At 38.7% G+C, this 72,089-nt stretch overlaps 4 protein-coding genes across 4 annotated transcripts in view; 1 reads left to right on the forward strand and 3 right to left on the reverse strand.

Moving 5' to 3' along the window:
- The first annotated feature begins 21,978 nt into the window (after positions 1-21,978).
- On the forward strand, positions 21,979-29,998 carry LOC127440653 (G1/S-specific cyclin-D1-like). The gene is made up of 5 exons (XM_051697381.1): positions 21,979-22,415; positions 23,759-23,974; positions 24,376-24,541; positions 26,050-26,198; positions 26,780-29,998. The coding sequence occupies exons 1-5, from the start codon at positions 22,218-22,220 to the stop codon at positions 26,933-26,935; spliced, it is 885 nt and encodes a 294-aa protein (XP_051553341.1). The 5' UTR covers positions 21,979-22,217; the 3' UTR covers positions 26,936-29,998.
- Positions 29,999-39,151: 9,153 nt separating this feature from the next.
- On the reverse strand, positions 39,152-42,408 carry lto1 (LTO1 maturation factor of ABCE1). Its single transcript, XM_051697495.1, has 5 exons — positions 42,298-42,408; positions 42,048-42,153; positions 39,961-40,031; positions 39,748-39,865; positions 39,152-39,605 (listed from the first exon to the last, which is right to left on the reverse strand). The coding sequence occupies exons 1-5, from the start codon at positions 42,354-42,356 to the stop codon at positions 39,534-39,536; spliced, it is 426 nt and encodes a 141-aa protein (XP_051553455.1). The 5' UTR covers positions 42,357-42,408; the 3' UTR covers positions 39,152-39,533.
- Positions 42,409-46,263: 3,855 nt separating this feature from the next.
- LOC127440718 (fibroblast growth factor 19-like) lies at positions 46,264-48,692 on the reverse strand. Its single transcript, XM_051697478.1, has 3 exons — positions 48,491-48,692; positions 48,086-48,189; positions 46,264-46,590 (listed from the first exon to the last, which is right to left on the reverse strand). The coding sequence occupies exons 1-3, from the start codon at positions 48,690-48,692 to the stop codon at positions 46,264-46,266; spliced, it is 633 nt and encodes a 210-aa protein (XP_051553438.1).
- Positions 48,693-71,338: 22,646 nt separating this feature from the next.
- fgf4 (fibroblast growth factor 4) overlaps positions 71,339-72,089 on the reverse strand; it is a 5,108-nt gene continuing 4,357 nt past the window's right edge. The window contains exon 3 of the mRNA XM_051701117.1: positions 71,339-72,089. This exon is cut by the window's right edge and continues 1,685 nt beyond it. The gene's annotated coding sequence lies outside the window, so the exon portion shown is untranslated.

Genomic DNA, 72,089 nt, shown 5'->3' on the forward strand with positions numbered 1-72,089 from the left:
TGGCGGTGCGTGTCGGGCAGACGGGCAGACGGCTGTGTGTCTTGTAGCCAGTGTACCAGGCCGACACTTAACCTCCCCAAACGCTCTTATGAGCATCGAACGGTCCTTCAGGAACAAGTCGACTGCCCAACAATAGGGACAGGCTAGCCCAGCCGAGGCCTCTTTTCCTCTTTTTTCTCCCCAAAAAGAGTGGAATTTGTTAACCGACTGGGAGCCATAAGTGTCTACATTGGGGGGTGTCCCTCCCAGGGGAAAGACACCGCGGAGACCATACCTCGCCCAAAATGAGGGGGGTATTTTGAGTGGAATACGTCACATGGTCTTACCGAGTCTTGTTGGAAGTATGTCATGTGGAGAGGAGTTTCTATAAAGCATGGCGACTGGGGGCAGAGGGGCCTCTGCCCAAGGAAGATGCAGTTTACCGACAGGGAAACGATTTTGCGGAAGATATCACATGGGGTCACCTTTGGGGAACCAGTACATGTGGAGCACCTACCCTTGCACAGGGTAGGTGCAAGTAGGCTCACTGAGGGAAACGCATATTTGCGTAGTCCAGGGGGCCAGTTGTGTGCCAGCGAGTCTATACCAAGGGGTGCCTCGGTCAGGGCGTATCAAAGCAGGCAGTGGGAGGATTCCCGGGAAGCAAACAGGTCTACCTGTGCTCGACCGAATCGACTCTAAATCAGCTGGACCACCTGGGGTTGGAGTCTCCACTCTCCCCTGAGGGTAACCTATCGTGACAGCGTGTCCGCTGCAGTGTTGAGGTCGCCCGGGATGTGAGTGGCTCGTAGTGACTCCAGAGGAGGAGACAGCAGGCGAGTTGTGACATGCAACAGGAGCGTAGACCGCCTTGACGGTTGATATACGCTACCGTCGCTGTGTTGTCCGTCCGGACCAACACGTGCTTGCCCTGGATCAACGGCCGGAACCTCCGCAGGGCAAGTAGTACTGCCAACAACTCTAGGCAGTTGATGTTCCAATGCAGCCGCGGGCCAGTCCAGGAGCCGGCAGCTGTGTGCCCGTTGTATACGGCGCCCCAGCCCGTCTTGGAGGTGTCTGTTGTAACCATGACGCACCTGGAGACCTGCTCTAGGGGAACCCCTGCCCGTAGAAATGCAAGGTCTGTCCAAGGACTGAAGAGGCGGCGACAGATCGGCGTGATGGCCACGCGATGTGTCCCGCAGTGCCATGCCCATCTCAGGACTCGAGTCTGAAGCCAGTGCTGAAGCGGTCTCATATGCATCAACCCGAGCGGTGTGGCCACCGCTGAGGATGCCATATGCCCCAGGAGCCTCTGAAAATGTTTCAGTGGAATCGCTGTCCTCCATCTGAACGTCTTCAGACAGTTCAGCACCGACTGTGCGTGCTCGTTCGTGAGGCGTGCCGTCATCGAGACTGAGTCCAACTCCAAACCGAGAAAAGGGATGCTCTGAACCGGGGAGAGCTTGCTCTTTTCCCAGTTGACCTGAAGCCCCAGTCGGCTGAGGTGCGGGAGCACGGGGTCCCTGTGTGCACACAGCAACTCTCGAGAGTGAGCTAGGATTAGCCAGTTGTCAAGATAGTTGAGGATGTGAACGCCCACTTCCCTTAGCGGGTCAAGGGCTGCCTCTGTGACCTTCGTGAAGATGCGAGGGGACAAGGACAGGCCGAAGGGGAGGACCTTGTACTGGTATGCCTGGCCTTCAAAGGCAAACCGCAGGAAGGGTCTGTGTCGAGGTAAGACCGAGACGTGGAAGTATGCGTACTACAGGTCTACCGCCGCAAACCAATCTTGATGCCAGATGCTCACTAGGATGCGTTTTTGCGTCAGCATCTTAAACGGGAGTCTGTGTAAAGCCCGGTTCTGTACTCGCAGGTCCAGGATTGGTCGCAATCCACCGCCTTTCTTCGGTATGACGAAGTAAGGGCTGTAGAATCCTTTCCTCATCTCGGCTGGAGGGACAGGCACTATCGCACCCTTGCGCAGAAGGGTCGCAATCTCCGCACGCAAGGTAGCAGCATTCTTGCCCTTCACCCAGGTGAAGTGGACACCGCTGAACCTGGCGAACTGAATCGTGTAGCCGAGTCGGACAGTCCAGGCCAGCCATTGCGACAGGTTGGAAAGTGCGAGCCACACGCCCAAACTCCGGGCGAGGGGGACCAAGGGAATGATCACGTCGGACGTACCGGCGGGTGGGGTCTTGCGGCGGAGCTCGAGGTGTCATGTCGAGGGGACTCGAGCCCCGTGGCCATGCTGAGTCCAGGGACATCGAAGCCTCCATCTGCTTCTTCACCGCCGAGAACTGCTGGGCAAAGTCCTCAACGGTGTCACCGAACAGGCCAACCTGTGAGATGGGGGCGTCAAGGAACTGTGCCTTGTCAGCCTCTCGCATCTCAACCAAGTTGAGCCAAAGTTGGCGCTCCTGGACCACAAGGGTGGACATCGCCTGCCCGAGAGACCGTGCCGTGACCTTCGTTGCCTGGAGAGCGAGGTCGGTCATGCAGTTCCTGCATCAATTTCAGGTCAGAACTACCCTCGTGCAGCTCTTTTAGCACCTTGGCTTGGTGTACTTGCAGGAGAGCCATGCCATGCAGGGTGGAGGCGGATTGTCCAGCGGCACCGTAGGCCCTAGTTGTCAGGGATGACGTAAACCTACATCGTCATGGCAACGAAATTGTAAAATTGGCTATAACTTTACACAGAAAAGGTTAGTAAGCAATTTGATCACACTAAAATCATGTTTACATGCATATGGTTTGTGTCTTGTGGCTATACTTATAAAAAAGTAAGTATTTTAACGTTCAAAAATTGGCCCCATTGACTTCCATTGTAAATGCCTCACTAGAACACCCATTTTTGCTTCTTTTTTTTTTTTTTTTTTTTAAGGAAAAGGAGGGACAAGTTGAAATTAATTTTTGTAGTAATCAATATTATGACACAAATGCTGTCGATTAAGCTTAACTTGTACTGAACCCTGAATATTCCTTTAAGGCTTAAAAAAGGACCTGAAGGTATTATAAAAATAGTTCATATGACTCTTGCATCATATTCCAAGTTATTTTTTTTAACTGAAAATCTTGACGTCTATTGCGCATTCAAGAGCGCAATTTGTGCTATTTATCGCTTAAAAATATACAAGTTCTTGTGTGAAGGCACAAAATAACCTATTAAAATAACTGTTCCAAAATATGAAAATGTGTTTTATTGGTCATTATGTAATTATCGCCTCTTAAAGGAATATTCCGGGTTCAATACAAGTTAAGCTCAATCAACAGCATTTGTGGCATAAAGTTGATAACCACAACAAATATTTAGATTTGTTACGCCTTTAAAAAAAAAATAAAAAAAATAAAAAATGAAATCGAGGTTACGGTGAGGCACTTACAATGGAATTGAATGGGGCCAATTTTTTAGAGGATTTAAAGGCTAAACTTTGAAGCTTATAGTTTTATAAAAGCACTTACATTAATTCTTCTGTTAAAACTTGTGGATTATTTGAGCTGTAAAGTTGTTTAAATGATCATTTTTACAGTCGTTTTAGGGTTTATGGCGTTAAGTTGTCATGGCAAGAAAGTTGTAAAATACAACTTTCATTCATGTGAACATGAATATTGTTTACATCTTTGTAATAGCTTTGACATTTACTGACTGGCCACATTCACTTCCATTATAAGTGCCTTACTGAAACCCAGATTTTAGCTCTTTTTTTTTCTTTTCTTTTTTTTTTTTTTACGAAAAAGAGGAACAAGTTGATTTATTTTATTTTATTTTGTTTTGTTTTTCTAATCAACATGATGCCATAAATGCTGTCGATTGAGCTTAACTTGTATTGAACCTGGAATATTCCTTTAACTAAGTGAAACTTACTATTATTTATATAGTACATTCACAGTATATGTAGTACATAAAGATGCACATACTGTACAGGTTATAATCAGTTCAATATAGTTTTTGTGCTGAGTCAATTTTTTAAGAGTACTCCAAACATTTGTGGACATGTTAACTGTATTAGATATGGGCAAAAGTAATTGTACAAATATGTATTTCTATTTGAAACCACATAATAATTTGGTCACTAAAATTCATTAATTTACAGAACTTCTATTAAGCCAACTAAAATTTTTTAGGTGCAACCATTCACTAAACATTTGTAATTGGAAAGACCTCGTGTTTTAACAGTGTACAATATCAACAGAGCATGGATAGTTTGCAACCAAAGTAATAATGCATAATTGGTGTTTGCTTTTACATAACAAGAGACCTTCAGCAATGAAAGACTTCCGTTGGAACCCACATGCTTAACACAACTGTCATAAAGGTAAATAATCCAACAAGCTGCTGAACATCGAATCTTGATAACTACATCAATAGTTTGTACCTACAGCCCCGGTGTAGATTAAATAAATGGTTACACCAAATTGGAGCATCCTGAATGGATCTTCCCTCATCCAACTCACAAGCATTACAGTTAAAAGGCAAGCTTGTGAGTCGTAATGTACATTATCTATTCTTCATTCTTATCAAGTGCACCTGTACTTGACTTATGACTCATGTAGAACTGTAAGTAGTAAAGTAAACAACCTCTTTTCACGGTGTGTTATACTTTGTGTATAAAAAAAAACAAAAACATGGTTAATGTTCTCTCTGCTGAGCAAACTTCCTTTTTTACACAAAGAAGGATCATTCCCTTTAACTATTCGGTAGTATTTATTTAAATTCATATTGGCACTGCTTCACCTTTGTCCTATTTTTTCTCCTTTTTTTGGCATTTTTATTTTAGAATATTGCATCAATTTTTTTTTCACTGTTACAAGAACCTTTCTAAAAAGATATCCTAAATGCAATGCACACTAAAACAAATAATGTGTGGTTTGTTACATATACAGTATCTATCTAACAGACTAAACGTCCAAGAGATTTTGACCATTGTTATTTATAACGGGATTCTCTGTGCTTTTTCAGGTTATTCAAACAGTTCATTCTAAACTATCCAGGAACAGTGTGACTTCTTTTGGGAGCCAAGGCAAAACTCATGCAAAATTATGCAAATGACCTGCTTGGAACGTGCCACAAGCGCATCAACATTTTTTATGAAGGGTCATACAAAAGCTGGCGCTGAAAGCACCGCCTTCATTTTCCTCTCTGCTTTCGTTATGCCTCAGGCATGCTGGTGGTATTGCATTTCCTCAGCCACACACTGAAATCCATGCAATAAATGAATTCTACTGAAAGAGGTCTGTATTTCATTTGAAGCAGCTTGTGTTCAGCTGAAGATAATCTCTCACATCACCATGGTGGGCGGCACTCTCATGACCTGGAATCTTCGTAAAAACTGTGAGAATCACTCGTACAAGACATATTGTTCCATTTGTGTACCTCTTTAATAGCACTCCACACTGAAGACGTGACTCGCAATTGATTTCAATAGAGTTTGATGTAAACGTGTTGCCAAGCTAATGGCACAATACCAAAGACAGTATAGGATGAGACAGATCACTGGTAAACTTACGTACGTGTAAACGTAATGCAGAATATGGCCCCCTAATGCAGAATACAGTTAAAAGAGGCAATCACCTTTTTGATAGAGACATCGCCTGCCAGTTTACTCCAGAATGCACATTGGCATTTGCTAGAGCAGTCTGAAAAATAGCATTTTTGCATGATCTGACCTAAAGAAGCACAGCTTACGATACTATTGTTGTCAGATCTAGTTGCCGAGTTTAAATGTGTTCAACTATTGTTGATCATAATTTTGGCCAACCGTTTTCCGCTCTTTCCCTATTCAAGTAGATAGGAGCTGTACTTGGATCGGCAACCACCTCACAATACGATACATAATCACATGATACATATGTCAAAAATTTAATAAATCTCGATACATTACAATATCATAATTGGATTGTTATTGAAACTGTGCCAAACGTGTAAAAGAGACCCACCGTGTCTGCGAAAGAAGAATGAATCATGCTGCTTCAGTTTCAATCTCTATCGTGCTTCATAAAAGAGACTCCAAACTGCACTGGTAAACGCTGTTCACAGAGTTTGCGTTTAGACAATCTGCTTCTTCATTATTGAACTGTTGGTCATGAAATTAATACACAAATATATTAATGAAAATATCGATACATGGATCTAAAGTACCAGTACAATATTGTGAGAAAATGTATTGTGATACATCGATTTATGTTTGTGTTTACACCCTAGAAAATAGCTGCCCAGAGGCATTATGAGCATGGCCATCAAGTGACCTGACTTACCTTAAAGGGACTTGGGCGATACTCTAACAAGCATAAAAATACATAGCACACACAAATATTGGGTAAAATTATCTATTTTTAATTACATAGAACTACTATTCAGTACATTTTAGTATTAAGTGAAATTTAAGTATTTATAGTCAATATTTCTCTTGCTTCGTCTGCTATATTTTATATTGTTCACGGTGCTTTGCCCAGTGCATTATAGCAGAGCCTTCTCCGTGAAATTTGGTCAAAAATCTTACAAGGTAACATAATTAACATGCTTAATATTTTTGGAACAGCCTTCATGTCGGGAGTGCACATAGGATGCTTTAACCTCCTGAGACACAGGCGTGAGTGCTATGTGCATTTTCCATTTCCCTTTTTGATTTGTAACTAGTAGCACCTAATAAACATGCAAAAAAAAGAAAAAAAAAACATTCTAGAGCAAATAGTTTTCCAAAAAATTGGTGTCCACATATGTGGACAGCGGGACTAAGCTGTGACATTTTAAACAATACCAAGCTATAGAAAGTCAGGGTTTTTTGTTTTTTTATCAAATTGTTTATTATTTTTTTTCCTGTAAAGCTGCTTTGGAACAATGTGTATAGGGAAAAGCATGAATAAAAATACTATTCAAATAAAAATGATTTGATGTGATTTGACTTGTATGTTGCAGTATTTTTTTTTTTTTTTCTACTTTGGCAATAAAATCTCAATGTTCTTTCTTTGCACTGTCAAACAAACAAGTGATAGCCAGTGCTGAAGCATTTTACCAATCAGAAATTAGCATAAATTATTCTGATTCAAAGTAATGGCCAGCATCATCAAATCACTGCCAACCATGTTAAAATACAATTTTTCATTTCTTAGCTAATTATCGCATTGTATTGCATGTGCTATGCAGCCTCACAAACTGAGGTTATAATCAAAGAGGTATTGAGAAGCCAGATTCATTTTTGTGAATTGTTTTTTTTTTTTTTTTTTTGGACAGTTCATTTAAATTAACCACCTCAAAAAACAATTTGTTGATTAAAAATGTCCTCTCACTAATATGAAGCATTGGCAAGTCAGATGAATTTTGTGGATTGGTTCATTCAGAAAAAAAAAAAAAGATTCACAGGTTAATTTGAGCCCCTGCCTACATAGATCATCTGGTGATATATATTTAAATATGATATCCCTCCGTCGGGGCCTGGGTAGCTCAGCGAGTAAAGAAGGTTGCTAGGGTGGGTAGAGTCACATGCGCTATGTCTCCACGTTAACGCGCTCAACAAGCCACGTGATAAGATGCGCGGATTGATGGTCTCAGACGTGAAGGCAACTGAGATTCGTCCTCCGTCACCTGGATTGAGGCGAGTCACTATGCCACCACAAGGACTTAAGAGTGCATTGGGAATTGGGCATTCCAAATTGGGGAGAAAAGGGGAGTAAAAAAAAAAAGATATCCCTCCCTCGCCCGCCCAACAAAATAGCTTGAGTGTAGTTAACTACTTAATGTTAGCATTTTTTAGCATAGTTAACTACTTTCTCAGAAGGCTTGCTTGACTGTAGAACTACTTTAAATGATGTGTAGCTTGTTGCATGAAAAACTAGAGTTTCAAAGTAGCTTCCCCAACAGTGTTATGCAGTCACATACTCTATTTGTGTGTATCTCTGTTCCTACTCTTGAAATTCAGTATTGTGTCACTGCTAATATTGGTGGATGCTGTTTGATACATAGCTTGTGTTTTTCTATCATTTGTAAGTTGATTTAAATAAAAAAGCCATTTGCTGAATGATTAAACGGAATTGTTCACGATTATGAAATATTAGTTTTTTCACCTGCCTTCCGAAGTCAAAGCAGCAAGTGGAGTGACATATGTAAATACAGTCTGAAAGACGGCGAGGCTCTTGTAATATTGGGGGCGCTATGAAGATTTATCAGGTCACCTGGGGCACCCTGACAGCCTTTGAGTAGGACATTCAAATGGCTGTTGGGAGAAGGAGCAGGTGATAACGCTCTCCAGCCCCCCTTTCCCAGCATGCTCATATTGTGTGTGTGGATTTGTGTGTGTGACAGAATGCAAGTGCTCTTTGTATGTGCACCTCAAGACAGGAAAAAAGAGGCATTCAGAAGCAAATGAGCAGAGGACTGGCTAGCGTCAAGAGATTGTCAGAGAGAGAGAGAGAGTGTGGTGCGAGAATCTGCAAGTAAGAGCAAGGCAGGCCGGGGTCGCTTCTGTCAACTTACCTCTTGAACTTGATATGCATATAAGGTTCTGTTAAATTAGCTGGACCCATAGTGAAGGAAAACCACAAATGAGATCTCTTTAATATCTCAATTGTTTCTCCTAGACTGAAATTAGAGTAAATGGAGACTTTTGCTTAAGTTACTTAAGTTATATGTCTCCTCAGAAGAAATCTCAGCAATGTCTCAAAACTGTGCTCTGCCAAGATACCAGAGTCTACCATTCAAAGTAGGAGATTTCAAAGTGAATTCAAACATTTCTCATCAAATTATCATCAAAAACCAAATTATATGATCTTTGCTTTCCATATTAATTGTTTAGCACACTACGGTTAACAAATGTTTGGAAGAAATGTGAAAAGCAGACAGTTTAAAATGAAATGAAACATTGAGAACTCTCCTGAACTATGAGAGCAACCTCTGACAAATAAAATGTTCCTCTGGGATAGAGTATCAAATTTGAGCTGGATGAGTATTGTGTTTTTGGACTAGTAAATTCTGGACAGAGGGATGAACTCAAGAGTCAGACTAAGAATTTATTTACAAGACTGATGCATAGTAGAAAACAGTAATCATAGAGATTAATTCAAATGTAGTTTGGCAACTATTTGGCTCTAATTAAGGGTCTAAATATCAACATCTAGTGTTTAAAAATACAAATTAATAACAATACTTGCCCCCTAAAAATGATTTGCCAAATTTATTTTCTTTCATTATTAGGGCACATTTGTTTTCTAGTCATATAAAAACACACAGTGTGTCAGTGTGTCAATTTTTGGCTTGCCCCTTCTTTTCTTCAAAAAAAGCAAAAATCTGGGTTACAGTGGAAGTGAATGGGGCCAATTTTTGAATGTTAAAATACTCACTTTTTCAAGTACAGCCACAAGACATAAACAATATGCATGTAAACATGATTTTAGTCTGATAAAATCACTTACTAACCTTTTCTGTGTAAAGGTATGACCAATTTTACAACTTCGTTACCACGACAATGTAGTCAACAAACCCTAAAACCCTAAAATGACTGTAAAAATGACAATTTAACCAACTTTACAGCTCATATAATACATGAGTTTTAAAATAATTAATGTAAGTACTTTTGTACGATTATAAGCTTCACATTTCTGCCTTCAAACCCCCCAAAATTGGCCCCATTCACTTCCATTATAAGTGCCGCACTGTTACCTCGATTTATGCTTTTTTAAAGAAAAGGAGGAACGAGTCTAAATAAATTTTTGTGGTTATCAACATTATGCCACAAATGCTGTCGATTGAGGTTAACTTGTATTGAACCCGGAATATTTCTTTAAGATATCACAACACAATAAACACACTACTACAATACATTTTAAATAACTGGCAAGTTCCAATGTAATAATATACAACTCTATTGTCTACTGTCACAATACATTTTGATGTAATCACTACCTTTAAGTTTTGGAGTTGCTGTTCATTGTTTAAGAGCTGTTTTTAGACATTTGAATAAAAAAAAAAACTTCATATTAGTTACAGAATATAATGAAATATATTGAATGTTAGATAACACATAAAAAAAAATGAAAGCACAAAAGGGGCATTTATTTGCCCCTTCATATTAATTATTGGTAATATTTTTGTACATATTTTGACTTTCTGTGGCATTTTATTTCTTTGAGCCCTGGATAATTTCTGACCCTGCTATCCATGCCTATTTCAAATTACTGTCAGAAGATAAAATCATGCCCCGCATGGCGACAATATTTTACAAATTGCATTACACACTGAAATCTCTGAATGCTAATGGGATTTCCATTTAAGACCACGGTGGCATTGTCAGAGTGACTGGAAAACAAGATGGATGATACCATTCCTCCATTCTAATTGGCTTTGAATGTTCTAATTCTCCATCTGCCCCTTTCGGAGGTGACAACGTAAACAACATTCCAAGAGGAAAGTGAACGGAGGCCAACCCTGACTGAGAGAATGGGCCTGCCTGATCAATCAGCAAACATTGAGCCCTTTAGCACATGCGTAAATATGGTCTGTGTGCCTCCGTGTGAGTGTGTGTTTAGTTTGGATGTGTGTATTTGCTGTTTTTGTGTCGGCAGTGGTGTCCATTTTTAAAACTAGAGCTGTCGAATTTAACGCATTGACGTATGCAATTAATTACATTAACTTGTTATTTTTTTTAACGGCATAAAAGGGGCTTCCCCATGACTTGCATTGGGGCATCAGCGTTCAATGCTTAAGTCAAGTGCCGCTTTGATCACCACATCAGAAGCACATAAGAGAATTTAACATTTTTTAATTTTAGCACTAACAGATACAGTACATATTTTGAATTGTCTGGTAATCACTGGCTGATGCTTCAGAAGGTCAAATGGGGTCAAAGTTGAAATTGTTCAAACTTTGAATAGCGTGTTATAGTGCTTGACGAAAGCACAACATTTATGACACTATCGGTTAGGTTCAGAGTTGGGAGGTAGGTTTTGTTGGTTTAAAACTCAAACTGACTGTGAGAATATTTAACTTGCTTTTAGCACCACGCAGTGGACATTTCACCTTAGATCTGCCATGATGCGTGTAAATAACCATGTAAAATCTTTTTTTTCAAAACTGTCGCCACAGTCACGTAATTTTCATGAGATCAGGCCGGACAAATTATGCAATTAATCGCAATTACATATTTTAATCGACTGACAGCCCTAATTAAAACTTAACAGTGCTATTAGATTAAATCTACAGTCAGGGTAAATCCTCAGAGGAAGGGAAGTGTTTGGTTTTGTCTACTTTGTTTGGTCTTCACATGGCCCTCCATGGCCAGTCTTGCTGGTGTTATGCCGTCTCTTCCAAGGACCTCTGTTATCCCTGGGGGTTTTCCCTTTTCACAATGCCCTTGGCTTCAATATGTGTGAAGGTCTGACGCAGGCCACCCCTAGACTGCAGCGGTGGAACGCTGTTTCTCTCGGTTTGCGGATCACTAAACAGGACAATCACTCTATCCATCTTTTCATGGGCTAATGTGGCCCCCCCTGGCTTCAGAAAAGGGTTCCTTTTCAGTGAGGAAATTTTTTTCTCCCTTGCCCGATCTTTCCTCTCCTTTTGATAGGAGTTTTTGGAAGTGGGTGGGGAGGACTTTGACGGTGTAAAAGAATCCACCACAAAAAAACTTTGTGTGTCTGTTATTGCGAGGCCGCTGTCCCTTTTCTTTTTTTTTTTTTTTTTTTTTTTTTAGCTCATTACAAGGAAATGAAGAGGAGTCAGGACTTCAAAGCTGAAGATGGACTTAATGTGATAGTGAGCTCCCCCAACCCAATGATCAGGGTTAGATCAGAGGTCAGACTTTGGGAACAAATGGTGATACATTTGCTTGCTGGCCTGTACAAAGCATTTAGTCATATTTCAATTATTCAGATAGTAATCATTCAGAACTACCTGACGAACATCTATTAATTTTAGGTTACGCCCACACTAATCTGTTTACGTTTGAAAACGCATTTATTTTGCTTTGTTTACGCCTCTTATCCACATTGGAACAGCGTTTTCCTCCAGAGGAAAGAAGATTTTCGTAAAGATTCTCCACAACGTATAATTTGGACAACGATGATGTCAGGAAACTGAAACCAGAGGTTTCAAACTTTAACTGGTTAATGTGAAAGTGGCCTTATACATAATTGAATTGTTTACATCCGACCAAACCAAATATTTTTACAACTTCGGCTAACATACTGTAAAGGTTAGGAACAAAATAATATAATGTTACAAATTAAAAACATTTACACTGGCGGTCAAAAGTTTGGACTAATGTACAGACTTTGCTCTTATGGAAAGAAATTTGTACTTTTATTCACCAAAGTGGCATTCAACTGATCACAATGTATAGTCAGGACGTTAATAACGTGAAAAATTACTATTACAATTTGAAAAAAATGTTCAGAACCTCTTAAACTACTCATCAAAAAATCGTCCACATGCAGCAATGACAGCTTTGCAGATCCTTGGCATTCTAGCTGTCTGTTTGTCCAGATACTCAGGAGACATTTCACCCCACACTTCCTGTAGCACTTGCCATAGATGTGGCTGTCTTGTCGGGCACTTCTCACACACCTTACAGTCTAGCTGATCCCACAAAAGCTCAATGGGGTTAAGATCCATAACACTCTTTTCCAATTATCTGTTGTCCAATGTCTGTTTCTTTGCCCACTCTAACCTTTTCTTTTTGTTTTTCTGTTCAAAAGTGTCTTTTTCTTTGCAATTCTTCTCATAAGGCCTGCACCCCTGAGTCTTCTCTTTACTGTTGTACATGAAACTGGTGTTGAGCGGGTAGAATTCAATGAAGCTGTCAGCTGAGGACATGTGAGGTGTCTATTTCTCAAACTAGAGACTCTGATGTACTTATCCTCTTGTTTAGTTGTACATCTGGCCTTCCACATCTCTTTCTGTCCTTGTCAGAGCCAGTTGTCCTTTGTCTTTGAAGACTATAGTGTACACCTTTGTATGAAATCTTCAGTTTTTTGGCAATTTCAAGCATTGTATAGCCTTCATTCCTCAAAACAATGATTGACTGACGAGTTTCTAGAGAAAGCTGTTTCTTTTTTGCCGTTTTTGACCTAATATTGACCTTAAGACATGCTAGTCTATGGCATACTGTAGCAACTCAAAAACAAACATAAAGACAATGTTAAGCTGCATTTAACAAACCAAATAGCTTTCAGCTGTGTTTGATATAATGGCAAGTGATTTTCTAGTGCCAAATTAGCAATTTAGCATGATTACTCAAGGATAAGGTGTTGGAGTGATGGCTGCTGGAAATGGGGCCTGTCTAGATTTGATCAAAAATGACTTTTTTCAAATAGTGATGGTGCTGTTTTTTACATCAGTAATGTCTTGACTATACTTTGTGATCAGCTGAATGCCACTTTGGTGAATTCAAGTACCAATTTCCTTCCAAAACAGCAAAATCTGTACATTATTCCAAACTTTTTTTCCGCCAGTGTGCATTAATGGAAGATCCTTACAATGGTATTAGGATTTAATAGGTTCTCACGATGTAGGAGAAAACGTTATTAGTTTGTACATCCTTTAAAATAGATTTATTTACATTTTTGTCTGAGACTGAAAAGTGATAAACAGGGTTCCCATGGTCATGGAAAACATGGAAATATCATGGAATTTTAGAATTGGGTTTTCCAGACCAGGAAAAGTCATGGAAATTAATAATAATAATAATAATAATAATAATATATATATATATATATATATATATATATATATATATATATATATATATATTTTTTTTATGGAAACATCAAGGAAATGTCTAAAGTGAATAAACCTTTGCTCTAAAATATTTAATCTCCTAATTTTGCTCTTGGTTAGAGCTTGTGTAGAGTAGAGCTTGAACGAATCCTTCTGAGTCGTTTATTTTCAGCTAAATGGTCTAAGCGGTACACAAATCAGTCTGAATGATTCTTTAGCGAAGTCAGAATGATTTTTAAAAAACGGTTTCTAGAAACAACAAACGACTGGAAAAGTAATGGAATTTCACTGGTCAAAAAGGGTGGGAACTCTGGATAAAGAATTGGCAAATTAAGTTTTCAGGAATGTTATGCTAACATTTGAATATTGTTCTACTTGCTGCTTTTCAAGTTCTACTTAGCAGTCATTGAGTCTGTCCTCTGCACTTCTATAACTGTCTGGTTTGGTTCAGCTACCAAGTCAGACATCAGAAGACTTCAGAGGATAGTCTGGACTGCTGAGCATTCTCACCTTCCCATCCTCCAAGAAATGTAAGCGCAGCGTAGTTCTAGCGGGAAGACTTGCAGCTGTACATCATCGCACCATTAGCTAGGTAACTCCTAGCCAATCACATGTAAGCCAATACTTTATAAATTTGCTCACAATCTATCACATTGCTGTTTCAGTGTGCTAACACGGCAACCTCCACCACCACCAGTTGAGTCCCGTCCTGCACGGGGTTAGGTTGCTCGTTCCTGCCTCCTATCTCTGGCAGGATATGACGGTTCCGAGTACAACTTCTTCGGACCGCCAGACAGGGCTTACGCCAAAGAGAGACATTACATTTCTGTTTTATATTCATCAAATAAATGTCATCTTAAATTTCACTTAAGTCTGCGAGTCTTCCTGATAGAACTGTACACCTCCAGAGTGAGGAAAAGGGCTGGAAAAATCGCTTTGGACCCCATTCACTCAGCACACTACCTTTTTGAACTGTTGCCCTCTGGCCGGCGCTACAGAGCACTGAGCACCAGAACAGTCAGGCACAAGAACAGTTTCTTCCCTCAGGCCATCCACCTCATGAACAGTTAAAACTGCCCCCAATACTCTCCATTGTGGCAATACAATCACACTATCAACTATTCATTCATATTATATTCCATTATATTTATTTGACATATCCTACCTCTTCTGCACAATACTATATAATTAAATAAATATAATAATTAAATCACCTTGCACATAACTGTATATCTGTATATAACATATCTGAACAACATTATTGCCCTACTGTAGTTTACTCTATATATTTATCTGTTGTATCTTATTTTTATTCTTATTTCACTGTTTACGTATATATGTTTATATGTATGTTTCAAATTTTTGTATGTATATATTGTATATGTATATTTTTTGTATTCTCTTTGCACTAGAAGCTTCTATTACCATAACAAATTCCTTGTGTGTCTAAGCATACTTGGTATTAAAGCTAATTCTGATTCTGATTCTGAAGAACACTGGACATTTTCACATTCTCACAACCAAACTGTAATGTTTTGAAAACTTTTTAAGAATGCAAATTTCTCAGCTGGAACATATTGTTATATCATATTGTAGGGTTCTATTCTACCTCTTTCGGAGTACTTACCAAATAAATGTTACATGTGCAACTTCACATATGTTTTGCATACTATAATTTTTTACAAATGTTGTAATTAAGCATGTTAAGCATTTTATAAATTGTTTGTTAGTGTGATTAGTATTTATGTGCTCATGTAACGTGCAAATACAAACTTATTAGCATGCCTAAATATAGAATTGTGAGGTAAATGGGCTGAAAGCAAAGTACTGCTTTAGCAAATCAGAAATTCTTTGTAGAGACCCTCAAATCCTAATCTCATGGGCAAGCATTTGCACTAGAAGATGGTGCATTCTCTGTGATCTGATCACTGAAGAACAAGGCCACTCTGCACTGCAAGGTGACCCCGCGTGACCCTGTCAACACCCACCCAGCAAATTACAGACTTAAATCATACAATTATGCGTATATATCAGCATGCATTCCTCACTTGAGCTGAAGATGTAGCCAATGAAATGCAGGGTGACAGTATGTAGTACAATACTGCAAGTCTTGGCCCTTGAACTAACAGATACTTCTGGTGTCAAATAATGGCCACGAAATAATGCTTCTTCTATGTGTGCACATTGCCATATCTCCACTGACCAAGGGTCCAGAGACCCCCTTATCATCTTAAACAGTCCGCCTTTGTTAAGATTAACACAGACACGGTTTAGGACTTCTGCAGAGTTACATAACATCAACTAAAACCCATTGCATTCAATATTATTCATCCCTGCAAATCAACGCTATACTCAATGGAAGTATTGATTCAAATATCAGCAAAGGTTAAAAAGCGTGTTAAAAGAGTCTTTTGAAAAAGGAAAACCTTTTCATCTTCATTTTTCTCTTTTGAAAGTGACAGGTCTATTGCTTTACCTCCTGCATGGGTGTCGTGGAACCCCATTTGCCACCATTTGGCACTGCATTCATCTTCATCACCATTAGTGGAATAAAAGGTAGCCACTGGGCAAGAGTGCACTGGCTTTGGGAAGGTTTTGGGGGCAGATTGACTGCAGGACTCCAATTGGATCATCACTTCACTCAGATAATCCAACTGCAACTTGCTGTTGGTACCTAATCATGGCTAAAAAAGTGAGAAGTTAGTCTTTAGTCACTATGGTTCAAAGCTGTGGAACATACAAGCAGTTGACTCAATTAGTACTTTTAAAAAGTATCTCAAAGTACAGTATGGCCTTTATTTCTATTTTGTGTTATGAATTTTATTTACTTATTTTTATTTTCAATTTTATGTATGAGAAAAGTACATTTATACTGTATATTTTCTATACAGCACTTTGTAAACACTGTTTCAAAAGGTGCTGTATAAATAAAGCTTTACTTGCTTGGCCTCATCATACTTGATTGATACTGTTTGCAAAGATTGCAAAGATTGCAAATAAGGGTGTTGCAGAAGTGGTGTGGAATGATAGCAGAACCAAAGAGCACATATGGGCATTATATCATCATGCTTGCTTAGCAGAAAAAAGGGGAACCCTTTGTACTTTCTTTTGGCTAGAAGAAAGGCAGATGAGTCAGAAATCAGCTGTGGGGAAACAGCTAAAATACTGTATTATCTGTTTGTCAGAACTGACTGTTGTTGTAAATAAAGCAAATGAATAAGAATAGTTTACCCACAAATATCATAATTTCCCTCATATCGTTCCAAACCTGTACTATTTTCTTATGCTCTCTTTAAAGCTTAAAAAAGGACCCAAGCATATCATAAAAGTAGTCCATGTGACTCGTGCATTATATTCCAAGTCTTCTGAAGTCATATGATTTTTGATAGGATATTTTATTTATTTATTGTCTTTTTGTAGCCATTAATCTCAATATCTCTCATTAATCTCTTCATATTTTATATATATATATATATATATATATATATATATATATATATATATATATAAATATATATAAAATCATAGAGGTTTGATTTAACATTGTAATTAAGCAGGAATTATTATTTCAGAGACATCCCGGATCATTCTTGCTCAAAGACAGTAAAGAAATTTCTGTCTTAGAATATTGTTTATTCTCAATAAAGACTCAAGAACATTCCTCAAGAACATTCCTTGTTACATTGTAAAAGCTCTTATGACATGCTCAAAAATGCAAGTCTCAATTCAACATCATAAAGAAACTACCTGTTTGGGCCTGAAACCACTTTACTTAATAATCTTATCTAAAAGGCAAGAGATTACTGGCCTCTACAGGATGGACAAGATCACGGCTTGTACACCTGAGGACACAGGACAAATAGCCAGGGCTAAATTATATGTAAGAATGGATGAAGACTGCAGAAGGGGGGTGGGCCCACAAGTAAAAGTGATAGGCGGAGGGATTAGCTCAGGTGATTGGTGACCAGTAATCTTCTCATTAAAGGTGCACTCAGTAATTTTTTTATGCATGTCATGTTGTACTTACGCTGACACCTAGTGGTGTGGATGCAGCATCATTTAAACGCAATAGTTTTCAGTTAAAGTGCCATTGTAGACATTTTCTCTTCACAAAGTGTCCAATAACAGGGCGATTACTTATATTAAGCGAGTAGTATTTGGCCGGTCATGTGATTCTAACATGGCCGCCCCATGAGGTAACCCTCTCCATGTAGAATAATACAGCTTTTTTTACTGATATGACAGTAGTTCTCATCCCATGTGAGTGCTGTTCACAATTTTAAACATTTGTTTCAAAATTACTATTTGTTTCTTAAGGAGTACAACTTTTATAATGAGTTAAAAAATGTGTGAGTGCACTTTAAAAAACAAATTAAGGTATTCTACATATATTTGTTTCGGTTTCCATGGCCGACAAATGGTAAAGGATTTAAAAATGTAACAGTGCTGATTTGTTTCCATTAGGTAATGCTCAGGTGGAATCTTAAGCGCATTGCTCATCAGGGAGGTTTAAGGTGAATGTGGATGCCTGCGTATGAATGTAGGGTTGAGGGCACAATAAATAACTCTCTGGCTACCCAGAGGCAAACGACTCAGTCCTGGTGAGCACTGAGATTAAGAAACAAAAGTACTGAGACAAAGGACTGTCCTTATTCAAGCATTCAAAAAGGGGTGTCGGCCTAATTGTAGATGAGTGCCCATGTCCTTCCCCAACTTCGGGTTATTTATACCTTTAAACCTGAGCATTCATACTTTCTGATTGCCATCCACACTATTATCAGCTTTATGTCAAAAGCACAGGGACATATACCATGCAAAATTTCTATATGCAATTGTGGATGTGAGCCACAACATGCTTAACCATTGATGCATAAATTACAAAATCACAAAGGAAAACTGTAATTTATACATTAAATCATAAAATCGATATATATATATATATATATATATATATATATATATATGTGTGTGTGTGTGTGTGTGTGTATATATATATATATATATATATAAAACAATGGTCATTATGGCCAAACAGTTCAGTTTTTGTTTCATCAGGCCAGAGGACATTTCTCCAAAAAGTAAGATCTTTGTCCCCATGTGCACTTACAAACTGTTGTCTGGCTTTTTTTATGGTGGTTTTGGAGCAGTGGCTTCCTTGCCGAGCAGCCTTTCAGGTTATGTTGATATAGGACTCGTTTTACTGTGGATATAGATACTTGTCTACCTGTTTCCTCCAGCATCTTCACAAGGTCCTTTGCTGTTGTTCTAGGATTGATTTTTACTTTTGGCACCAAACTACATTCATCTCTAGAAGGCAGAATGAATCTCCTTCCTGAGCGGTATGATGGCTATGTGGTCCCATGGTGTTTATACATGCTTGCTATTGTTTGTAGAGATGAACGTGGTACCTTCAGGTGTTTGGAAATTGCTCCCAAGGATGAACCAGACTTGTGGAGGTCCACAATTTTTTTTCTGAGGTCTTGGCTGATTTCTTTTGATTTTCCCATGATGTCAAGCAAAGAGGCACTGAGTTTGAAGGTAGGCCTTAAAATACATCCACAGGTACACCTCCTGTCAGAAGCTAATTGGCCAGTTGCCTAAAGGCTTGACATCATTTTCTGGAATTTTCCAAACTGCTTAAAGGCACAATTAACTTAGTGAATGTAAATTTCTCACCCACTGGAATTGTGATATAGTCAATTAAAAGTGAAACAATCTGTCTGTAAACAATTGTTGGAAACATTACTCATGTCATGCAGAAAGTATATGTCCTAAATGACTTGCCAGAACTATAATTTGCTAATATTAAATCTGTGGAGTGGTTAAAAATTAGTTTTAATGCCTTCAACCTAAGTGTATGTAGACTTCTGACTTCAACTGTACACACACACACACACACACACACACACACACACACACACATATATATATTTATATAGCAATAAACACAATAAATAGCAACAAAAACTACTATAGCACTTTCCTAAACACCTGTCACTATGCACTGCTAAGTTTCCTGATCCATGAGATCATTGCATGTAATGTCTTGAGGCTGATTTTGAGGCAATTTGATCTAATATTTAATACATTTTGAAGTGTTTCAAATCTATGTATCTAATGAAAATCCCTTAAATTATCACATTTATTTTAAGACAAAAATATTTATTTTAAGGTGATAGATCACAAGTTTTTCAATAACTGTCTGTTACAGGGGCTAAAAGCCCACCATACAACCAGAAAAGGAATATATATATATATATATATAAATCGGAAATGTGAGAGATTATTTTTTTTTTTTTTTTTTTTTAGATTTTTTTTTTAATCAGTAACTCTAGTCTTAAGAGTAAAATATGAACCGCACTTGCAATGTCCATGCTCACTGTAACAGCAACGAAGTGCGATTTCCGATTGGCTAGGACCACAGCAACTTCCTATTCGTTTTGCCGTATTTACGGTAATAGAAGTACAAGCTAAAACTCACATGGTCGGTCATTCATTGTCAGCAACACCTCTGCAGCCAAAGAACACTTCATGCCATGTTGAAGTAATTATTAACTGTTTATTTGGTTTAAGTCATGCTCTAAATGTAAAAAGAACAACCTTTTATGTTTGTTATTGATAGTTTGATATTAGACGTTTAATCAAAAACAAAGGGGGAAAAAAGCCAAAAAAGCCAGTTTTTAGAATGTTGCTGTGCAATAGGTTTTTTTCTTTCTTTCTTTCTTTCTTGTAATGCAAATATGCAGAGCGTATGTTTTAAATTCTTCCTGTTTTTCTCTTGAAATTTTCACTCTGTTCATAATTATCTGAAAAAGCCCGTTTTGGTTTTTTTTTGTTTTTTTTTGTTTTTGTTTTTACAGACAAATGGTATAGGGTGCTGTTAAAGTGCTACACTTAAGCAATAAAAGTAGGCTATAGCTTTTTTTTTTTTTTAAATAAGTAATAAATCTTTATATAGTAATATAATGTTATAATGGACTGTTACATTTGATTTTAGAATATGCATATAGTGAATACATTTATGTTGGCACTTTTTGTATAACACATTAACTGTTTAATGGGCAACTCATCATTATACAAACTAATAAAAGTACAAAAAAAAAAACACGTTTTTATTTTTTTGTTTATTTTTGAGGAATGCACTCTTTTAGCTTCTCTCTGCGACTTTAAAAGTTTTATACGACCAAATTACTTGTTTTACGGTATTGGAAAGTGTCGAGACAAGAATGTGAGGAATTTGAACAGCTCCAATTCATCCTCAAGCGACAGCGGTGAGGTCTTTAAAGTGAGAGCGCCCCTATTTGATCAAAACTCTATCAAACAATTACTCTCAAGTTGTGTTTTAAACTTTATGTGCTGATGTGGTGTGTCCAAACTCCATTGCCATGACAAACAGCCTATATTTACGGGTCGAAGGTGTCCGAGGACAGCTTTATTTCACAGTTTCTGATAATTGTTATGCAGTGATATATTTATTCCTTCATAACCTTTTTTGTTTAAACTGTAGGGGATACATTTTATTATTGAGTATGGATAGCAAATGAAATGTTCTAATGTGATTTATGAAGATTACCATTGGTATATTTTGTTTAGTTCCACGAGGAGAGATGAAAGCTGGTGCCGCAGTTCTGCCTGGCAACTGGCGTTCTCTCTCATTGGCGCAAGCTAATTTGTGCTTCCTTTTTAAGGGTCCCACAAAAGAGTTTTGTCGTTCAGATGAAAAAAAAAATAATATCCAAATCCATACCACAAATCTGTCTCATATATACGGAATATTACGTTCCAGCTGAAGCACTCAAGCACTTCTAACGAGTCGTATGAAACTTTTAAAACTACTCGCAGAACTCTTGACAAATGCATATCGATTTCAATCGTTTAATCTGTTGATAATAGGTGTAGCTGCATGCGCAAAGCGATTTCGATAGATCGGTGTGAATTATTAGACTGTAATCAAACTTTTCTGAAACGTATCGTTTCCTCAAAGGTGATTGTTGTAGGTCTTGGGAGCTGTAGCATATCCATTGCGACAGGGCAGCTGAGTTTCTTAATGGGACGATGTGCACCTTGATTTTTGCTATTATACCGCCCCCTACCAATACTTCACCAATACACATCTTCAGACCACTTTACCCTGTCTTTCCACCACCGATACCCAGCAGCCTGTCCCCTCCCCAAAAAGACCCTCGAACCCCCACGCTAGCCGGCCCCCCTACTGATTCTCCTAGGTCACTCGTCACCCGGGATAGGACCTCCTATTTCCATACGGCTAAAGAAAGGAGCCCAAACTCAAGAGACGATAGTTCTTTAAGATTTCTCCTCCGCCCTGAGCAGACAGCCTCTCGCTCTCTCTCACAGGCTCGCTGCTGCTCTGATCTTCCCTTAACAACAGTCACGTCATAGGGGAGTTTTGTCAAGCGGAGCTGCAGCGAGAGTTTTAGAGGGTTCAGCAGAGGCAGCAAAGCATCCACGCAACCTGCGTCCGACACGAGATCCAATTTTCTTACTTTGTCACAGCCAGACCAGTGAAGACATGGAACACCAGCTGTTTTGCTGCGAAGTGGATACCATAAGAAGAGCTTACCAAGATACCAACCTGTTGAATGACCGAGTTTTACAGACAATGCTCAAAGCAGAGGAAAACTATCTACCGTCACCAAATTATTTCAAGTGTGTTCAGAAAGAGATTGTACCTAAAATGAGGAAAATCGTCGCCACATGGATGCTCGAGGTTTGTTGCGGAAAATACTTGTCTTTTTGCATTACACAAGTTTGCTTCATGATGATTCTGCTCATGCTCTTTGGACCCGAAGACTTGTTTTATAAATGTAAATATGTTTCGATGTAACTTGTGTCCATGCATACTGTTCATCCCAGAACTATCACACAGAAATGCGGTGTTCCGATTATTGTTACTGAAATATGGAAGTAAAAAATGCTTTATTACGAAAGTAGCAATAATAATCCTAGACGTGTGAAGTTTTTCTGTCTAACGCTGTCGCATTTTTATTTCAATCGTTTATTTTTCCCCTTTCATCTGTTTCGTTTCCCAATAAACTAAGGGAAATATAAATGTAGTTTTTATTTCAATTAAATACCAATGTACACGTATGCATTCTCACTCGTGCCAGTAGCCTATTATACGCCATCTTTGTTGTCGTTTGCTTAAGTTTTATATATCTCTAAATTCTCAAATGGAAACATTATTGACATCACTTGCGTAAAGGCGCTTATTAGTTGACCTTTAATTCGCATGTATAATTTATACCTAATTTTTTGGAAGTAAACGTGTTATTTGCGTCTTAAAAAGTTTTGTTTCCCTTCGCCATACCTCCTGCACGACGGTCTAAAAAGAAGATATTTTTATAATTTTCTGACTTCAAGATTGTGCTCTAAACTGTCGGCTTTTGTTCCCCATCGATTGATTTGGATTTACAAATGTTTAACGTTAGATTTAATGCACGGGAATAATTTATATTAATTTTTGAAATCCCTACTAGTGCTAAATGTCGCATGCTCCTCGTTGCACATCGGGGCTTTATAAGTCAATTCATTTAACAGCGTTTTTGTCATTAAATTCGATAGATTTCACTTTTATTCAATAAAGCATACATTCCTGAACATTTACATGTGTGTTACGCACAGTGAAACAATTTTGCTATATTTTTACATATTTTTTGAAAAGATGACGAACTAGAAAATTGTTTCCTGGACTTCGCTTGGACGCCACCTTTTTGCCTTGGAAAGAAACGACCTCTAGCATCAACAGCAAAATCCAATATTTAAAATTTCTGCAACCTATACATTGATTTTAATTAAGTAATTCAATTAGTTTTTTATAGCATTCGCTACAAGGTTTTGTTTGTAATTTAACCCTTTCTATTGCACGTGCAGCTACAGATGCTAAGCACGTGGGACAACTCGATAAAATCAAGGCATAGTGACAATTTTATTTTTACTTCGTTTTATTTAATTCGTTTTAGCTTATTTCGATTCTAACCACATAATTAGCGAATGCACAAAGCCAAATATCCATGTTACGTGTATATCTTATCGTTTTGCTTTTCCTTAAAGGTCTGTGAAGAGCAGAAATGTGAAGAGGAGGTTTTCCCATTGGCTATGAACTACCTGGATAGATTTTTATCCGTGGAGCCCACCAAAAAGACCCGGTTACAGCTGCTAGGAGCAACTTGTATGTTTTTGGCCTCCAAAATGAAAGAGACTGTGCCACTAACAGCAGAGAAGCTCTGCATATACACGGACAACTCTATACATCCCAGCGAATTATTGGTAATTATCAAATACTGCGTCCTTTCTTCTATATTTTTGAATTCTTGATATTCTTCATATATTACTTATTTTACTTAAGCCAATGAAAATCATGCAAGTAATGGAGTTTTGCTTAGAACTTTGTACGTGGTGGATTAGCAACTGGTTTGATACGTTGCGTAGTGCAATCCACAGATATCTATATTGTAACGGCGCGCATTTCACAGACATAACAATGTACATTTAATGTGGCCGTTAATTGAATGCAGGCCTTAATGCGTGAGTGTGCATTGACCAATTAATCGACGTCTCCATCTAGCGGTCAAAGCATGCAAAATACTCCACACCAACGTCGTCTTGCCATAAGGAAAATGATCTTCACCTTAATGTAAACTTGGGCCTTTTTATATCTTCCCTCGCAGCAAATGGAACTGCTGGCGCTAAATAAACTGAAGTGGGATCTAGCCTCTGTGACACCACACGATTTCATCGAACACTTCCTCACCAAACTGCCAATACATCAGAGCACCAAGCAAATAGACCTACTACGCAAGCACGCCCAGACATTTGTGGCTCTCTGTGCAACAGGTATGTTTCAGCATCACCTAGTCTGCTTTGTTGCTTTAATTATGCAATTTTAAATGCACATGGATGTGAATTTGCACAGCAGAGGACCAAACAAAAATGTTGTGCACTTGATTACGAACAAGCATTTAAGAATATCTCCCCTGTCCTGTCCCAAGAGCATTGCTATCAAACTGACCTCTTTATTGCAATGGAAAGAGCCATCTCCCTCGTCCCAATTCCTCACTCAGTTATTGTAAACCAGTTTGAGCCTCAGCAAGAGAGAGAGGATGTCTGTTTCCTTTTGTGGTGATTGCTGTGACTGCAGCTTGGGTCCTGAGAAGCCCTATCTGCTTCATGACACCATTGCAGCACATGCAGTGCATGTGAACCAAAAAGAGGAAACCCTTTGCTGACATTTTGCTTGTGAAAAAGGGCTTTGTAACCTGCTATTTTCCCACGTCTAGATGTAGATGTCTAGATGCATGTGCTCTGATGCTCAGTCTTTATTTTTTTGCCCTGGCAATGAGCTCAGTCTGTTGATCACCTGCTTGAAAACACTTGTAGTGCTTCAGGAAGGAACTACTCTTGTATATTCCCATCTGTTTTTATGTTTTGTTTTTTTGCCACTCCATTTACATGGTGGGTATCACTGAAGCTCGCTCCCCTTTTATGTTTATGACCTGCATTTCTTTGGGAAGTAGCCTGGGATTGCAGCCAGGAAGAATGTGGTAGGACGGATACTGGGAAAGGGGGTGGGCTCTGGTGAATGAAATGAATGGCTTGGGGTGAAGGCTCCCGTGCATTTATGCTCAATTTGTCTTGACAATTGAACTCGTCTCTCGGATAGCAATGCTAGATGACTTCCTATGAGAAAGGCAGTTGTATTTCTCCATTCACCATGTGTGGGCAAAGTGCAAAGTGAGAATATAAGAGAAAGAGAGACAGCTTTGATTTATAATCTCCCCTTATTGCCGATGTGAGAGGACATTCAAGTTATGAATGCGCTGGAGACAATTTTAAACAAATGTCTGAGGAAGAACAACATGTGTTTTTAAGAAGTTGTGGTGTTCAGAAGTAGAAAGCCATTGTTTTGCAAGCTTGGAAACCTTAAGATTTCCATGATCTTTTGAACCAACTTGTGCATATGCATGACTAGAGGCTTGATTTATTGGGCATTTAGGGAGTTTAGGGTAAGAGGTCTACAGAAGGGGGTAGTTTGAGCTGGCCTGGGACCTACAGCAAAGTCATCTTTCTCCCCCCAAACCACCAAAGGCTTAAAGCCCTGTCTCAGAATGGTATTGGCCCTAAATGCCCTTGACTGTCCCCTACCAACCGTGCTCTCATTATAGTTTAGTCATGCTATGCTTTATTATGAATTCCACCCCCACCTTCCCCAAGCTATTCTTCCAATATTCCTCAATCCATTAGTTTTAGTCCTCATTTTGTCCAGTTACTCTCACGTTTCAGTGTGTATGAACTGTTTTGATTTCCTATTTAAGTTCTAACAAGAGCCCAATTGTTATTTTCAGATGTAAAATTCATCGCAAGTCCTCCCTCCATGATCGCAGCTGGCAGTGTTGCAGCAGCGGTGCAGGGGTTGTACCTGAAAACCAGCGAAAGTTCCCTCTCGTCCCAGAACCTTACCAATTTCCTTTCACAGGTTATACGAAGTGACCCCGTAAGTGTGCCAGGTTCATATTTTTCCAGAAGAAATCACATATCCCAATCCGGTCTCATGACAATTCGTTATAATACAGTAGTACAAGAAGCCGTAATCATAAGGAATTGTATGCGTTGGCTCCTACAAAATGGTACGACTTGTACTCCTTAGGGAAAAATGAATGAAGCAACGAACAATGTTAATATAATTAATCAAACCGTGATTTTAACAGGGAAATAATGTTTGTGTACCACAAAAGAAAGAAAACATTGCGGTTTGGAACGAAACGAGGAAAGTCATTTGTATTGCATAAATACATAAGAGAAGAGTAACCAAATTTGTCCACTGACATTTCTTAAAATAAAGTATTTGATAGGAGGCTAGCTTAAATTTGATGCCTGTAGTGTATTGATTTGAAAATTCAGTTTGTTGATTGGTTGGTCTCTATGGGAATAAAAGTCGTACCTTTTCTTTTGAGCCAAGTCGTACAATATCTTATGATTTCGCTATCTCATACAAATTATTTCGAGTCGTCATGAGACTACAATGTGTATCCCTTTTCTCTGTCATAGAGCTAATTTTCCCCTCTTCCGATACAGGACTGTCTGCGATCGTGTCAGGAACAGATCGAGTCCCTGTTGGAATCTAGTCTCAGACAGGCTCAACAGCACAACATATCCACAGAGACCAAACAAGTGGAGGAGGACGTGGACCTCTCTTGCACTCCTACAGACGTCAGAGACATTAATATCTGAACGGATCACTTCTCATCTCTTGATCGATGAATCTTTGTTTCTGTTGGGTATGGGCTTTGGCCAAAGGCTTCATGGCAAAAGAGGGAAAATGGGCTCCCACCTGCACCCCACCACCCGACCAGTACCTCGACCAGTTGCCCCCCATTTTGCCCTAACCGTTGACTTCTGAGAGGCATCCACACCGATGGTTTTGATGATTGGGCCATCGCCAGCCAGTACCACCAGTGGAGGACAGGGAATGAACGGAAACCCAGCTCTCTCTTTTGGCCCCTCTTTACATGTCTTAATTCAAAAATGAAAAGACAGAAAAATTGTATAGGCTAACTAGGGTTTTAAAATTTTTATAAATGACAACAGTAGTTGTGACTGGCCTCAACTTGGTCATTAAAAAGACCAAGTGAGGTATATTTCTATTTCAAGTGGGTCAGAAACAATTTTTGAAAGAGAAGAGACATTTCTTGTATGTTTGATTGCTTTCCCTCATGGATAGTACGTTGTTACACTTGCCAAGAGTGCGCTCTGCTTTTTCTGCAGACTAGCTGTGTAAATATATCCCGGCTTGCTATGCGTTTAGTCACTTTATTATAACTCCTAGACAGATTCCCTTACAAGATTCTCTTCTCTTCCAAAATGGTTTGTGTAACCTTAGCATATTTTTTTAAGCATGTATTATTTGTTGCTATGATTTAGAAGGCTGTTGACTGCCAGGAGCTTGAATCGTTTCCTTCACTGCCATTAATGTATAACGTCATCACTGCCAATGACAAAATAAGCTTATCCTGGTACTCCCTGGCTAAGCTTAAGCGGAGCATTCCACAGTCTACTTTTTGTTCAAATTCACGTATTATATAAAACCATTCCATTTAAAAAAAGAAAAAAAAGCACTTTCAGTCCGTCGTTTAAGGCTGACTTTTACAAAAAAAAAAAAAAAAAAAAGAAGAAGAAGAAAGAAATCCGCAGTTGTTAAAACAATGGGGGAAAAACATGGAATGGAGTAAGGGGTTGATGGCAGACTCATGTCTTGTCAGCAGCATGGAGCAGGTCTCTTTATCTATGGTGTTAATTGTCTGGAAGAGAAATAGAGGGGGACAATGAGAAGATAGGTGCTCTTTTAAGGGTAAAACTAAGCTCACAGTGTACTATTTCAGCTGTATGCGCCTCTATAGCTTCACATGCATTCAGAGTGAAAAAACTAATATGTTATATCAAAGATTGAGAACTATTTATTTGTCCTGTTCCCCTCTTAAGGCCAGTTTGCATGGATGCCCAAATGTACCTATGTTTGAAATATGTGTAATGACCCACTTAGACACCATAGTTAAAGTATTGAGTTGATGTGCTCTGATCTAGAATTTGTAAAAAAGAAGAAAAAAAAAAAGAAAAAAGTTGTGGCTTCAAGTAGATTTTGCACAAACCCAGAGATGTCAGTTGTCTTGTGGATCTCTGGAGGATAAGAATGGAGAGATGTTAGTCTGCAGAGGGAGGCAAAAAAGGCGATGGCTGGACATCAAAGAGTTGAAAGCAGAATGGAGACGTTGTATGACAAAAGAGGAGAACCTGGGAGAAGACACTCCTCATATTTAGCTGCTATGGAGGGATTTCCAGCAAGTATGAAACTTTTAAAATGGAAAACAACAAAAAAGAAAAAGACATGCTTCTTTCTATTGTCTTGTTTTGCTGCTATTTTGTTGGTTTTGTTTATATGAAATGTCAATACGATGCCATGTAATAGGTTTTAATTTTCTCATAGAAAATTATGATATTATTGACAACTTTTGGTTCTTTTTGGTAGGTTTTTTTTTTTTTTTTTTTTTTTTTTTAAATGTGATCAATTTTTGTTAATGTGATTTCTACACTATGCTATTCCCAAAACAGACAAAAAAAGAAAAAGAAAAAAACAACAAAAAAAGCAGAAGATAAAAAAAAAAGTAGACAAATGTTCCTGTTATATCCACAATACCTCAAACTACAGTTGTGATTTAGCATTGATTTTAGTCTGGGATTTTTCTTTAGTGCTATTTTATTTTATTTTATTTTTTGGTTTATACCATGCCTGTTAGTCCTGTTGTAAACTGCAAATGAACATGTTAATCATTATCCTACTGGGTCCTGATGCGAGTGAGTAGAAAGCACATTGAATGGAATTGGTGCCATAAACATTGACTCTGATTTTTTTTTTCTTTTTTTTTTAGCTGTTTCATTAAAGGAGACTATATACCTTAAGCCTCTTAGCTTTTGTTTAAAATGACACTGTTGTGAGTTTGTGACTGCCATGTGTACTTACAAAGCCATAGTTTTGTCTTGTAGTAATTTAACACAATGCAGACAATAATGTATAAGCTGGCTATCTTGTTCTGAATACAGGAGGCTTGGCATGTCCTCAAGTCGTTGTCTTTAATAAATGCAACGCAGCTACAATCAGCAGTGATGCTTCCCTTGATCTTTTTATTTCCATTAACCCATCAAATTTATATCCATGTTGTTTTTTACTTGGTCATTTGTTGCTTGTTGAGAGGAATCAGCAGTTTTCACCCTCTCTTTTTAGTTTCTCTTTAGCCTTTGACATGGTGCTGCTATATGTTTGCATTGAGACTGGAAATGATTTGTTGAAAGAGATGTGGCTATAAGCTAGATATGATTGTATGGGTGATTCAGGACCCAGGGGACATAATTATATTATCCTCTGTAATATCAGGAATCTTTTGTACCTCAACTGAATGATAAAAACAAGCACGTACCGGTATGATTCAGTCATGCTATCAAGGGAAAGAGACTGTGTGGAGGTGAAGTTTTTGTCTCTGAATGTGTTTTTAGGGGGAACTTAAGATTGATTGCATCCACCCACACCCACATTCTGTTGTAAAGTTTTTTTTTTAGTTCAATATGGTGTTCATTCCCAAGGATCGAACTAAATGTGGTGTTAATCCTCAAATACAATGTCGTGGTTTGGTTTTTGTTTATTTTATTTACAAACCGGTCACTGGTCTGATATGCACAATCTTTACATGCTGACCCATCTTAGACATGAGGTTAACTAGAATAAAACTTGAGCTTCAGAAACCAGCTGTCTTGTTTGATTTGTCTTTTCATTTCCTAAGTACTCCAGTAGCAATGGTTGGTGTTGATGCAAAGTTTCACATTATGGCTTTTTGTCTGTAAGGGCTAAACCTAATCACTGAATCAATTAAAAATGGTTGTGTTTTGATTTAATAAAATAAAACGTTTTCAATTAAGGAACTTGTACAAGTAATGTTGAAAATTAACAAAGGGAACAAACACAGGTCTATTTTTGCAGTACATGCATGGATAATTCTTATATCAGTATATGCTTTAAGGTCACTTGACAGTATTTGTGGCATAATGTCAAGTTCCACAAAAATTAATGTTGACCCTCTTTTGCCCCTCATTTATATATATATATATTAAAAAGCATAATCCACTGATCCAGTAAGGCAATTATAATGGAAGTGAATGGGGCCGGTGCATAAACATTAAAATATACACTGATCAGCCACAACATTAAAACCACTGACAGGTGAAGTGAATAACATTTATTATCTTGTTACAGTGGCACCTGTCAAGGGGTGGGATATATTAGGCAGCAAGTGAACAGTCAGTTCTTGAATTTCATGTGTTGGAAGCTGGAAAAATGGGCAAGTGTAAGGATCTGAGTGACTTTGACAAGGGCCAAATTATGATGGCTAGACGACTGGGTCAGAGCTTCTCCAAAACGGCAGGTCTTGTGGGTTGTTCCCAGTATGTAGTGGTTAGTACCTACCAAAAGTAGTTCAAGGAAGGACAACCAGTGAACCGGCGACAGGGTCACGGGCGCCCAAGGCTCACTGATGCGCGTGGGGAGTGAAGGCTACACCATCTGGTCTGATTCCACAAAAAAGCTCCTGTAGCACAAATTGCTGAAAAACCTAATGCTGGCCACGATAGAAAGTTTTCAGAACACACAGTGTATCGCAGCTTGCTGTGTATGGGGCTGTGTAGCCGCAGACCGGTCAGAGTGCCCATGCTGACCCCTGTCCACCACCGAAAGTGCCTACAATGGGCACGTGAGTGTCAGAACTGGACCATGGAGCAATGGAAGAAGGTGGCCTGGTCTGATGAATCACATTTTCTTTTAGATCATGTGGACGGCCAGGTGTGTGTGTGTCGTTTACCTGGGGAAGAGATGGCAGCAGGATGCACTATGGGAAGAAGGCAGGCCGGTGTTGTGTCGAACTCTGTTTCCCCATCGGGATCTGTTTCCCCCCAGCAGATCTCTATGGGGGAACAGTATCTGACGGTAACATTCTCCGCTGTCAGAATGTGTTCTCCCATGCACAAACTTAACCGTAACCCCATACCTTATCGGGGCAATGGGAAACAGATTCAGACAGGGAACACAATTCGATACAACATTGGCAGAGGCAGTCTGATGCTCTGGGCAATGTTCTGCTGGGAAACCTGGTCCTGGCATTCATGTGGATGTTACTTTGGCACGTACCAGGAATGGTTCAGGAATGGTTTGAGGAACATGACAAAGAGTTCAAGGTGTTGAATTGGCCCCCAAATTCCCCAGATCTCAATCCAATTGAGCATCTATGGGATGTACTGGACCAACAAGTCCAATCTATGGAAGCCCCACCTGGAAACTCACAGGACTTAAAGGATCTGCTGCTAACATCTTGGTGCCAGATACCACAGGACACCTTCAGAGGTCTTGTGTAGTCCATGCCTCGACGGGTCAGAGTTGTTTGGGCGGCACGAGGGGGATCTACATGATATTAGGCAGGTGTTTTTAATGTTGTGGCTGATCGGTGTATACTGTTTCAAAAGTATAGGCAGAAGACGTAAACATTATGTGTTAACATGATTTTAGTGTGATAAAATCTCTTACTAATCTTATCTGTAAAAAGTTATATTGAAAAGTACAACTTTGTTGCCATGACAACCAACGTAACACGGTCAACCCCTAATAGTTTTTTTTAACCCACTGAAATCATGTTAACATGTATGAAGTTACGTCTTGCCTTGCGGCTACACTTTTAAAAAAGTGTGAATTTTTATGTTTATGGATTGGTCCCATTCACTTCCATTGTAAGTGTCTCACTGTAAGCTTTTCTAAGTAAATGAGGGACGAGTCTAAATATTTTTTTGTGGTAATCAACATTATGCTACAAATGCTGTCAATTGAGCTTAACTTGTATTAAATCTGTAAAATGTCGACTATATCAACAATTTCCTAATAGACTAAAGATTTGAGTCACACCTAAAATGAGCAGTCTTAAGTAGATACACAGTCTCATGATGACAGGGGTTCTTATTTATAAAACGTCTTGAACTGTCAGAGCTGGTATACCAGTTGCTCACGTTAAAATTTTTGTTCCACTATTTTTTAATTCACTAAATATTCATTAAGCAAGAAATATAGTGGTGCTAAGAAGTACATGTCATTGCTTTAGAAAACAAAATTTCAGCTCTCTTGGTCCATTTAATGCAACTGTATGGTGGCCAGAACTTTGAAGCTCCAAAAAGCAAATAAAGTCAGCATAAAAGTAAAAATTAAAGTAAAAAAGTACTTAAATATTGATCTGTTTCTCTTCCACACTTATCATATTGCTTCAGAGGACATGGATTAAACCACTGGAGTCAAATGGATTACTTTTATGCTGCCTTTATGTGCTTTTTGCAGTTTCACAATTCTGGCCGCCTTTCACTTGCATTGAATGGACCTACAGAGCTGAGATATTCTTCTAAAAATCTTCACTTGTGTTCAGCAGAAGAAAGAAAGTTTTGGGTGAACTATTCCATTAAGAGCCCTAATAATTTTTGGTGCCACTTTAGCACATTGCAGAGGATTGGCCTATATCTGATGTGCACATCTAAAACTGAAAACATCACATTCAAATGGAAATAAAAAAAAATTGAACTCTTTAAGAAGAAGTGAATGCTGAACATTGCTGAGGTGAGAAAGAATTGCTCTGTTAAGCAAATAAATGCTGTGAACTCTCATGTATCAATAGGGTGATACTTTTCTTTTATTGTCGACGTATTATCTGTCTTCCCCAGCAGACAGTCTTTGATGTTCTGTCTAGAACTACACTACAGACATGCCACCAGGCATCAGCGAGGAGACTGCAATGTAGAAAGAACTCTGACTATTTCATGCACCTTCGCTACTGACTGAGGTTTGAGATAATACTGTGTCTTTGGCTTTTGGCATCTTTGTGTCTGCGGTTTCAGAGGAAGGAGCAACATTGCTCGCCTTATACACACTGTACCAAAGGCTGGTTGGGATGTGCTACCTTTCCAAGATCTCCATCCAAAACTTGAACTCTGTGCACATACAAAAGCTGCATAACCTGGGATATCTGGATCAAAAACATGGTGGGTAAGTAAAATGATTTCTATGGTCTTGTGTCTGGCCTGGAAACCGTAAGGCTGTAGGTTCAAATCCTACTAGGGATGATCCACAAACTATCATCATTGTTCCTTTAAACAGACTCTAACTTCAGGTTGTTCAATGGTACTGTCACTGAAATAAAAATACTGGAAGTTGCGTTGGATGACAACGTGGTATGCAGACTATTCAAGTTCGCAGAGTAACCACAGGTGTAGTTCAGCACTTTAACTGTGAACATGTTCAACTACCCTTTGACAATCAAATTGCCCAAGTATTTTTTTGTCTTAAAGGGACAGTTCACCCAAAAATGAAAATTCTCTCATCATTTACTCACCCTCATGCCATCCCAGATGTGTATGACTTTCTTTCTTCTGCAGAATACAAAGATTTTTAGAAGAATATCTCAGCTCTGTAGGTCCATACAGTGAAAGTAAATAGTGATCAAACTTGGTAGGTCCAAAAATCACATAAAGGAAACATAGAAGTAATCCATATGACTCCAGTGATTAAATCTATATCTTCAGAAGCAGTATAATAGATGTGAGTGAGAAACATAATATTCTAAAGTCCTATATAAAGTCCTTTTTTACCCTAAATCTCCACTTTCACTTTCAATTTTACATCTGAAAGTCACACGGGGTACCTGTTAAGTTTCACTTTCACATCTGAAAGTGAAAGTTAAAGAGAAGATTTAGAGTACAAATTATTTTAATATCGATCTGTTTCTCACCCACACCTATTATATTGCTTCTGAAGATATGGATTACTTTTATGTTTCCTTTATGTGATTTTTGGAGCTACAAAGGTCTGATCACCATTCACATTTTTCTAAAATCTTAGTTTTTGTTCTGCTAAAGAACAAAAGTCACATCTGGGATGGCATGAGGGTGAGTAAATGATAAGAGAATTTAGATTTTTGGGTGAACTATCCCTTTTGAATGGTTTATATGTTGTTGTTTAAAACTTATCAAACGCCTTTTTGTCAAATGTTTTGCTTGAAATGTTGTTTGTGATATCTTCCTTAAATATAAATGCCTCTTGGTTTGATATTTTGTTATCTAATGCCATGATGTTCACGCATCAAGTGGGGCTTAATTGTCCAAATGCCTTTTGGGGCCACTTTATATTGGATTGTAGCAACAGATGTGTACTGGAGATGTTGGTGTGTGGTGTAGGTGTGATTATCAGCATTACACTATATAGCATTTACAAGTCACATTGAGTGTACCCTATTTATGGCTGATAAAGGCATTTTGTTATTCTTCAGAATACACTGGCTGGTGGTATCGCTATTTATTGTAGGGAAATGATGACAGATTTTTCATTTTTGAGTGAACTGTCCCTTTAATGTTGTCAAATGCTGTAGCTCAGGGAGGCACTTTGGATCACCTAAAATGTTATATTACAGTATACAGTACATGACCAACAGCCAAAACTCATCCAGCCTCCCTCATCGCCACTATGCAGCCTTCCCACCCCATCATCGGAGTAAAGTGGATAGACCTTTCTTGTCTGTGCTGTGAATAGGAATTGCGCATTTATCATCCACATCATGAACGATGCAAGGAAGCGAGCTTGGAGCTTGCGTGTGTGTGTGTGTGTGAGGGAATGAGTGGGGGGTATGAGGCACTGCAGCAAAAAAAGGCAAATACTATGCCACCATTCAACTTGGGGCCTTTTTTTTCAAGTGCCCGTCGATTGCATTTGTCACGTTCTCCTTTCATGTCACCACTCGCCACCTGCTCCGAAAATTCCTGAACATTTTCTGAAAACTTCCAGCGTCCTGCTTCGTTTTCTCGGCCTCCCTCCCTTTCGCTGGCCCCATCCACTCTGCTCCACCACTGAAAGGAAACCAAAGAAACATTGCTCCTCTAATTCTCTTTCACAGACTCGGCCCTCTGTCTTACACCCCTCCCAAGTTCATGTTCTTCTGTTCTGCATTTGGAATTAGTCTCCCTCCCAGACACACAATATCTGAAAAAAAAGATGATGTATTATTTATAGAGCATGCAAATAATAGAGACACCTGACTCTGAAGACACTCGTTGAGTTTGTGTTCTGTTTTCCCTGAGCAAGACTCTTTTGTGTGCATGGAAACAAAATGATAACATTACAGTACAGTATATTAAAAAGAACATAAGGAACTTGCGCTTACATGAGATCTGAAATAATCAGATTATTCTTTGCTTTTGACATCAAAACATAAAACAGTCATGCGCTCATGGTAATCCGCTAAGAATGCCGGTAAAGGTGATTGCATCCAATGCGAAATCTGTGTGTCGATCGGTTCATGCATAAACCGTTTGTGACCTTACCCTGATAAAGGAACATCACACTGAGCACCTTACACACTGAGCGTGTTTACATGCTGGTTCTTGCACTGATTATGCTTAATGAACCGAGTACTTGTGTGGTCATGTAAATGCAATAAACGTCCTTCCTTTATCGGGCTAAGGGCATAAACGGTTTAAGCAAAAGTCGATCGACACATAGATTTTTGCCCATTACCCCAGTTTCGCTCTGCATGTCAACACCTTTACCAGTGTTCTTACTGGCTTATCTAACGTACACAAGTGTTGTGCATATGCCTGTTTATGTTTTGACGAAAAGAGCAAAGAATAACCTGATGATTTCAAGTCTCACGTAAATGCTGTTTTCTTGTGTTGTAAGATTTTTGATAGTTATCAGCATATTGGTGTGCAGGTAAACACACTCACTGAAGCCACACTTAAAAATGGAATATCATTGCTTAGACAACAAAATATCAAACCAAGTGGCATTTATTTTAAAGAAAGATAGCACAAGCACACTTTTCAAGCAAAACATTTCACAAAAAGTGTTCTTTAGGTTTTTCAATAATAAAACAATAGATATACTTTTCAAAGTGAAGACAAAACTTTCTGGTTGTCAAACATACGTTAGTAGAACATGTCCGTAGTTAATGCAAGGAACTAAAGTACACCTGTGGTTACTCTTCTAGGACACTTGAGGGGAACTGACTTCATGCATCCACTAAATTTGAGACTGGTTGGTTAAAAGCAGTTGCAAAAAGAGTTAGCTCTAAGCATTTGTTTATAGATGCCACTATAGGTTTGATATTTTGTTATCTAATGTAATGACATTCATTCATTTGTAAGCAGGGACTAAAAACGGAATACTTTTCATTTCGGTTGGTTCCGAGCATAAACAGTATTTATTTGTTCTGGTTCAGCCTCCTTTCCAATTGATAACTGATTAGAACGAAAATTAAAGAATGGTTAATAAAGTTTTTTTAAGAGTGCATGATATACCAGTTGCAGTGTTTCCAGATCTCTCAAGAGAAACAAGGCACCAGTTTTGGAAAAACTAGCTCAAAATAAGGGACTTGCCTCACTCAAAATAAGCACAAATAAGCGATTACATGTTTCACCATATGGGGGAATTTTCAGGACAGAAATCATAACAAGCATAGGGTATATAGCCTATAAAAAGTAACGTCTTTTTCATAAAAATAAATGTATTCTTAATATTAAATATATCCTCAATAATATTTCAAATATTAATTTGGCTAACTCAAATCAATTAATAGCCTAAATCTCTCTCTCCTGCATGCACGCACAAACTGCAAGGGGACGTTTGGACTAAAGGTCACCTTTTGCAGGCCAAATTATTTTTATGTTTTTATTATTGGTTTTATACTAGCTGTTTACTTCAGAATCAAAGTACATGCTTATGTTCTACTACAGAGAGAAGACTCATTTTTTTCAGGCAACAGGAAGTGGTGTAATTCCGAAAATTTACTGTGATAAAGCCTTTGGTTTCATGAAAAAATGATGGGAACAAAATTAAGTGGTTACTAACCGGTTACCAGCTTTTAAAAATAAAGTTTTTACTCCGGAACAATTAGAAGGAATTTTTAGGACACCTGAGGGGGACTGACTTCATACATCCACTAAATTTGAGACCAGTTGGTTCAAAGCAGTTGCAAAAATGGCTCAGAAAAGGAGTTGGCTCTGAGAGGATGTGTAGATGCCACTCGGCTTGATATTTTGTCATCTAATGCAACGACATTCATACGTTTGTAGGCAGGGATTGAAACAATGCTTTTCATTTTGGTTCATTCCAAGCAGAAACAGTAGCCTATTTATTCATGTTCTGGTGTTCCACAGCCTCCTTTCTAATTGGTAACTGGTTAGAATGAAATTTAAAAAATGGTTAATAACATTCTTTTTAAAATGACAGTTATTAACCGGTTACCAGCATTCTCTCCGGAACCATAAAAGGGATTTCGTTCCCGTTTTTGGTTATGTTCTGCAACAAATTCAGTTTGTTTTCGATTTTCAGTCCTTGGACCATTTTTGTTGCTTAAGTGCAACAAAGTGTTGCTTAAGTGTCCAAATACTTTTTCGGGTCACTATATATGTGGATATCAATGTTTGGGGCTGCAGAGTGACATACAGAAATCTGTGTTCCTGCAGCCTTTAACAGAAAATCTCAGACAGCACAAAGTGACTGATGTAGCGGCAGGACCTTGCAGCAACTGACTGGAGGTCTTTAGGGAAGAGCATGGTTTTGTCTGTCAGGGCTCTGATGGTGCCGCCAATGGGCCGAGTGTTTACCTGCTGCTGCCCACGGCATAGACCAGCTGCCACGTCCAGAAACACCCTCTAATATCATGCCAACTGCTGTCGGCCTGAATCCTGATCTGCAGCTCAGACTTAAGTGAGAGGGGCACGGAACAAAACCAGAGCGCGTAACACAGCCCCTTGCCCTCTCGCACGGGCCCCACTTTAGCATTGTTGCGGCCACAGCAACTGTCCCCAAACTGGGCCCAGGAGAGGGGAGAAATATGGCCTGTCAGAAGACTTTGTTGACCACCCGTGAAACAGCAGTGAGGAACCCATCAGAGGAATTCTTTGCGATTTAGGGCTGGTTAACTACAACTAACAAAAGGTAACTGGCAATTCTGGACACAGCAGATGTTTGTTTTCACATTACATAATCACTCTAATATTTGGGAAGATTATATTGATTATATTATATAAGGTGCGATCAATACAGCTAGGTGTACCTTACTTCAGAGATTAGTTACAGCTCTAATCAAACACACCTGAGCCAGGTGATCATATGTGATCTGCTCTATCATTCTGAGTCACTTTAACCCAGAAACACATTTTGAGTTTTTTAATTGACATGGATAATATCATCCAACATTATTTTTTTTTTATCTCTGCAACAATTTTGAGTAGAAACAACACAATTATATATAGCTGAAACGTTTCTATATATATATGTGCATGAAGCATTTCGTGGGTCAGAGTGACTCAAAATGATGGAGCAGGTCATATATAGTCTTCACCTGGAATGCACAGGCAGGTGTGTTACAGCAGCATTGGCTCTAAACTGCAGGAAAGCAGAACAGCAAGAAGCTTTGTATTATATGAAGTTCATCCTAATGAATGATTAAAATATCAACAGGACAGGCAATCCTATTGAAATTTAAAACGTTGTGGATTAACAATAGGATAGTAGATATAAATGTGAGAATAATAATACGAAACTAAAAATTATAAAGCATTTTAAGTCATACATTTGTCTGTACTGTCTAGTAAATCTATCATGGATATCATTTCCCTATAAATGGAAAAAGTGTAATGTTTAAGGTGATAATCCTGCAACACTTGCAGCTGACCAGCAGGTGGAGCCACTTCATTTAAAGTATAATTCTCCTATTTCACCACAAGGTGGTGTTCATCATAGCACTCTTGTACAGCTCCATCCAGAAAAAAAATAAAAATAATTCTAAACATCTTGTAAAAAAAAAATCATCAATGGAGATGGTATATTCATAAAAAGAAAGTGACTTTCTTTATTCTTATACTTACAGATTCATTCATTTTACCGAAATTAAACACTGCAATTTCTCCCACGTGTATTGCTTTAAAACTGCCAAACACAGAACTTAAAATACTGGAATGCCAAACAAATCTGACTTTTATATTCAGTGTTTTCTAGAATTCCCTTCCAGAGCAGTTCGAGAATTCTGCCTTAAGGCCTGCCATAGTGATCCCGGTCCACTCTTATACACTCTGCAGAGCACATCAACACCCCAAAACTCATCACCACTGACTGTCAGCAGATTATCATCTCAATGTACTCAATCAATGAAGGCCTCAGAGGTGCTCCTGAGTTTTCTGACATGGCTGTTATAAGGCTCCTGCAGTCTCAGAAGGACATAGCTGTTGATCCACTCAAATATTCTCGGAAGTCTGTTGGCACGTTCAGCAAAGAGCATACCTGTGGTGGGGAGATGTGTTGGGTACATGTTAAGTTCCTGGGTTTAATGACTAGTGGTAAAGATAAAATACAAAACAAATCTATTAAAAACTGTCAGCTTGCAAAGAGATAAGAGATAATGGTAGATGGTTAATGAGATTACCTGTCTAAACTTGGCACGCACCCTTTCCATATCCTCTTGAAGTTTCTCATACTTAGGGTCTTCATAAGGGAACTTTTGGATCGCTCCAACCAAAGATTCCACAGCTTTCAGCCTTTTTCTGGAAGAAAGCTGAAAGTTAGCTGCTGGTGGAATTATTTGCTTAACAGTTATACTGAATATAATGTCTTGTTTGGTATGCACTAATGAACATACCTTGCTTTAATGTCGCTATTGTTTTGAAGAAGACATTTCCATGCAACTGCAAATCCATAATAAAAAGAGACCTGAAAAAACAGCAGGAGAGGCGTAAAAGTACTGTAGATCTTGTCATGCATTTACTATACATAGTTTCAATAGCCTATCAAAACTTGACAAAATCATTTGACTCAAAATTGTTAAATTGCCACCACATTGATAACTGTGGAGAGGTTAGAAAAAAACCCCATCTATTTTACTTATAATGCACTTTTATCATTTTTTATTTTATTTAAAAGAGCTATAGATAGATAGACAGTGCATTCAGAAAGTATTCAGACCCCTTTATTTTTTTTTTTTCACATTTTGTTATGTTGCAGCCTTCTGCTAAAAATGCTTTAAATTATTATTATAATTTTCACATCAACCTTCTCTCCATACCCCAAAATGTCAAAGCAAAAAACAGATTTTTGATAACTTTTAAAAAGCAAATTTAAAAAAAAAAGAAAAAATTCAATATCACATTGACATAAGTATTCAGACCCTTAACTCAGTACTTAGTTGAAGCACCTTTGGCAGCGATTACAGCCTCAAGTCTTTTCCAGTATGATGCGACAAGCTTTTCACACCTGGATTTGGGGATTTTCTGCCATTCTTCTCTACAGATCCTCTCGAGCTCTGTCAGCTTGGATGGGGACCGTCGGTGAACAGCCATTTTCAAGTCTCTCCAGAGATGTTCGATTGGGTTCAAGTCCGGGCTCTGGCTGGGCCAATCAAGGACTTTCACAGAGTTGTCCCTAAGCCACACTTGTGTTGTCTTGGCTGTGTGCTTAGGGTCATTGTCCTGTTGGATGGTGAACCTTCGGCCCAGTTTGAGGTCCTGAGCACTCTGGACCAGGTTTTCATAAAGGACATCTTTGTATTTTGCTGCGTTCAGCTTTCCTTCAACCCTGACCAGTCCCCCAGTCCCTGCCTCTGAAAAACACCCCCACAGCATGATGCTACCACCACCACCATGCTTCACCGTTGGGATGGTATTGCTCAGGTGATGAGCGGTGCCTGGTTTCCTCCAGACATGATGCTTGGAATTGAGGCCAAACAATTCAATCTCCGTTCCATCAGACCAGAGAATCTTGTTTCTCACAGTCTGAAAGTCCTTTAGGTGCTTTTTTGCTAATTCCAAGTGGACTTTCATGTGTCTTGCACTGAGGAGAGGCTTTTGTCTGGCCACTCTGCCATAAAGTCCAGATCGGTGGAGTGTTGCAGTGATGGTTGTCCTTCTGCAAGTTTCTCCCATCTCCACACATGATCTCTGGAGCTCAACCAGAGTGACCATCGGATTTTTGGTCACCTTTCTTACCAAGGCCCTTCCCCCCCGATTGCTCATTTTGGCTAGGCAGCCAGCACTAGGAAGAGTCCTGGTTGTTCCAAACTTCTTCCATTTAAGAATTATGGAAGTCACTGTGCTCTGGGGAACCTTCAATGCAGCCGGAATTTTTTTTTTTTTTTTTTGTAGCCTTCCCCAAATCTGTGCCTCGACACAGTCCTGTCTCTAAGCTCTGCAGGCAGTTCCTTTTATCTCATGACTTGGTTTTTGCTCTGATATGCATTTTCAGCTGTGAGACCTTATATAGACAGGTGTGTGCCTTTTCAAATCATGCCCAATCAATGGAATTTGCCACAGGTGGACTCCAATCAAAGTGAAGAAACATCTCAAATATGACCTAGAGAAATGGCATTTTAGCCTAAGGCTGCAACATAACAAAATATGGGGTCTGAATACTTTCTGAATGCACTGTAGATAGATGCAATTTAATGAACATATACCAACTTGTCTCTAGGAAATATCATATATCGTAACTTTACTCAGCTTTTACACCTGACACCCCAGATGTCATAATGAACTCGCTGTGATAACAAAAGAGCCTGTGTCACCGCTTTTCCAGAAATCTATTGTGAGTGACACATTGTGAGTGCTGCCTAAAATAACGAAACATATTTTAAACCTGTGCATCTGCATCTGTTCTTCTAAAGAAAACGTAGCGAATCTGTTCTTAATCTAAAGGCTGGATCTGTCATTTTAAGGGTTTATGAGTGTTTTTCACCTCAGCACTGAGTTTAGCTCCGTGCAGTCGCCCGTGATTTCTGCCCTCGATGGCTCCCTGCCGAGTTCCCACTTCAAATCCTTCCTGATAACCTTCAACATGAAACCTAAAACAAGCAAAGAATGCATGCGCCTAAAATATGAAAACATGAGTGTATTTACAGTGGTCAACACATTCACACATAACTGGGACTAACTTAAACACTCTGAGATAGCATAACATCTGAGAGTAAGTGTCTGGTTGATTTTACCTGTTATCGGCCATGACAATGGAGTCAAATAAATCATCGCTATTTGACAAAAAAGCCATTTTTACACAACTCTTATCACAACTCCCGGAATCGTCTTCTTCATACAAGTTCATTGTGACAGTCATACGTGAGCGCCACCGTCTGGACCGGATCCTAAAACTAACTAAACCAACTTGCCAAACTAATCTTGAGGTGTCAAAAGTCTTTCTGTGTAAAAATGTAAAGGACTTACGGGACAAAGAAAACTATTTTGAGGTAAGAAAGTAAAATGTCACGTTTGGATTATAACTTTATTTGCGAACTGATTGACAGGTTGAGTTAGCTGGTTTATTTGTTTAATTTGATAGGTTGTGTAGCTAATATCTACACACACTTTTATCTACATGGTAAATACATTGTGTGAGTGACACACACACACACACACACACACTTGTTTTATATCATTGTGGGGACTCTCCATAGACTTCAATGCATTTTATGGATTTTATATCCCCTAACCTACACAGAAAACTTTTTGCATTTTTACATTTTCAAAAACAAACAAACAAACAAACAAACAAACAAACAAAAAAAAAAAAAAACATAATTTAGTATGTTTAATAAGCTGGCTGGGCCCCACAAGGTAGGCGATCTTAGGTTTTAACAACTATCCTTGTGGGGGCATTTGGTCCCCACAATGTAGTATAAACATAGCACACACACACACACACACACACACAGACATACAGACATACGCACGTTGGGTTTTCATGTTTTATGAGGACTCTCCATAGACATAATGGTTTTTATACTGTACAAACTTTATATTCTAACCCTAACCCTACCCCTACCCCTAAACCTAACCCACACAGAAAACTTTCTGAATTTTTACATTTTCAAAAAACATAATTTAGTATGATTTATAAGCTGTTTTCCTCATGGGGACCGACTGATTGACCCCACAACGTCAAAAATCTCAGGTGTTACTCTACTTGTGGGGACATTTGGTCCCCACAACATAGGGAATACCTGGACACACACACACACACATACACACACACTCTCTGCCATGTTTATAGAATTGTTAGACAATGCTGACAATGTTAGACAATGTTGTATTTGTTTGTTTACATTTTATATATATATATATATATATATATATATATATATATATATATATATATATATATATATGAAATGGAGTAGGGTTGGTGATAGGGGATGGCATAACAAGTAAATTTGACTACCATAATACATTTGCTGCATGCACAAAATTTGAACTGAAACCTGTGTTTATAGATGTCGAAATGTGTATTTCAGCTAAGCTGAGATCTAAAGCCCTCTATTGTGTCAGCATTAAAGTTATAGTTCACCCAAAATGAAAATTCTCTCATCCTTTACTCACCCTTAGGACTTCCTTTCTTCTGCTGAACACAAAGATTTCTTTGAAGAATATCTCAACTCTGTTGGGCTACACAATGCAAGTGAATGGTGGCCAGAACTTCGAAGCTCCAAAAAGCACATTAGTAATCCATATGACTCCAGAGGTTAAATCCATGTCTTCAGAAGCGATATGATAGGTGTGGGTGAGAAAAAGAACAATATTTAAGTCCTTTTTTTTTACTTCGGTCAGATGCGAATGCTCAGCATTCGCGTACAGGATGTGTGACGCAAATCTCATCATCAGCAGAGTGCTCGATCTCTGAACGCGTGCAGCCTGATTTTGCTAACCGTGTGTCTTTGATCGTGCAGAATGCGCCTGAAATTATTTGCACGAATTAGTAGATCCACAAGGTGGCAATACTCACATTTGAGCCGTTGCTGTCATGAAGAAATGCTACAAGAAGATGTAATCACCAGTAAATAACAGGAGACGAAGGTAAAAACAACTACAGTAGATATGCATGTCAAGTGCACTTGTGTGAGGTCAGGAGATACCTGCATTTGTATAACTCGAGTCTGAAGGAATATAAAGACATATTTATGGGTCTAAACTCCTAAAGAGAAATTGTCAGGCGTCTCATTAGCAGTTGTAGCTTGCATGCACCAACTGCCTGTGTATGCGTGCACCGTCAAATAGAGTATACTTTGACAGGCTCGCGTTCGACTCTATGCAGACGCTGAGCGTTCGAGTCAAAATCGAAGCATACTTTGGGCTTAAGTCTCCACTTTCACTTCCACATTCTTCTTCTTTTTGTTATTGGTGATTCGCATTGTTCGTGCATATCACCACCCACTGGTCGATGCAGCTAAAAGGTGGAGATTTATAGTAAAAAGGACTTAAAAAATTGACCTGTTTCTCACCCACACCTATGATGTCGCTTCAGAAGACATGGATTTAACCACTGGAGTCATATGGATTACTTTTATGCTGCCTTTATGTGTGTTTTGGAGCTTTGAAGTTCTGGTCACCATTCTCTTTCGTTGTATGGAACTGTAGAGCTGAGATATTCTTCTAAAAATCTTAATATGTGTTCTGTAGAAGAAATCATACACATCTGGGATGGCATGAGGGTGAGTAAATGATGAGAGAATTTTAATTTTTGGGTGAACTATCCTTTTAAGCAGGTTAAAACAATGTAGACTAAATGCCTGGAAATCTATAGGGAAAGCCATTGTCAGAGTCTGGTAACCTCCATTAGTAATTACAAAGTGATCTACTTATATGACTTGGTTACTAAATAAGAACCTGTGCTGTTCTCTTGTAGCGCAGAAGATGGACCCCCACATTTTTTTTACGCAATTACTTTACATTGAGTTAATGGGTGCCGTTTTCTGATGTCGATTTTGGCATCTCTGCCTTTTAGAGTGAATCCATCATTGGTGTGACTTGCCAAGTGTTAGTAATAACCTGTTCTCCCAAAAGCATCGGTAGGCTCCACATATATAAATTATATGATAAAATTGAGATTGAGTGCATACAAATGTCACTTCACAGATATGTTTAATATTGCAGGTTCATTCAACAGGGTTATCTCAAAATGCAATTTAATTGTGCACCAGTAGAGGGAGCCACAACATTGCAAAACACATATTTATAATACATTTGCTTCATGCAAGAACAAAGTAAGGGCATTTATATGATGTAATAACATCAGGGTCAACAGTTATGACAATGAGCAGGTTATAAGGCCCTATTTGAGATATATTTAGTTTTTTCTTTATTATTCATCAGGAATATTCATCAGGATTTGATGTGGCCATATCACTTTTATATTTTTATGTTTATTTTTTTATTGTACTGTCAACAATACTAAGGGGAGAAGTAGTGTCAATTTGTTCATAATATTACAAGTTTTATGTTAAATCATTCCCAGTAATGTAAGGTGAAGAGATGCTGCTGCCTTGATGCTGCTTTTATTTTAGAATAATACCTTCTGTTTTATCAGTGAGGTTGTGCATTTGTTGACTGTGGGGAAAATCATTTGGCCACAGTAAGCGCAAATAGGCTTTTGTGAAATTGTAATCTTCACACTGTCTATGTGTATGTACTACAAAGGGTCAATTGTCCATATATAAACCATTCCAGAATATCCTCGTTTAGTCAGAACAAATAACTATACAATTAATTTATGATGAAATATTAACAAAGAATTGATATAAAAATAGAAAGATATAAAAGATGAGTTCACAGTGCATTAAATTAGGCTAGTGAATAGTAAAGCTTAAAACTATACACAAAGAGCAAGTAAAAACAAAGACATTTATACTAACAAATAAATAAATCCAAGCTGGTGTTGATGCATCATTATGGTTGATCTTGCTAAGCTTTAACATGTGGAGTGATTTTGCCTTTGTTTGCAGTCTATAACGCTGCATTTTTCCAGTAGCTGTGTCTAGTGTGGAATATGCCTTTGTAAGACTTGTAGCTTTGTCTTTATCTCTTTCTGAAAGTCTTCTTCTGCTGTTCATGGAATGACTGATTTTATACATGCTTCAGTTTCTGGGAGAGTTTTCTGGGAATGTCCACAAGTGCCGGTTCTCTGCTCATCTTTTGTTGAAACTGGGACTCTGGATCACAATTTGAGAAATATTTCCAAAATGTTCCATACTGTCTATTTGAAGTCCTAACTGATGGTCCTGCTCCTGGTCAACGGGAGAGTGCTGCTCCCCTGAGTGGTGACTGGTAGGTTCCTGAGAAAATGTGTTCGCCATAGGCAGGAACTGGGAAAGAGCAGTTCCATCTTTATTGTGCAATTTGGTTTTTGCACCGCCCAAATTCACCACGGCTCCATGCTTTTCTGAGGTGTAGATGTTGTAGCCATCTGGCAGAATTCGTTCCACAAAAGAGCAGTCGTCCTTCATGTAGATGTGCTATTGGGGAAACAAAAGGAATTGCAAAAGCATTAAAACACAAACAAACAAATCGGCCAGGTTTACCTGCCCTGCCTGCCTTTTAAGTTCTTTAATAGCTGTTTGCACACCACATGCAGAAGCCAAGGTTGTTATTGCTGTTTCTTTTCAATGAGGTTTTAGCTATGCAAACATACCCTGCCATGGGCAAAGGTTGCTGCTATGACACCAGACAAATCAGCATACTTGGGAAATTTTATGTGAATATTTTTATTTATTTATTTATTTTTTGAAAGCCAGAATGATCAGTAAACTAAATTAAGCAGTCTTGAATTTAGTCATATTCATGATTTGTGCCCATTTATCGTACTTGGCTTCACACATTACAAATAGGCTACCTTCGATTCAGTAAACAATGGTGAATGATATCTATCTAGGATATTTATTTAAACCCATTATTGGTCTTGCCCTAAAATGATGGTCTTGGCTATAACATCAGCTGGGAGGAATGAACCCATGACCAGGACATCATGTCAATAAAGCCAGATGTCCGTGGCGAAATCGGCTTGTCTACACTTCCTCAGTCATAAAGGACATCCCCAGGTGACCTTAGGATAACACGGTTATCTCTGACCAATGTGTGTAGTTCTGTTATGAATGGCGGCAGAGTGCCAGAGTTCCACCTTTTAAGAATATAAAAATAAAACTATTGCAGTAACTGTCAGATTTTACGGTTTTAGAATGTCAAAAACGTGAAATATTTAGTCTTAGTTGATCTCTGTCATTAAGACAGACCTTATTTCTGTTATGTTTATGATAGAAGTTATTTACATCATTCCCTCTACACATTTTTGACAAATAGCATAAAGCCAAGCTTTCAAACTGATGTGACATCATTGTATCACCATAGTAGGCCTAATTAATAGTGTTGGTAAACTTGAAACAGTCCAGAAACTGAAGTGCATTTGTGCAAACCAACAATAACACTTACTATTAAGAAAAATAACTGTTCTGAATAGCACCTGATTAAGGTTATTTGGTTTTTGTAACAATATCAGAATAATTTGCGGTGCTAAATAGCCTTTCCATAAGTTCAATAAAGAACCCTGTTTTGAAAGAGCAGGTGTACAGAAGCTTAAACCTAATACAAAGAAAAATTTCAGGAAAAAAGTAGATTTAAGATCAAATTGATTTAGATCAAATTGAACTTTAAGCTTAGTAGAATACGAAAATATTCATTTGAAAAACAATAGGGCCCGAACTATGCAGTTCCAATATATTTAATATATTTATATTTAATATTAGCATGCAATATAATTAACAGATACAACTATCAACACAACCAAAAGAGAAGTAAACTTGAAAGTAAAATATCGATCTTGGGATTTTACGAATCGATATCGGGAATCGGGATCGTTCAAATTAAGATCGCGATTAATTTGAAAATCGGCATTTTTACCCATCCCCATTATAGCCTACGTTTTATTAAATAAAAACTTTTGACAGTCCGACCTACCGATCCATACAATTTGCCGTTCCTGTCCATGCAGAGAAACCGGGAGCTTGCAACCCCTTTTATGACAACACAGCCTGTATCCACCGGCCATATTTCAACCAAACCTTTAGGAAACAAAATGCCATTATTTACAAAACAATAAAAACAAAATAATGGTTTGAGCTGAAATTAAACTATCTAAAGATTATGCACACAATTGCACGGAAATTTGCGCAAAATACTGGTTTGAAATTAATAGAAAACAGTTAGGCTGCAGGATTTGCAAAGTGCAAAATAATGTAATGATGCATGTGATTGCATGGACATCCTGCACTTATTGACATGTGGAGAGTGTGAATCGTGTAAGAGAGCACGGTAGCTACTATCTGCATGACGGTGTAGTGCATTTGAGATGCAATCACTTACTGTGAGAACTTTGCAAGCGCGTTCTACCTATTTTCCCATCTGTGTTTATTTGCAGATGAAAGCCGTGTCTGGCCGCGTACAGATGTCGGAGCCGGACTGCTTGTCCCCAGTCATTTGTAAAATGTGGACTTGAGTCGGGCAACGGGAGGCTCTCCACGCCGATGCTTCTTCCCCAAACAGTGAGCAAGAGTAAGAGGAGCATCATGAAGTGTTATCTGTAATAATTCGTGCCTGTCTTGTTAAGATATTAAGCCTGCGCACTCTGCCGTTCCATTTATGTTTCTCTGTTTTGGCGTAAAGCTCTGCAACTGGCCTTTAAATTGTCCTCTTATCAGATCAATCGATAAGCCTTTTTCCACCTTTGCCATTTCTGAGAACATCATAACACACCCCGCTGGACATCCAACAGATGATCAACACTGAATAAATTATCAAACCCTATCCTGTTATTAAATTATTATGGTACATCTGAGATGCACTTAAGAAAAAAAAACCTGAGGCAACTGGCAACCTGAGAAAACACAAAATACAGTTTACAAATATATATATATATATATATATATATATATATATATATATATATATATATATATATATATTTTTTTTTTTTTTTTTTTTTTTTTGTTTGTTTTTTTTTTTTTTTTTCTTGAAGCAAAAAAGTTATCCAACACCTATACTATAAAAACTAACTGCCACCTTAAACTTAATAGCTGGTTGTGCCACCTATAGCAGCAACAACTGCAACCAAACACTTCTGATATCTGGGGATCAGTCTTTGCACATCCATACTTTCAAATTGCAGAACTGATTTAGTTCAGCCACATTGGAGGGTTTTCAAGCATGAACTGCCCATTTAAGGTCCTGACACAGCATCTCAATCGGGTTCAAGTCAGGACTTTGACTATAGACCACTCCAAAACTTAAATTTTGCTACTTTTGAGCCATTCAGAGGTGGACTTACTCCTATGCTTTGGATCATTGTCTTGCTGCATAATCCAGTTGCGCTTGAGCTTCAACTCATGGACTGATGACCGGATGTTCTCCTTTAGGATTTTCTGGTTGAGAGCAGAATTCATGTTGATGAATTCAATTATTGCAAGACGCCCTGGCCCTGAAGTAGCAAATCATCCCCACACCATCACACTACCACTACCATGCTTGACCGTAGGTATGATGTTCTTTTTGTGGAATTCTGTGTTTGATTTGTGCCGTATGTAACAGGACCCCGTCTTCCAAACAGTTCCACTTTTGACTCATCAGTCCACAGAACATTCTCCCAAAAGGTTTGAGGATCATCAAGGTGTGTTTTGGCAAAATTCAGCTTAATGTTTTTCTGGGTTAGCATTTGTTTTCGCCTCGCCACTCTTCCATAGTTGGCATTTTTGGCCAGTGTCTTTCTGATAGTGGCGTCATGAACAGAGATCTTTATTGATGTGAGATAGGCCTGCAGTTCCTTAGATGTTGTCTTTGGCTTTTTTGTGACTTCCTGAATGAGTCGTCGCTGTGCTTTTGGAGGAATTTTGGAAGGTCGGCCACTTCTGGCAAGGTTCACTATGCCAAGTTTTCTCCATTTGGAGATAATGGCTCTCACTGTGGTTATTTGAAGTCCCAGAGCCTTTGAAATAGCTTTGTAACCCTTCCCAGACTGATGTATTTCAGTCACCTTTGTCCTCATCATTTCTGGAATTTCTTTCCACCTTGGGATAGTGAGCTACTGGGTAAGACCTTTTGGCCAACTTCATGCTGCTGAAAAAGTTGTATTTAGGTGCTGATTTGATTGAACAGGGCTGGCAATAATCAGACCTTGGTGTGTCTTGTCCAGCTGAATCCCATTATAAATGCAGTTTTATAGATTTGGGGATTTAGTAACTAAGGGGCAAATACTTTTTCACACAGGCCCAGTTGGTATTGATAATTTTTTTGCTCCAATAAGTAACATTATCATTTAAAAACTGTATTGTGTGTTTACTCAGATTGCCTTTGTTTTATGTTAAATTTTGTAAAAGATATACACAAAAACAGAAGAAATCAGGGGGCAAATACTTTTTCACAGCACTGTATATATATATATATATATATATATATATATATATATATATATAGCCTATATAGGCTACAACGTATATAGTTAGACCTATATAGCTAGTTACTCTGTAAAATATTTAACTTTAAGTTAGGACAAGAGCACTAGTTCTTATCAAACTATAGCACATTTCCTCTTGGTTGTTTTCCTTTTTTACATATGAGTACCTACATTGTGTATCCCCTGAGCCAAAAGAAACTGCTTTACATAGAAGTTAAAAAGTAAGTAAAAGTAAATATTCCCATTCATGAAAATATTGTGTCTCTACAGAGGACCTAGATTTCAGAGCAAGACATTCTGTAGGCATATGTTAGTAAATGAGAATCTGAATGGTCCATGCCGATTGGGCAGTTTTACTTTAATTATTTATTTATTTATTTTGTCAAAGTTTTAAAGAAGGTTTTCTGAAATTGAGACAGCCCGTTAACGGAATTCTGCAACACACTCTCACGGCGAAATCGTCAGGATTCATACGACTTTTCTAAATTTGGCTAATTCGTATGATATCGTGCGACTGCACTCGTTTGAACTCTTACGACTTTCACTACAGCCAATGACGTCGCTGGACATCGTTTCCATCTAATACCCGACAATTACTTGCTTCTGTCACACACAACAGCTTCCTATCATGTTTACACACTCTACTGATTGGTTAAGCTTAGATAAAGGGTTTGGGTAAGGGCATAATATTAATAAGTATGTCCTTAACGCCTCGTGTGCGGAACTCACGCTTACTTCCGCATTAGACATCCGTCTTGTGGCAATCGGTAGATGGCGCTCTGCTATAATGTTACTGGAGTGCACACTTATCATTGATGAGCTCGATTAGATTTGATCCACATTCAAGGGATGATATTCTCGGCAACGGTACGTGCACAGAAAAAAATGGCAGACCTAATGATAAAAAGTCTGGTGTCATGATCTAGCATTCAAGTCTGCTGAGCTTTTTATTCATCATCAATACAGAAAACGTACACTATTAATTCATTATTGCATGTAAACCATCCAGAGCTGTCAGAATAGTGCTGTTGAAGAAATTGTCTATCCAAGATTGCGAGACATCTCTTCAAATTTGGGAAAAGTTACAAATATCTAAAAGGATGATTTACAGCAACAATGCATTTAGCTGATTCTCTAATAATCATATGCATGCCACTTTTATGATGTCATATCAATTGAGAGACTACATGAATTGTACTTTTACATGTGCTTTCACCTATTGAAATTACTTGAACATTTGTCACTCCACAGGGCCATTTAAAATGAACCAGTGAAGGCAAAAAGGGGAATAAATGATGAAAAACATAAAAGAAATGGTAAAAAGTTACAGGACCAAAGATATACACTTTAATACATTGATATAAATACAGTATATCAACTTAAAATCTTGATGTTGAAAAAATGCAATGGACACATTAATTGTCAACTACCTTGATGTATTTATTGTGTTTGTACAGTTTGAGTCTCATAGTTTTCCTCAGAATTATCTCATCATTTGAGTGGCCAACATCATTCATTATTACAGTTTTTCAGTGATGTCACATCACTTGTATAGCTTGGCTCAAAAAATGTTCAGAGGAAGTAATGGGAATAAGTCTGAATGCTGACCTATGTTGTCATTTGCTTCTGGAAATTTCTTGTGTCTCTTTGCACCAGACAAAAGCACTATAGTACTAGAACAGAAACAGAAAATCTCTTATCCCTTCACCAGAACCAGCTCATATATTGGTCAGTCTCTTTTCTTTCTTGATCACACTTTCATTCATGAAAGATGCCAGCTTGCATCTATCCCTCTTGTCTGTACAAGACAATCTAGTTATGTGTAATTGTGATTATGTAATGCTAACCTAATAGATCAAAGGTGCTTGTCTGGATGTATTTTGTAATGCTTCCACATTGCCCCTTAATAACCTCTATTCTGAACAAGCAAATTGGGATGTGAAATGGGGGCTTTCTTTTTACTTTTTTCTTTTCTTTTTTTATTGGATGGATTATTATGACCATTTGAGATGGACTGTGAGCACACTATGCATGAAGACTTGTGCACTGGATTAGTTTGAGCTATGTTGGGAGATCCCTTGTAAAGTAAACAAGGATAATCACATATAGTGTTTACTTTTGGGTCGAAGGGGCTTTATGACCCACACAAGAGGAAAATACATATTGCCAGTAGTTGTTAGACCTCTTTCAGTCCACCTGCCCACCTGCCCTTTATTGCAGTGAAACTTCAACTAGGATGTAACATTTCTAAAGGCTAACACATTGTAGTATATGATCATCCTGGTTCAACCATGTCCTATTTTCCCATAATATTACATAGTAAGTGAAACTAAAACATTTGTATTGCATATTTTGAAAATCACATACAGTATTTTGAGAATTGCACAAATAAGGCAAATCGGCTGGATTAAGTGCAGTTGAATTCTGAAGTTCTTCTCGGGGATTTCCACCGTCTGCGTCCTATTATATAGTCCATACCCTGTCAAGCACCAGCGATATAAGCAAAGACAGCACATTCACAAGACGTTGGTAGTGTAAATGGACTGTATGCAATGCATTAAAAGAATAGAAAATGTGAATTAACTGCATCCTTTATGAATGCCAGGCATATTTCTATGACAGTGACACGCTCCTTTTATACGCATGGAAAGTGTGATTCTCGCAACAGATCGGGTTGGATTCTCATCAGAATTTGGATTTATGCTCAGTTAAATTATAGGGGTATTATTAATATAAATATATAAGTATTATTAATCATTTTCATCTACTGAGACACAAATCATGGCTAGTATTAACAGTGATTTTGATTTTAAAAAATTAAATTCATGTATTCAAACATGAAAAAAAATCAACCAAAAATATTTCTAAATTCAAATTACACTTTAAACAAAATGAAAATATAATCAAAACAACGAAGTGGTACAAAAATCATACCAAATCCAAACATTTTAGTCTTCTTCCACCTGACCATTTTGCAGTGACATAACAATCAGTCACAACAACAGGTGGAAAATTACTAGTAGGCTACAAATTTAATCATAAATACGATTGTAAATATACAATAATAATAATACATATAAACATAATAATAAAAAAATAAATAAGCCATGACCTCCTAGAAAGTTTAATATAAATTTCAAGCGATTACCCCTAAAAATGGCAATTGTCAGGGACATTGTTATATGTTCTGTACTTTCAGAATTTGGACATTAACTTTATTGCCACCTGCTGGTGGAATATCCAAACTGCAAATGCAGGAACTTAATTTGAACTATGCACTGAGTTAAGAGGTGGTATTGAAATGTTGTAGCACAACAACCTATTTCTCAGGAAAATAGCAAATTGCGGTTTGCACCACTTCATTAACATACAATACACCCACAGTTTGCGCACATACACTCACAATAGCGGAAACACTCCCACCCATGCCCACTTGCGCTTTGCACTGGCACGAAAATTGCACTTAGAATTAACATGAAGTTGGATAAGATGTTGCACGGCCATAGCGGTTTACCCACTCACGCAAATAGTGAATGTGATGTGATGTGATGACTATATGTAGCTGCAAGATAGCTGAATTACCACAATGTAGAAATAATATACTGTAAATTCAGAATTTGCAATATGTAAACTGAAGTTGTAATATTATATTTAAGGCATGTGTTTGTAAAGTTGGGGCCTTGTAACAAAAAGTGAACATTTACCAATTTCTTGACATTACTGTTTCATTCTGATGTCCAAGTACTACAACAGGCATATATATTAACATTACTCAATTATTATTATTATTATTATTATTTGTTGTATTATTTGTTATCTTTATAATATCACACTTACTATATTTTTCACACAATATAAATTGGTCTTTTTACATGAAAAGCCACCTTTGTATTTTAGGAACTGGGTCCCTTGCAAGTTGATTATCATATATGGGGGCCCTTGGCCAAAAATGTGAAAACCCCTGATTTTAGGTAAACAATAATAATTAGATGTTTAAATTTAAGTAAAAACAAACTGAGTACAAAGTAAGCCCTCTTTCACCACTGCTGCCCACTTAAAATGAAACCTCTACCAGTATGTATCATTGCAAAAGGCAAGCACTTTATGCAATCATCTTTTACTTAATCTGAATTTTCCATAATTTCAAACATTAAATGAATGAAAATGTTTTATACTGCAATTGCAGAATTTACACCCTTAAAGGTTGATGCTTAGTTGTGAAAATACTGCTTGCACCATGTATCACTATTTACAGTTTGGTTCTTTTTTTATTTCATTTTGAGCTGTACATTTAAGTAGTTTCAAATGTTTAAGAAATTGATTTATGTGACAAATACCCTGTGGATCTGGATAACACATTAACATCGATAAAAGAAATGAAGATTGTGATTTGTGTCACATTACTGTCAAGTAACATGAATGAATGAATGAATGCATGGCAAGATTGTCTATATACTTTCAGTATAGTATGTTTTGAGGCCACTACATCTGCACACTTTTTCTACCTATCTGTTGCCCTCTTGTGGAAAACTTAAATCCTTTCTGCTGCAGAATAGACTTGATTGGTATAGATCTGCCCTGATATAATTCAGAGGATTTTTTGCAATTAATTTACACTACCCTTCAACAGTTTGGGGTCACTTGCCTGAAATGTTTCTCAAGATCTTAAAAATCTTTTAGTTTTGTAGACAAAAATATAATTGTGCCACCATATTAATTTAACTACAAAACAAATATTGTATTAAAAAAAAAAAAAACAAGTTTTTGAAATGGATGACTTGGAATAATAATTAAGAAAAGCAGCAAATAAGTGCCCAACATAGATGGGAACTCCTTCAATACTGTTTAAAAATCATCCCAGGGTGATACCTCAAGAAGTTGGTTGAGAAAATATCAAGAGTACATGTCTGCAAAATCTAGGCAAAGTGTGACTACTTTGAAGATGCTAAAATATAACACAGTTTTGATTTATTTTGGAATTTTTTAGTCACAACATAATTCCCATAGTTCCATTTATGTTATTCCATAGTTGTGATGACTTTACTATTATTCTAAAATGTGAAAAAATGAAAATAAAGAATGAGTAAGTGACCCTAAACTTTTGAACGGTAGTTTATATGTAAAAGGACATGCTTGAGTTCATGATGGCTAGACTCATAGATGAGGTGGTTTATGTTGTTGAACACAGAGCTGAATAAGCTTTTGAAGTAAATGTTAGTGAGCTGTCTCATCAGTGCTGCATATGCAGGCAGTCACAATTCATTTTGAAGCCTCTAATGTATGTTTTGACTGCGGTGCCTCTTGTTTCACGTTGTGCCAACACGAGACACTTTGTTTGTGTTACTTTAATTAAAGCCAAGTGAAATCCACCTATCTTGTTCTGTTAAAAAGCTGTGAATATTATGGAGCTTTACTGCACTCTTCATACTTCAGTTCGTCTTGGCTTCAAATAAACAGCCATAGCACATCATTTTAAAACCATTGGTTGAACTATTAAGAAATAGTACAACATTTGACATGATGTTTCATAATGTGAGTGTGCATGTAACAATGTAAAAACACACTTAAAAAATATAGATTCCAAAAAGAACAGCCTGATGCCATAAAAGAAACGTTTCAAGTTACACAATAACATTTTACTCTCCAGTTCTTTAGAAAACCATCAACTGTAGGTACTGTTGCTTTAAAGGTGCACTCAGTAACATTTTGCGTATGTTATGCGGACACGTAGTGACGTAAATGCAGCAAGATGCAAAAAAGGTTCTCAGTTATGTAATTGTAAAATACACTATTCACAGTCAGCCACGATTAATTTGAAATCATTAAATAAAATTAAATGAAAGTGTCCAATTAGAGGGGATTATCAATATAAAGCAAGTAATATTCCGCTTGTCATTTGAGCTCAACATAGCAGTGCTTTCACTGAAATAAATGGTAAACGCAGGTTGTCCGATTTACTAAATCATATTATTTGTGATCTACACAACAAAACTGTGTTTCTCTTCTAAAGGTTTTTTTTTTTTATGTAATTCTCTAAAATGTGCACTTTACTAGATTACATTATGTAGGGTAAATGTTAACCAGTTAAGTATGTTCAACAACATGGGTAAGGGGATTTGGACCCAGCATGCTTTGCAGGTGAATGGGCACTTAATAGTGTTTAATGGTGTTATTTTGGGATTTAGAACCAATTTGGTTACGCTCCGTTACCATTGTGGCAAAAAATGGAGCTTTTGCTTAGTTTGAGGAAGAGTACACAAACAACAGGCATATGTTGCTTTACCCAAGAAGCAATTACTACATAGCATTTAGCATGCTAATGTATGCTACTGCTAGCTTAAAGATAGCTTAGCATAACTATCAAGAGGAAAATCAAGAGGAAAAAATATGTTGATGTAACTTCATTGATTCATGTGGAACTGATGTACATGAATAAATCATGTAAATTCAATGCATTTCTTGTGTGTGTTTGAAGGTGCGTCCAGCGCCATCTGTAAAATAAAGCATCTTTTTCTCACACTGTAAATTTGGTGACAGTAGGTTGAAGGTTTTTCAGCTTACCGAAATTCTAACCACTTCCCGGCCATGTTGAACGTATCGGCATTTGTGAGCTCCAGTTTCTGGATGAAATGTTCACAGAATGGCGCCCAAAGCGAGTTGAAAGGTAAGTTCCATTTAGTTGTAAATAATGTAGCATCAAAAGGAATGCATATTTTGTTAAGAATATGCCCTAACTCAAACCCCAACTCTAAATCTAACCATCAGTGAAGGAAGGTAATGTGCTGCAAATAACCACTGAAAAACCTTTATTTTTAAGACTTTTTTTTTATTTGTCAGCAAGCATGTTCTCTGGAAATCAAACCCATGACTTTGGTGTTGCTAGTGCATTGCTCAGCTGAGCTCATTTGGTTGTGTGTATGTATTTTCCCAGACAGGAGGCCTTTGATTCAAGTTCAAGTTCCCAAGGGAAAGGTGAGAAACAGGGAGTTTCAGGGCTTCCCCTCACTGCTTGAAGATGCAGAATAGAAAGTGACTGGCAGGTTACCTCCTCTTCCCCCCGACATGCTGGCCAGCCGGCTCCATGATTACAGGGTAAAAGTCAAAGTCATTTCCCCTCTGCTAATGCCCCAGCATACACCTCTAAACATGGTGGAAGTGCAAGGGGGTTAGGATGTTGTTCGTAGCTGTTTGAAGTGCCTTGTCTTTATGGGCAAACATCTGGAGTATCGCAAACAGAAAACATACAGCTGGCCCTACAAAGAGGGCACAAGACACAAACACCCGATCTAAATACAACTCTCATGCAGATTGCCTCAGGCATCTGAGTCTCTGTACTCTCCCTCTGCAGTAACATGCAAAAACACACCGCCAAAATAAGTGCTAATATTTATACATGCACAAAAAAAAAGCTCTTATTGTGATTAGAAATAACTTCAGCTTGTAATTAAAAGCACAAAACCTGAAAGCATTGCCTCTCAGTTGAATAGTATCTCGCATGAGAATTCATCAGTAGTAAGATACAGTTCTGAGTATTGTAATCACTTTTGAATTTCTGCTGTTTATGTTTGCTTGATAACAGGTGTGCATTGGTATAACAGTGATTGTGGATTCGTTGTCAGTGGAGGTTGGAGCAGATGCATTTGTGTGGATGCTTGTGGCTCAGACCAGGTGTGGAAATTTGAATTTTATGCATCATATTTGCTTCATGACTTATTTGCTTCAGCCAGCCCATCCCCCTGCTGTTTGTGTTATCATGCATCGCTGTGGCCGTTTTGTGTTTGAAGGACATAATCTGTGGTTTGATAAAGAATTAAGAAATAATTTTCACAGATTTTCCCCACAAATGCATAGAATTTTAAGGACTTCACATGCTAAAAGACCTAATAGATTGCTAAATCAATATGTATGTGCAGAATTTGCTGTTGAAAGTTCTATCATGTGATCTTACTTTTGTAAAATGTAGGTGAATATTTTTTTAAATGATAAGAGAATTTCCATGACAACACCTGGAATGCATATGTGGATCCTATATAACCCATGTGTATTTCCTATGGTATTCAATGCATTTTCAATGCATACACTGGTATTATTTTTGTAATACATTGATTGTAGAGTAATATAGAAATAAAATGTCATAAAGCAATATAGAGTACATAAGGTTGTAATTGTAAAGTTTATAACAAGTTTTTTTTTAATTTATTTTTTTATTATTTTTTTTACATTTGATCCTAGACCATTGAAATTGTACTGTATGTAGCCTGGACTAGTAGTTGTAGTTGAACAATGTTATTAGGTATTCATGAGGTATAATTTTTTTTTAGACATCTAAAGGGATAATGCACCCAAAATTAATATGTGAACCTAATAACATTGAGACTTTTTTGTTTTTGGGTAAACTGTCCCTTTCATTAGAAGTGGAAACATTTTGTGTGCTCCCAACAGGGGCCCTGTACGGATATTTGGGCCCCCTGACAACTTTGCAGTCTGGGCCCCCTATCTTTTTGCACCCCGGTTTTTTTTATTTTTATTATTTATTATTAAAAGTTATAATTAATAATTAACGTGAACATAATCATGATTGCACTTTCAGTAAGAGACAATAAACAACAAAAGGTTTGAGAAGTTCATTAAAATAACAATGCATTTAATAAATATAACTATACAATACATTTATGTCATTTTAGTGAGTTGCAACTGTGTTTCTAATGGAAATAGTGGGTGTTTTAAATAGTGATTCAAACCTAGAATGCATATGTGGGTCAAAAATGACTAAGCTTCTAGTTTTTAAGACAATTTTTACATAAAGTGGTCTTTTCATCTGCCACTCCAGATATTACTTAAAGTTCTGTCATAGAACTACTTTTGTAAAATGTAGGTGAATATTTTTTTAAATGATAAGAGAATTTCCATGACAACACCTAGAATGCATATGTGGATCCTATATAACCCATGTGTATTTCCTATGGTATTCAACGCATTTTCAATGCATACACTGGTATTATTTTTGTAATACATTGATTGTAGAGTAATATCGAAATAAAGTGTCATAAAGCAATATAGAGGACATAAGGTTGTAATTGTAAAGTTTATAACAAGTTTTTTTTTATTTATCCTAGACCATTGAACTTGTGTTGTATGTAGTCTATGGTTTTGTGTGGGTAGAATGGTTAAGACATTTCATAGTTTACCACCAAACATGAAAATTGCCCATATTTCTGTTACACAGGCTTTTTTAGACTCTCTGTAAAGAGCTATATCAAGAACAAACAGACCAAAGAGCAGAGGAAATGTTAAAAGGATGTTTTAACAACAAATAAGAGCAGTCACTGGGCTGTGGAATGTCGAAGATCCCGGCACCGGCTGCAGCAGCAGGAAGCGATCTCTGATAGCGTGCACGCCAGTCCGTGAAAAGTGTGTTCGTAGAATGAGTGTGTGCATTGTGGAAGTCAGGAACAGACTTGTAGAATCCTCCGTTGAACCTTAGTGAGGTGCAGAACAATGTCCAGCTGAGATGGGCGATCTTACTCCTGACACATGGGCAGAGACGAGGTATCCTCCGTGGAAGACCAGCTTACACGCAGCAAAACTGGAAGGCAACCACACACCCGACACGTGTGCAACCAACAGATACAAAAGACAGGACCAACTAGATAGAGAGAGCGAGGTTAGTACTCAACATCAAACAACAATCTAGCAAAGAAACTGAGAACACAACAAGCTAAAGAAGGGAGTGAATTAGAGTACAGGTGTTGCTCAGCATGCTAATCAGTGGCATGATCAACATTCCCCTGGGAACAGTCAGTGTTCCCATGGAAACGCCGATCATGCATGTTGGCCGTGCCTGCGAGACATGAGGAAGAGAAAATGACAAAACATATAAAACAAACCGACAAACTCACAAGAGCTGGGGTGAAACTCATCTATGAGGATGCGGTCCAGGATGTCGGGGACCAAACATCTCTCCTCAGGTCCATAACCCTCCCAGTAAACCAGGTGTTGGAACCCTCTGCCCCTCCGCCTGACATCGATCAGTCTCCTGACCTTGTATGCCGGAGAGCCATCAACAAGACACGGAGGAGGTAGGACGGGTGTGGCGGGGTGTAAATCAGAACGTAAAACAGGTTTGGTTTTGGAGATGTGGAAAACGGGGTGAATACTCTTAAGGTAAGTAGGTAGTTTGAGACCGACTGCCACCAGACTAATGACCTTAGTGGTGGGAAACGGCCCGATAACTTGGGACCCAGCTTACGTGAGGGGAGTTGGAGCGGGATGTTCTTAGAGGACAGCCTTCTGCCCGCACACATAAACTAGGGCCTTAGCCCGGTGCCGGTCCGCCGACCACTTAAAGTGAGCACCAGTCCATATGAGGGCTTCTCCAGGGGCTTTCCAGGTTTGTCGGCACCTCTGCATAAAGGCGTGGGCGGACTGAACTTGTACGTTGGGTTCTTGTGTGGGGAACAGAGGGGGCTGATAACTGAGGCTGCACTGGAAGGGTGATAACTCCGTAGATGATGACTGCAAGGAGTTGTGGGCGTACTCGACCCAGACTAAATGATCGCTCCAAGAAGATGGGAGGCCACACAGCACAGGGCATTTTCCAGCTCCAGATTCACCCGCATAGCTTTCTCATTTGTCTGGGAATGAAACCCAGAGGACTATATCCCCCAGCTGTCGACAGAATTCTGCCCAAAAACATGACACAAATTGGGGGCCTCTGTCAGAAACCACATCAACCGGGAGGCCATGGATGTAGAAGACGTGGTTAATGACTGCTAATGCTGTCTTCCTCGCTGAAGGTAATTTGGGGAGCGGAATAAAAGGAGCTGCCTTCGAGAACTGGTCCACTACAGTCAAAACGACTGTGTTGCCATGGGAGAGGGGGAGACCACTTACAAAATCCATGGCTATGTGTGACCTGGGTCTCGAAGGGACAGGCAGCAGTTGGAGAAGCCTGGCTGGGGGTTCACAGGATGTCTTATTAGATGCACAAATGGGGAAAGCGGCTATGAATCGATGGACGTCCTGCGCTAATGATGGCCACCAGAATCGCTGTCTAATGAGTGTCTGAGTGCGAGTTGCCCCTGGTTGACAAGCAGCATTGGATGAGTGACCCCACTGTAGGACATGCGTCTGGGCAGATCGCGGAAAACAAATAACCAGCCCGCTGGGCATGTGGCGGGGGGTGCGGTGTTTCATAGCACCGCACGGACTTTAGCCTTCACCTCCCAGGATGGTATCTTGGTCTTGACCTCAAAATATCGAGATAGGGAGTCGGGCTTGACGTTTTTTGAGCCCGGGTGATAAGACAGCACGAAGTTGAAACGCATGAAAAATAGTGCCTGATGAGCCTGTCTAGAGTTGAGGTGTCTGGCGCTACGAATATACTCTAGGTTCTTATGATCTGTCCAGACCACGAAAGGTACCACCGAACCCTCTAACCAATGATGCCACTCACCCAAGGCCAAGCGGACAGCCAATAATTCTCAGTTGCTGATGTCGAAATTCTGTTCAGCTGATGTTACACGGATGTATCTTTCCTTTCCGAGGGGGAGCGCTGCGACATGAGTACTTCGACACCAACCTCAGATGCATCCACCTCCACCACGAACTGACTTGCAGGATCGGGGTTAACAAGGATGGGTGCGGTAGAAAACAGCTCCTTTAATTTGGAAAACATGGCCTGAGCTTGTAGTGTCCAACAAAAGTTTGTACATGTGGAGGTGAGGTCCATCAGAGGTGTGGCGAACTGACTGTAGTTCCTTATAAACCTCAGATAAAATTTGCGAACCCTAGAAACCTTTGCATTTCCTTGTGAGAATCTGGGGTTGGCCAAACGGAGATGGCTTTAACTTTAGTTGGGTCCATGCCCACTCCCTCGGATGAAACGATTAACCTCAGGGACGGAATGACTGTGCATGAAAAGCACACTTCTCCGCCTTGACAAACAGCCGATTCTCTAACAGTCACTGAAGCACCTGCTTGATGGGCTGCACATGGTCCTGGATATTCTGTGAGAAGATCAGAATATCATCAAGATAGACAAACACAAAGTGATCGACCATGTCTCTAAGCACATCATTTACGAGCCCCTGGAAGACGGCGGGGGCAATGACCAATCCGAAAGACATAACCAAATATTCAAAGTCCCCCTTTTGGGTGTTAAAGGCCGTCTTCCACTCGTCCCCCTTCCTAATCCAGACAAGGTGATAAGCGTTGCCTAAGTCCAACTTCGTAAAGACGGACGCTCCCTGCAAGAGTTCGAAGGCTGAGGACATCAACGGCCAATCATAGCGATTCTTCACCTTGATGTAATTCAGCCCCCGATAATCTATACAGGGTCTAAGCAAGCCATCCTCCTCCTCCATGAAGAACAACCACGCCCCTGCCAGCGAAGAGAAAGAGTGAATGAGACCGGCTGCCAGAGAATCATTGATATACCTGTTCATGGCCTCCCTCTCGGGAGCTGGGAGCAAATACAGCCATCCCCAAAGGCTGCGAAGTGCCAGGAAGCAGTTCAATAGGACAGTCGTACAGGCGATAAGGATGAAGTGTCGTGGCACAGAACCGGCTGAACACTGCCCTCAAGTCATGGTATGTCAATGGTACTCCGGATAAGTCCGCCGGTTCATCCTGCAACGAAACATTAGACTGGACAGGGGAAACAGCATAGTTAAGACAGTGCGACAAACAATACGGACTCCAAGCAAGGACAGTGTTGGTTGACCAGTCAATGTGTGGGTTATGCATTACCAACCAAGGATGCCCCAACAATACCGGATCAGATGGAGATTGGATAAGGTAGAAGGACAACTTCTCCGAAAGATTCCCAGAGACGAAGGTGACCGGCTTTGTAGATTGAGTGATGATGGAAAGTGGTGTGCCACTTAGAGTGTGGGTGGTGATGGGTCTTTCAAACTGGACCATAGGAAGTCGCCACTTAGAAGCCAATTTGAAATCCGTAAAGTTCCCTTCAACTCCGGAATCAACCTAGGTGGAAACCACGTGACAGGCAGATCCATACTGCAGCCGGGCCGGGAGAAATATCTGAAGTCCAGGGGTTTTGTCCAAAGGTGTTGCACTCGCCAGTAACCCCTCTCCTACTGAAGAGCAATGTCTTTTACTGAAAAGGAAGTAGAGAGATGATCAGAAGCAGCACAGTAAAAACACAGTCTATTAACGAGACGTCGCTGTTTTTGCCTGCGTGATATTTGAGTTCTAGCAACTTGCACAGGCTCAGTGTCAGGCCCTGATACTGGTGAGTTGGCTGGAGAAGCAGAACGGCTACAACGGATCAGCCGTTGATCGACTCGGACAGCCAAATCCACCAAGTCATCGAAGCATGGAGGCAAATCCAAAGAATAAATCTCATCCAGAATGTCGTCGGAAAGACCATGCAGAAAACGATCCCACATAGCGTGGTCATTCCACTCACAAGAAGTAGCTAGGATGCGAAATTCAATTGCATAATCTGATTCTTGTCGATCTCCTTGAGACAGTCCAGATAAAAGCCTCACCGCCTCCCGACCTTGAGCTGATAGATCAAACACTCGGCAGAGCTCTGTGGTAAAGGCATGATAGGAAGCACAGCAGGGATGTTTATTGTCCCACATTGCAGTGCTCCAATCGCCAGCCCTTCTGGTGAGGAGTGCAATGACACAGGCTACCTTCATCGTATCCGAAGTGAAAGTGGAGGGCTGTAATGTGAAGAACAGGGAACACTGCAAAAGGAATGCGCTGCAGGATTCAGCCTCACCTGAATATGGGGCTGGAGGGGGAATGCAGGCTTCAAAGCGTCCGGGAGCCAGAGGAACTGCCAGAGCCAGTAAGGAAGCTTCCTGAGATGGGCTAGTATCATGAGATAGGCGGAGCTGCTGAACAAAGGAGGTGAGCTCGGCGAGCTGCGAAGCCATCATCTCCAAAGCCCAGTTCGAGGCAGCATGTCCCAGCAAGACTCCCTGCTGAGAGAGGGTGGAGCGAAGAGTGGATTCCTCCACTGGGTCCATACTTGGCTAGGTTGTTCTGTAATGAGCGATAGCGAGAACAAACAGACCCAAGAGCAGAGGAAATGTTCAAAGGATGTATTAAAAAATAAGATCAGTCACTGGGCTGTGGAATGTTGAAGATCCCGGCACCGCCTGCAGCAGAGGGAAGCGATCTCCGATAGCGTGCATGCCGTGGCCATGCGAGGGGCAATCCATGAAGAGTGTGTTCATAGAATGAGTGTGTGTGTTGTGGAAGTCAGGAACAGACTCGTAGAATCCTCTGTTAAAGCTTAGTGAGGTGCAGAACAACACCCAGCTGGGATGGGCGATCTTAGTTCCGACACGTGGGCAGAGATGAGGTATCCTCCTTGGAAGATCAGCTGACACGCAGCAAAACTGGAAGGCACACCCAACACACGGGCAACCAACAGATACATGAGACAGGACCAACTAGACAGAGAGAACGAGGTTAGTACTCAACATCAAACAACAATCTAGCAAGATACTGCGAACACACGTCTAATGAAGAGAGTGAATTAGGGGAGAACAGGTGTCGCTCGGCACACTAATCAGTGGCATGATCAGTGTTCCCCTGGGAACGATCAGTGTTCCCATGGAAATGCCGATCATGCATGCTGGCCGCGCCTGCGAGACATGAGGAAGAGAAAATGACAAAACATACAAAACAAAGCGACAAACTCACCGGAGCCGTGACACTCTCACCTAAAAGTGTATGCTTCATTTTCATTGTAACTGAATGTCTTCAGAATTGAATAAAATATATATAAACTATTTAAAAGTGTAAATTTCTTAAAATAATAAAATTATTATTAGTCAATTTACCTTGAAAATATAAGTAGTTTTATGCAGAGTAAGCCTCTAGATTTCACCTGGTTCTTTTTTGACCCACATACAGTATGCATTTTAGGGGGGTGAAGTTACATACAGTACATGCGTTCCAGGTTAAGTCATCTCTTGAAATATCTCAAGGCAAACAAAACCAACAATTTTCCCTACAAGAGTATTAGAATAACAGATTTTATGCAGGTGGAAAAGCTGATAGCTTGGCCCATAATTCAAAGATGTCCAGGCTTTAAAGCCTTTGATCTTACTTTTTTTATTTGTAAGAATTACCACAGGTTTGACCATGGAAAGGTTAATAAAGTGGACTTCTCCTTCACCTTTTGTAGTTTTAATATGACTCAATAACATTTCTGTCTAATCATACCCGTTACTACAGTTGGTGTAACTACAGAAATGGCTGTATGCAGATGCTAAAATTCTTCTTTTCAAAAAGACAAAAATTTTAGGGACAATTTTGGGGCAGAAGCGGCATATTCTTAGTCATTAATGTCACCTTAAAGCTTACGTGCCAGTGAAACATGGAAATGCTCTGACTAGAATGTCAGTTTAAAGGGTATTGGCAGTTGTTCTAGAGTAATAGCCAATCAGGGTGTCAAAGGCAAGTCTGACATATCCCCTCAATTAGTCAGGACACAGAAAAAGGAAGTTTTTCCAAGTTTTTTTTTTTTTTTTTTTTTAATGTTTCATCAGCAGAATTATCCAAAACACATTACTTTAATACTTTAATTTTGATACTTTAATTCACCAAAGTGGCATTCAACTGATCACAAAGTATAGTCAGATCATTACTGATGTAAAAAACAGCACCATCACTGTTTGAAAAAAAGTCATTTATGATCAAATCTAGACAGGCCCCATTTCCAGCAGCCATCACTCCAACACCTTATCCTTGAGTAATCATGCTAAATTGCTAATTTGGTACTAGAAAATCATTTTCCATTATATCAAACACAGTTGAAAGCTATTTGGTTCCTTAAATGAAGCATTGTCTTTGTTTTTGAGTGCCACAGTATGCAATAGACTGGCATGTCTTAAGGTCAATATTAGGTCAAAAATGGCAAAAAAAAAACAGCTTTCTCTAAAAACTCATCAGTAAATCATTGTTTTGAGGAATGAAGGTTATACAATGCTTGAAATTGCCAAAAAACTGAAGATTCCATACAAAGGTGTACACTACAGTCTTCTAAGGCAAAGGACAACTGGCTCTAACCAGGACAGAAAGAGATGTGGAAGGCCAGATGTACAACTAAACAAGAGCAAAAGTATATCAGAGTCTCTAGTTTGAGAAATAGATGCCTCACGTGTCCTCAGCTGACAGCTTCATTGAATTCTATCCGCTCAACACAAGTTTCATGTACAACAGTAAAGAGAAGACTCAGGGGTGCAGGCCTTATGGGAAGACATGCAAAGAAAAAGCCACTTTTGAAACAGAAAATCAAAAAGAAAAGGTTAGAGTGGGCAAAGAAACACAGACATTGGACAACAGATAATTGGAAAAGAGTGTTATGGATCTTAACCCCATTGAGCTTTTGTGGGATCAGTGGACTGTAAGGTGCGTGAGAAGTGCTCGGCAAGACAGCCACATCTATGGCAAGTGCTACAGGAAGTGTGGGGTGAAAAGTCACCTGAGTATCTGGACAAACTGACAGCTAGAATGCCAAGGATCTGCAAAGCTGTCATTGCTGCACATGGAGGATTTTTGATGAACATTTTTTTCAAATTTTAAGTAATTTTCATGTTATTAATGTCCTAACTATACATTGTGATCAGTTGAATGCCACCTTGTTGAATAAAAGTACCAATTTCCTGCCATAAGAGCAAAATCTGTACTTTATTCCAAACCTTTGTCAGTATATATGTATATATATATAATATACATACACTCACCGGCCACTTTATTAGGTACACCTGTACATTTTATTCATGCGATAATCTAATCAGCCATCATGTGGCAGCAGTGTAATGTATAAAATCATGCAGATATGGGTCAACCATCAGAATGGGGAAAAAATGTGATCTTAGTGATTTTGACCATGGCATGATTGTTGATGCCAGATGGGCTGGTTTGAGTATTTCTGTAACTGCTGTTCTCCTGGGATTTTCACAAGCAACAGTCTCTAGAGTGTAAAGAGAATGGTGCAAAAAACAAAAAAACAACCAGTGAGTGCAGTTTTGTGGACAGAAAATGCCTTTGTTGATGAGAGAGGTCAACGGAGAATGGCCAAACTGGTTCGAGCTGACAGGAAGGCTATGGTAACTGAGATAACCCCTTTGTACAATTTAAGTGAGCAGAATAGCATCTCAGAATGCACAACATGTCGAACCTTGAGGCGGATTGGCTACAACAGCAGAAGACCACATCGGGTTCCGTTTCTGTCAGCCAAGAACAGAAAATTGAGGCTGAAGTGGGCCTACCATCTGCATGTCGCAACAGAAATCCAGATTCGTCAGACCAGACAATGTTTTTCCAATGATCTACTGTCCAGTTTTGGTGAGCCTGTGCCCACTGCAGCCTCAGTTTCCTGTTCTTAGCTGACAGTAGTGGTACCCGGAGGGGTCTTCTGCTGCTGTAGCCCATCCGCCTCAATGTTCGACGTGTTGTATGTTCAGAAATGCTTTTCTGCATAGAACTGTAACATCTGTTCATGACTTAAAATTAAGAAGATGTATTTTAGATTCTGCACTAATCAGGTCACTAATCAAATGTAAGCACATTAGTGACATTGACCATGTTAACTCAACAAAAGGTAATATTTCTTTTGTTGTTGTTTTTCCATTGAAGCAGACAAGAAGCTCTTTGGAAATTTCTTAAATCATGCTGGATTACATGGATCATAAGGTTTTGCAAAAACTTGTGTAGTCCTTGCCAACTCAAGTGCATGCTGTCATTTAAAGAAAAGGGAGACTAAATACTAAGACATTTATGTACATTCTTTTAATTCAACTTTTCAATCAAATTGTTATGCTGATAACATTAGAAAGCCTAATATCTTCAGCCTGCTTTTACATTTAATACAACACCATTCTTACGATTTTATTTTTTAACTTGAAAGTACGAAACTCTGAAGTATTATGCCTTTGGTTGTCTTCATTGTTAAACATGCATTGCCTGAGGTCATGTAATGTGTTATGTGTATCCTACAGTAAATACTTTGTGATTTGGAGGTTGCAGTGATCCCGACTTGCCCCTGAAGAGCTCTACATGTGTCACATGCTCTCTGTCCTTACAGAAGGATGGGCCGTAGACAATGCTAAAGTAGTTTCACCTTCCACCTCTGCTTCCTTCTTTTCTCTTCTGTCTTCAAACCAGCATCTGGCTGCCAGAGCATCAGCAAGTGAATTACTCTCAATATACTTTTTGTTAGCGGACACATTGTTGTGAGCTGTTAGGCTGCTGGCCTGCCCTGTGAAGTCTATTGTGCTTGAAAGGCGTGTTATGATCTAAAGACTTAATGGAGAAGAGGCACTTGAGAGGGGGAGGAATGTTTATTTGGGTGACAGACAATGAAACTGATGCAGATAGGTGGTGCAGAGAAACACATTTTTTGGGGGGTGGGGGGCTTTACAGCTCTCAGAGTTTATTGGAGCAGAAAGCTGTCATTCTTTTAGGCAATGATAGGTCTCTATTTAGCCCCAGCTCATGGCCAGGAATACATGTGTATTAAGTGACCACACCTGTCTCACTTCGCCTGTCCTGCATTTCAGGGATCTGTTTATTTGAATGGACTGAATGCATACAGTGTATATTGTCTTCTATTTGGGGGTGTCTGCATGTTGCCAGCCATTAACCTGTGTGATGTGAATATTAAAGTGGCTCTTTAATTGTTATTTATAATATTTACAAAGTTTAATTTTTAAATAGATTTACACAAATCAGCTGGTTCCGAAAGTCTGAAACAGACCACTTGTGAAAATGCTTCCATTTTGCATCCTTGTCTAATTTAATACAAACATTTTCATGGCAAATTATATTATCAGCATAACAATTTGAGTGAAAAGTTTCATTTCTTGGTATTTGAAATGTCCCACTTTTGCTTTACTGACAGCATGCACTGGAGATGGCATAGAGTCCACAAGTTTGTGCAAAACCTGATGATTAAAGTTAATCCAGCATGATTTGAGAATTTTCCAAGGAGCATCTTGTGCGCTTCAATGAAAACAGGAAAATCTGACCATTTGTACAAAGGAGTTAACATGATCAATGTCTCAAATTTGCTTTCATTTTATTAATGTACTAGAACTTTTCATCTAAAATATTTATACTGAATTTGAATTATAAACGTTTTCTCTTTTTGTCTTTTTTTTCTTTCAAAATCATAAAATCTTCTGTTTATTAATAGATTTAAATGGGGGAAAAATGTGGTCTCAGACTTTTAAACCTCACTGTATTTAGAAACTTTCCAGTTTATTGCAGCAGTTGCTAAAATTCCTCTTTTCAAAAAGACAGCTGATTTTAGGGACAATTTTGGGGCAGAAGCGGCATATTCTTAGTCATTAATGTCACCTTAAAGCTTATGTGCCAGCGAAACATGGAAATGCATAACTCTGTTTGCATAGAATGTCAGTTTCTGGATTGCAAAAAGGGTATTGGCAGTTGTTCTAGGGTAAAAGCCAATCAGGGTGTCAAAGGCAAGTCTGACATATCCCCTCAATTAGTCAGGACACAGAAAAAGTAAGGGCCCATACCACTTTAAATGGGGTCCCCTTTCATGGAATTGCATGCTTGGAAGGGCTACAGTGGAGTCCACCATTGAACCTTTAGTGAAGTTCATAGAAGTAAGGCAGAGGATTCCACTCCCAAGAGTGACTTCTTGGCTCTGTGTGGATGGTAAAACCACACAATTTGTACACTGGGCTTGGGCAAGGTAAACAACAGAATGAGAGTATCTTGGCTGTGCTGCCCTTGTAGAAATATCAGCCACAGCACTCCAGATGGGCCCACATAATCTAGTGGCACAAGTCTGTGAGTATATTTTTAGCTTGACCAGGGAAAGGCCCCATTCTATAGTTATATGCTGGGAGATGTTGTCGTTTTAGGTGTTTTATTGTAGCTGTCAATGTGGTATTACTGATCATTAATGAAAACTACAAAGGAAACTAAATTTAAAAAAATGTCATTAACTGAAATAAAAACGAACCTGGATTAACACTGATGCTAAACTAAAATAATTTATAACTCCAAAACGAATTACATTTTATTTAGTTTAAAAAAAAAAAAATTTAATGACCTTGAAGTAATTTTGGTATTTTCTAAACATGAAAATTCCACTGGACAGCAAAAACACTAGACGGCCCTGCGAAATTTAATGTTGTTGAACATTTTTAAATGAAATCAGTTAAAGCATTAGCTTTGGCAGTCATGAAATACTAAAAAATAATAATAATAATAATAATAATAATAAAAACAAAACACTCAAATAAACTAAACTGAAACTAGAAAACAGAGATTGAGTGACAACAAGGGTCAGAACTTAACTTTTTTTATTAAGGGGCAATAATTGCCCCTTAATATTACCTCTAACCCTAAAAATTCAATCAACGTCAACTCATATTTTATGGCAGAATATGTATGTAGGACTATAAAAATAGGATCTATATCAGATGTTACAAATAAAAAAACAGAAGAATTCATTGCAAGGGCACTTTTTTACCCACATTTTGAAACTCTGGGGCATTTTTATTATTTTTGGTAGCATTTTTGCCCTGAGCTCCCCTTAATTTCTGAATCTTTGGACAACTAATGAAAACTAAACTAAATTGGAATTACAAATTGGAAATAGGAATGTAATTAAACATTCAAAACTATATCAACCCTGTTTCATTGAACTTTTATTTCCTTTTGTTGGTGCTTGGAAGAACTGAACAACTCTCAGATCAGTATGATTTACATATTTATTAACTTCCATTAAAGTTAGGGTATCATCATGTGCACAGCACATACATCACAATATTTAACAGGACCTGTATAAAACTACAGACAATATTTGGTAAATGTCAACAGGATTCAGAGCACACTACTACAGAACTCAAACATCAGCCCAACTGCTATAGAGCCCTGCAATGGATGCAAATACAACTGGCAGTTAATGGATGATAAGACTTATGGGAATTTGACAGAGAAATGGTTTATAGTTTATTTCAATACACTGCATTCATCCCAGCTCCAAAAATGTCAATTTTTTCACTGTTTTGGAACATTGTTGTTTTGAAGTGGCAGTTTATTAGCGACGGATGATGAATTTCTGTTTTCTCTAATCTCGTTACCCTCAGGCTACTAGGTCATGCCTGTTGATATAGCTTCTTTTTTTTTTTTTTTTGTTAAACAAATCAAGTCCAGTGATTTGTCTCTACATTGTGATGAGGGTCAAAGGAACTATTTGCCTTCAGTGCCCATCCGGACTATTGTAAACAACATCCACACTGATGCAAAACATGTCCAATTGGAAAGAGGTTTGACACGGCTGTGAAAAAGGGAGAAATACAGAGAAACCCTTCTTCAGCTTTAGTTTAGGTAGCTCAGAGTCATCACCTGAAACTAATTGATCAGCGCATCCACGCAGGGCACACCAATTAACAAATGGCAAATCTGGACATGTAACAACTCAAACAAGGTTTTGAGATTGCATTCAATAAAATAAAAAATACAATTTTGAAGAATGGGTTTATGCAA

Source organism: Myxocyprinus asiaticus, chromosome 1, assembly GCF_019703515.2.
Source record: "Myxocyprinus asiaticus isolate MX2 ecotype Aquarium Trade chromosome 1, UBuf_Myxa_2, whole genome shotgun sequence".
NCBI classification, from domain to species: Eukaryota; Metazoa; Chordata; class Actinopteri; order Cypriniformes; family Catostomidae; genus Myxocyprinus; species Myxocyprinus asiaticus.

Excerpts from the sequence above, each read along its gene's own strand:
- lto1 (XM_051697495.1), bottom strand. The coding sequence starts at position 42,356 with ATGGCTTTTTTGTCAAATAGCGATGATTTATTTGACTCCATTGTCATG. Across the intron at positions 40,032-42,047 it reads GAGCTAAACTCAGTGCTGAG|GTCTCTTTTTATTATGGATT; the intron begins GTGAAAAACACT and ends CTGTTTTTTCAG. Across the intron at positions 39,606-39,747 it reads TGCGTGCCAAGTTTAGACAG|GTATGCTCTTTGCTGAACGT; the intron begins GTAATCTCATTA and ends TCCCCACCACAG.
- LOC127440718 (XM_051697478.1), bottom strand. The coding sequence starts at position 48,692 with ATGCTCCTCTTACTCTTGCTCACTGTTTGGGGAAGAAGCATCGGCGTG. Across the intron at positions 48,190-48,490 it reads GCGCTTGCAAAGTTCTCACA|GTTTGGTTGAAATATGGCCG; the intron begins GTAAGTGATTGC and ends TGTTTCCTAAAG. Across the intron at positions 46,591-48,085 it reads ACGGCAAATTGTATGGATCG|CACATCTACATGAAGGACGA; the intron begins GTAGGTCGGACT and ends TTTCCCCAATAG.
- LOC127440653 (XM_051697381.1), top strand. The coding sequence starts at position 22,218 with ATGGAACACCAGCTGTTTTGCTGCGAAGTGGATACCATAAGAAGAGCT. Across the intron at positions 22,416-23,758 it reads TCGCCACATGGATGCTCGAG|GTCTGTGAAGAGCAGAAATG; the intron begins GTTTGTTGCGGA and ends TTTTCCTTAAAG. Across the intron at positions 24,542-26,049 it reads TGTGGCTCTCTGTGCAACAG|ATGTAAAATTCATCGCAAGT; the intron begins GTATGTTTCAGC and ends TGTTATTTTCAG.